The sequence below is a fragment of the Scleropages formosus genome, chromosome 18 (assembly GCF_900964775.1).
Source record: "Scleropages formosus chromosome 18, fSclFor1.1, whole genome shotgun sequence".
Classification (NCBI taxonomy): domain Eukaryota; kingdom Metazoa; phylum Chordata; class Actinopteri; order Osteoglossiformes; family Osteoglossidae; genus Scleropages; species Scleropages formosus.
Window position 1 is genome coordinate 24,032,366 of NC_041823.1, and position 57,556 is coordinate 24,089,921.

The following is a 57,556-nucleotide window of genomic DNA, read 5'->3' on the forward strand; positions in this document are numbered from 1 at the left end:
ATGACCTTATTTTATTTTTATTTATTTTGCTTCCATCTCTTTGCCGACTACATAAAGAGAGTTTGGTTTTGTTCAGCAACAAAGAACAAATCTTAGAAAACAGTTAAGTGAATGAAATGCAATTTAAAATGAAAAAATAAACAGGAAAATGTGCATATGTGAAAATTTGCAACTCGGATGTTCATAACAAGAGGAGCTAGCGTACTTCATTTACCTCTGCAAGTGTTATGCATGTGCACTCCACATTCTCTCTTTTACACACACACTGTCTGAAACTGCTTGTCCCAAGCGTGGTCACGGCAAACAGGAGACTAACCCGGCAACAAAGGGTGCAAGGCTGAGGGGGGAAGGGACACCACCCCCAGGATGGGATGCCTGTCCGCTGCAAGGTACCCCAAGCAGGAGTCAAACCCCATACCCACCACACAGCAAGATCCGGCCAAGCCCCCCTCCTTTACTCATGATATTATTTCAGACCATCATGCAATGATAATGATAAAGCATCTTCACTGTCATAATCATCATGAAATAATGAAAGATTAAAGAAAAATAGTGAATTACGAAATAAAAACAGAAGCCACTTGCTGCTTGAAGAAGATGGTGAACAAAGAGGCAAAGAGATAAAAAGAGGAGTCATCTGTCATAGTGTGGTGGTAAGGAGGGCAATTGGTTTTCCCATATTTAATAGAATATTTATATAATGCAGAGGACAGCCACTGTGCAGAAACTTCAGAAGACATTGTTTACATTGATGGGAACCTCTCCAAAAAATGAAGAAGAATTATGAAATTGCTCAATCAGCTACAGCCAATTTCCATAAACTGGACACCGACCGCCATGTTTTGAATGCATTACATGTTGCAGTTATTTAAAGAGCTCAGGTATTCTTTGAAAAAACCAATTGAGCAGGATTCTATCCTTTGCTTCTCTCCTATGCAGGTCTCTGGCAATTGGTGTCCAACCATGACAAGTCATGCGGTCATACTATCTGTATACATTGTCACCTTCCTGATTGGCCTGCCAACCAACATCTTGTCACTGTGCGCCTTCTCCATCAAAGTACACAGCAAGCCCATGCCCACCGATATCCTACTGCTCAACCTCACTGTGTCAGACCTCCTCTTCCTCATTGTCCTACCTCTAAAGATGCATGAGGCAGCTTCAGAAATGAAGTGGCTGTTCCCTTACTTCCTGTGCCCCATCACCTCCTTCTTCTTCTTTTCGACCATCTACACCAGCTCTCTTTTGCTCATGGCTGTCAGCGTGGACCGCTACCTGGGTGTGGCTTTCCCTGTCCGCTATAGGCTGATGCAGAAACCACTGTATGCTGGGATAGCCAGTGTGATCATTTGGGTTGTCAGCTCAGGTCACTGTAGTATTGTTTTCATCACAGAGCACCTTCTCTCACGGAACACCTCCTTTGACCCTGAGAAATGCTATGATGACTTCTCTCAAGAGCAGCTGAACATCTTGCTCCCTGTCCGGCTTGAATTCTTTTTTGTCATTTTCCTGGCCCCTCTCTTAATCTGCACTTTCTGTTATTTGAGCTGTATTCGAATCCTTTACTCTCAGCCAAGGATCTGCCAGAAGAAGAAGAAGAAGGCCATAGGCATGGCCCTGGGCACCCTCCTGGTGTTTGTCATCTGCTTTCTACCATACAATGTCTCCCATGTCATTGGCTTCCTGGAGGGGAAGAGCCCAGACTGGAGGTCCTACACTCTACTGCTCAGCACCTTCAACACCTGCCTGGATCCAATCATCTTCTACTTTTCTTCCTCCACCTTCCAGAACATGGTCAAATATTTCCTTTTCAAGGTCCTTGGATTACGTAAAAGCATACTGAGGTCTGAAAGACAATCAAACGTAACACCAGAAACTGGAAATGGATATGATCCCTGAATTGCCGAGTGTTTGTTGTAATATTATTTTAAAATTTATTTTTCTAATAAAACTGATGGCCAATCAAAAATGTGATACATCTTTTGTAATATTTTTGATGGGGCATCACTTTTATTATAAAATTCAAATGTGTTGTAATTCCAGGTTGTAACACAGCAAATTGTTGTATTCTTGGACGTGAATAGTTTCTACATGCAGTGTGTTTAAGACCGCTACAGACCACTTTTTCCAATAGGCGTATGTACAGTTTCTCAACTTTCAGCTACTTTGTCTCTTCAATAGTTGTGTTTTCAGTGAATGTCAGAATCTAATTCCTAAGTCCCTTTGACATTAGACAGCTTGCACAGCTGGTGTTATAGTGGTTAGAGCGACTGCCTTTGGACCCAGTGGTTGCAGATTTGATACCTACTACCCGCTATCTTTGTGCAAGGTACGTACCCTAAATTGCTCTAATAAAGTTGCCTAGCTGTGTAAATAGGTAAATAATTATAAGTAGCTTAACACTGTAAGTTGCTTTCAAGAAAAGTCTCAGCTAACTATAACGTGCATTAGAAAGATATCTTTATATTTTTGTGATTTCATTCATAAGCTTTCAAATTAGCCTATTAAAAAAACAGCACTGGATGCTATGAATTTCGTAGCTCTTCCTATGAAAAGCCCTTCTTTTTTCTTTGCAAAAAGTCATGGTATTTTACAGTACATGCAAGGAATAATTGCGATTAGCAGTCAATGTTTCCCACTACAACAAAAGACAAAAACACAGAGAAAATTTCCACAATAAAATTTCTAACTGTTCTTTTTTACTTTTTGTATTATTCAGCTATATAGCAATAATGATGATATATTTACAATCGTATAGAATTAAACTGAAATATTGCCCAAAATTTCATGTTTTTAAGCAGCTTTGTAAATGCATCTGCTGGTGGAATGTTGACAAAATATTAAGTAATGATAAAAGACTGGTTTAATTCTGTAAAGTAATTTGGAACTTCTTCAATGGAACTACTTGTTCAATGTAATTGTCATTTAGTAACGACTACTGAAAAATGTCACGAACACTTATGCAGCTACTCCTGTGATGAACATTGGTTCATATGGTGGAAAGAAACAAATTATTTGCACCTAACAATCACATGTCTGCATCTATGCCTCTATTCCTGCTAATGTAATACACACATTGTATTTTCTATGAGATATACATCGCATTAGAGAAAAGCGTAATGCAAAATGAATAAATGTAAAAGGAAAAATGAAAATGTAAGCACTGAAGCTTGATTGTGGTTATTAATAAAGTAGAACATACATTACTTCTTTAATTGTTGTCATTGTATATTTATTGAACTCCAGTCTCTGAAGAGGCAGTTAGAGAAACGTTATTAAAGATGGTGATTAGAATATTCTGTCTTAAAAAGTCACAAGTGATCCATTATGTATACATTACTTCTTCTTTTACTTAACAAATATGGTCTCACTTTACAGGTAATATTTTTATTAAACTTATCTGATTCACAACTATCCTGTAATTAGACAAAGACACTAATGCACAATATCTAACTTCTGCAAAAGATACACAGTTTTGGGCGTATCAGCAAGTGGCAACAGAAATATGGATGTTTGATTACAATATAGACACCATTCTGGCAGTGGCATTTGAAACAACAATGTCATTTTCTACAAATTCAAGTACATATTAAACGTGAGAGTGGGTCAGTTTAGGAGTAATAAAATATGAATATCATATTATCCTGTTACACTTAAAATGTACACAGGTTCCTTGTGTTACTGTAGTACAGGAATACTATAGTGAAGTTATGAATTTTATTTTTCTTTCTTTTTTATTTTTAAATGCACTTTCTATACTTATTTTTTCTGAAGGCATCCTGTTAGTAGACAGGCAGGTGGTAGCTGGCAGTTAAATTCATTTAAATGTAATAGCAGTATGAAATCGTCTTATTTTAACTTATTACCACATTGTTTACTCCATTGTCTGGTTATCATGAGAACTGGAGATCAATAACAAGATGAAAATGTGTGTTTATTGGAGGAATCAGGCAGCAGTTGTTATTGAATACGAGTTTATTTTCAGCCATTTTAGTTTGTTTTACAGTTTTTCTCAACTGTTTTGACACATTTCTCCAAATGAATGTAATTGCTCTCAAAACAATTAACACAGCCAACTAAACACACTCTTACCTTGACCAAACAGTTCAATTCCACTGCATAAAGAAGTACTGCCTTTTCTCCTACTAATGCATTTACTAAAATTAAATGCTAACATCAAACGTACAATTGTGTCGTCTGTTGATTGTATAATGTAGTCTGATGTACACACACAAATACATGAATACAAATACATGTTTATCGTGATGTTCTCTACTAAGGAGTTCTGTTGTATAACAGAAGCTACTGCCTCAACATCTCCGGATTCCTCTTCCATTGCTTGAAGAAGACAGTAAGGGTTGCGATCATACACTTTTCATCTCCAACAGGAGAAGAACGCCTCAATTCAGGAAAGGAGAATACGGTGGAAGGAACACCATCCTGAAATGTGGGTGATGCTCAAACCAGTCCCGCACCAGCGCCGAATGGTGGAATGGCACATTGTCCCAAACAACTACAAAATCTCGATCCATTTACTTCTGGTCAACCTGCAGGAAGAGGATTTCATTCAGGGAGTTCAAAAAAATTTGGATCCTTTCGGTGTTGTATGGCCCCAAGACAGCATTGTGGTGTGTGTGCCACAACACCAGTAGTTGAAATTGCGGCAGACATGGTGATGTTGCCTCCCCGTTCTCCAAGGACATTGACTGTGGCATGATGGCCAATCACATTCCTCCCTCTTCTCCTTTTTTTGTTAAGATTGAAACCACCTTGATCAATATACTGGTACTCAAAATGAGTAGCATTGCTATCCAACTCCAAAATCCTCTAGAGTAAGAATGCAAGGTACAGTAAGTTAGTGTTTTTTAAAGTAATGCCACTGATATACTGTTTTTACTGTGACTGTTGCAGAACAGTCTGAGTTCCCCCTTTGCAACAGCACTATGCCCAGAGACGCCTGAATTTTTCCACTCACAGTGGAATAATATATAGATAATATCTTTGTATTTACGGTAAAAGTGCAGTAATTGTGTGGCTTACGGGTACTTGAACAAACTGGAATTGCAACTCCTTCACTCTGATAGAGTTCCTCTCAAAGAGAACTTTGTATACATGCTTCCTCCGGATGGCATTTCTCCTTACAACATGATCAGTTGTGGCAAGACTGCATTGCTGAATATTCTGGAATACTTGGTTGTCCTATGTTATTCTTTGCTTTGAGGCCGATGGTGTTGTTCTGGACCACCATGTCAACAATGGCATGCTCTTGTTCAATTGAAAGGAGTCTTGTTCGTCCACCTGAATGTTGTCAAACTTCTATTCTGACAAATGTTTGGCTGAGTACAAACATTTATAGTAGAGAACTAGAGTACTAGAGTCTAACCATAGGAGTACAATGGTATGGTTACTTACCTGTTTTTACTCTGAAATGTGTGGATAATTGAAGTCATTGTGGATCTGTTTATGCTGGGCTGAACTCTCTGTCCAGCTTCTCTGAAGGAGAGACCATGATTTATGGTCAATTAGGATGGTCCTCATTTCATTTGAAACCCGTCTGTACCCAGTCCTTCTGCATCTCCTCCCTCCTCTTCCACCCTGCTGTCCCCTTCCTATCTGCTCATATCTTGTTACATTTTCTTCTCTTGCTCTTTCCGCTACACCATTGCCCTCCACTCTAAGCATCTCTTCTCCCTCTACTCCTCTTCATTCTCCTCTTCCTACATCCTCACCTCCTCTCACCTCATATCCCTCTACCTCTTCCACTCTTCATCTTTCTCTACCCGCTCCACCACCTCTCACTCTTACATGTCTTCCTTTTCTCCTTCTCATTCTTGTTCTTTTCCCCTTTTATAGTTATGGGGGGGGGCAGGGTGGCGTGGTGGTACAATGGGTTGGACTGGGTCCTGCTCTCCAGTGGGTCTGGGGTTTGAGTCCTGCTTGGGGTGCCTTGCGATGGACTGGTGTCCCGTCCTGGGTGTGTCCCCTCCCCCTCCAGCCCTGTGCCCTGAGCTGCCAGGTTAGGCTTCAGCTCCATGTGACCCCATATGGGACAGGCGATTCAGATGGTGTGTGTGTGTGTGTGTCTGTGTGTAGTTGTAGGAATTGTGATAACTGTGTAATCAATTAGGAAATTTGCATTTTCTGTGTTGTGTGTTTTACTAAATCAGCAGATATCAATTTGGGGCTCATTGAGAACATACCATGTGAAACTGAGCATTGAACAAATGACAGAGTTTTGCTTGTTATGTTTAGCAAAATGGTACATAAATGTTTGTGATTTGTGTTAAACCAACGAAAGACATGCTTTTTTCCTGATATATTACAGTTCTGGTTGGCTGTATGAACTGTTGTGCAAACACTGCAGAATTTTGTTCACAGTGTTTTGGGAAAAGTATGCATGTCATTTGAAAGTAGTATGAGATAGACAAGAACTTACAATCTACAGTATTTAGGACAATGAATGAAGTGTTCAGATGGCTGTGTTAATTGTTTTGAGAGCAGTGACCGGAGTTTGGAGTAATGTGTGAAATCAAGCGAGAAAAACTGTAATGTACTTCAAAAATAAAAGATGTTTTGGAAAATGTTTCTTCTTCTTCATCTTCTTCTTTTTCTTCTTCTTCTTCTTCTTCTTCTTCTTCTTCTTCTTATTATTATTATTATTATTATTATTAGATTATATCATATCTTATCATATATGTTATATATGAGATTTTTATAAAACCTATCCTGTAAACAAATTAAAAGACATCTGCATTATTAAGCTTTTATTGTGAAAAAGTGGTAAAAGCAACTTTTGATTTTCAAATAAATTTAATTATAAACAGAATTCTGGTCCTGCTTATTGTGTTTGTAAGATGATCAGCCATCAGCAGCTAGCTGTGTCAAACAATGCAGTTATGGTATAAATGCAGAAGTTTTAATCATCGTCTTGACACGTAGCATGGTGTAACATCCCGCCTCATTGCACCGTCAGCAGGGTTACATAATAAGGGCAGGGGACAGGACTGAGGAACATGAGTGTTAGTATTTCTCTGCATGTCTTCACAAGAGGGATATGTTGGCCTAAAATCACAAACATGAATAACTATCAATAACGACCCTTGATGTCTGGCCATTGCATATAGAAACATTTGCACTTGAGCAGTAAGGCATCATCAAAGATCCACAGCTTTCTCACTGTTACAATATTTTAATCTGAACACAACCCACAATATTGTGCAACATGTTAGCTGTCACTCCACAGGAAGATGAGCTGTATTTTAGATTAGTCGTTTTTTTGTAAGCCATTGCATTTTTCCCATTTTTACAACTCAGTACTTGAGGTGCAGTTCCTTCTCTAAGGTTGCTAAGTCTTTTTTTCTGGAATTGACTAATTATTACACATTGTTGATGGAGTCAGTCCACGCTAAACAAGCTCAGCTTAATGTTGAAAATTTCAGATTAAGTTTTGTATAGCTGCTCGTGTGATGTACATTTGTTTATATGGTAGAAAGAAACTAACTGTACTTAAGTATCATGTGTCTGCATCCAAGTCTCTCTTTCTGCTAATGTAATGCACACATTTTATCTTCTATGAGATGTATGTTGCTTTGGAGAAAAGTGTCTGCTAAATGAATAAATGTAAATGTAAATGTGAGTACAGCTATTACTTGAGGGAATAAATGAAGTTCAGAAAAGGCCTGGCACCTTATACTTCTATAAACCCTCCTCCTTAATGCCCATGGGACCAAGTGGAATCACAGTACATCATGGTTTGCAAATTCCACCATTCTTTGTTATAAAGCCCATACACCTTTAGACAAACAACGAGTTTAACTCTGGACAAGTATCCGGAACGTCACCAGAACACCATGACATAGGCTTTCTGGGGGAAGACTCAGGGGTGTGATCACGGTGGTCTTCTGTTCTTCTTTTTCAAGATGGAAACTACCACCTTGGTCAGCTACTGATAAAGTACTGTAGTGTGCAGCACCAGGGGTTTCAGTGAGGTGAAGAAGGAGACAGAGGCAACATTCATCTCAAACATTTTATTGAACACCAACAAGAGTGAAATAATGCTTTTGGTTTGAGAACCCTGTTTCCTCCAGACTCTATGCCTCAAGACAGCTTTCCCAGCCTGCTTAACACCCCCAAAGCTCTTCCTTCCAACTAGCAAACACGGTCACCAAATAATTTTCCCCAGAAGTGCCCCCAGTGGTTGCACACTTACATTTTACATTTTCTCATAATGCAACTATTTACAATAAGTGCATTCCCCGCTCAAGCACCGGTAATGCGGGTCGTTACAGACTGGCGTACTGTCCCAGCCTTCCAAATAATGTTTAAGACCCTTGAAGTTAATAGAAAGTCCTACATGATCATGCCTGTGAGACACTAACATTTTGACTTTGAGTCTTCAGTCTAAGTCAGTGGACATATATGGAAATTCTCGGTGTATTCTCTCTATCTGTATGTTTTTCTGACCTTGTGCTGTTCATGAAACCAATTTTAAATACAAAAGAAATCTTCGCACAACAGACTGCTTCCACAGAACATCTAGTGTTCTTTTAGCCGATTTTAAATATATGGTTTTCCTTTTAACTATTTCTCTTATGGGGTACCTCATGGCCAAATTTCACTTCCTTATCAAAGAAACTTGGTCATAAATAATTGCCTTATAAAATGCAATTTGTGAATTTGTTTCTGAGCTGTGTGCTCTGCAGTTACAAGCAGCTCTTTATAACTAAAAATACATTTGTTCTTAATATGGGGGGGTTTCCAGAGTGTGTGCATCATCACAGCACTGCACAAACACTAGTATCTCACATCTGGAATACCCATGTTTCTTCCCAAAGTAAAATGCTTATGTAGTGTATTTGTGTTATGTTTTGATCTTTTTACTGCACCTATGGTTTTTGTTAATGGTCATTGTGAAATGATTATCACTGTTGTCTCATTAATTTTACTTCAGGAAATAGCTCAATAATACCAAATTCTTGAATTTTTTGTTCATGTTATAAGCTAACTGAATTAATAACTGCATTATTAATATTAACATGAAAATTACTAAAATGCATTTCAGACCGGAGGGGTTCAGTGGCACGGTGGGTTGGACTGGGTCCTGCTCTCTGGTGGGTCTGGGGTTCGAGTCCCACTTGGGGTGCCTTGCGACAGACTGGCGTCCTGTCCTTGGTGTGTCCCCTCCCCCTCCAGTCTTATGCCCTGAGTTGCCGGGTTAGGCTCCGGTTCCCCGTGACCCCGTATGGGACAAGTGGTTCAGAAAGGGTGCGTGCGTGCATTTTAGACCACAGTTTTGAAAAAAAAGTTAAACAGGAAAAATTACTTTTCAAGGCTGCTTTATGGGTTCAGGGTGCATATAAAAAGTAAAATGGTATAAAACAGACAAACATAGGACAATTATGGGAGCTCTGTGCTAGGTATAGACATGGGTATACAATTTTGTCAGTCTGCTATGAATAATATTTATTCAACAGACATCCACTGACATTTTAAAACTCTTAAATGCTGAAATTCTTCAAAAATGTCCAAACATACTGTAGTTTGAGAACACAAACCAAACTGACCAAGATTTTATCCTTTGCTTCTCTCTTTTACAGGTCCCTGGCAGTTGGTCTCCAACCATGACAAGGCATGCGGTCATACTATCTGGATACATTGTCACCTTCCTGATTGGCCTGCCAACCAACATCTTGTCACTGTGCGCCTTCTCCATCAAAGTACACAGCAAGCCCATGCCCACCGATATCCTACTGCTCAACCTCACTGTGTCAGACCTCCTCTTTCTCATTGTCCTGCCGCTAAAGATGCATGAGGCAGCTTCAGAAATGAAATGGTTGTTCCCCTACTTCCTGTGCCCCATCACCTCCTTCTTCTTCTTTTCGACCATCTACACCAGCTCTCTTTTGCTCATGGCTGTCAGCGTGGACCGCTACCTGGGTGTGGCTTTCCCTGTCCGCTATAGGCTGATGCAGAAACCACTGTATGCTGGGATAGCCAGTGTCGTCATCTGGGTTGTCAGTTCTATTCACTGCAGTTTTGTCTTCATCACAGAGTATCTCATCGCACAGAACACCACTTTGAACACTGAAATCTGTTACGATAACTTCTCCGGAGAGCAGCTGAACGTCTTGCTCCCTGTCCGGCTGGAGATCTCTATAGTCATTTTCCTGGCCCCTCTCTTGATCTGCACCTTTTGTTACCTCAGCTGTATTCGAATCCTTTACTCTCAGCCAAGGATCTGCCAGAAGAAAAAGAAGAAGGCCATAGGCATGGCCCTGGGCACCCTACTGGTATTTGTCATCTGCTTTCTCCCATTCAATGTCTCCCATGTCCTTGGCTTCCTGGAGGGGAAGAGCCCAGCCTGGAGGTACTACACTCTACTGCTCAGTGCATTCAACACCTGCCTGGATCCTTTCATTTTCTACTTCTCCTCTTCCATCTTCCAGGACATGGTTAAACATTTTCTTTTCAGGGCTCTTGAATTGTGCTGCAGGATTTTCAAGACCAAGAACAAACATGATGCTCGAAAGTATTCTCATTGAATTAATAGTTGATCCATTGAATTATTCAGGGGAAGGGTAAAATATAACATCAGTACAATGCATTTATTTCTCTCTAGATATCTATATTTCAGTTACCAGTAGTCAGTACCTGACATCATTTTATCCTGTCTTGCATACTTTTTTATACTTTTCTGCTTGCTTACTATAAATGGTAGATATTCATATTAGCATTTCAGTATTTATATCACTTAAACTTTGCAATGGATATTCTAGATCTAATTATAAAAGCATGCCATTTGCATGGGTTTACAGTAAATGAAAGGAACCAGTGCAGTGAGAAGTCAGTATTGTACTCATTATGCATGTGACTGGATGAGTTGTGTTGTAGAAATTGTAAGGTTTTTGAGTTACAGATGCTCAAAAGAGGGTGGGACACCGTTATGTGCAGGTAATGCTAGGAATTCCCCTTTTATAGGCATTTTTCTCTTCAGTTAACCAGTGCCAAAATAAGATTGAGGAAAATGGAAAAGCAACCCAATACACCTCATAAAGTCACATGCATAATGTCACACATTGATTTGTTTAACAGGCCCTTCCTTTAGCAATCATTTTTTGTAGTGACATAGAATGATTACTAATGATTATCCAAGGTGAGTTATGATGCTAGATGGACTGCACTGAATGCACTGAACTGAACTACCTACTGAACTACCTGCAGTCCTCATAAGTTACATGGAGAGCACATGCAAATATGCTTGAGCAACTACTATGGAAAGTATTGTGCTCATTATGGAAATATAAACTAATTTGTTCACTAGCTTCTATGATATGGTATCTGAAGCTATTTGTAACACTGCTATTATAAAGTGTATCTGTTCATAATTATTCATTAAATGCTGAATTCTGTACAATGTGTAACCTGATATTTCACAAGCACATTTTACAGTAATTCATGGAAATAAATACTTGATAATGTAAAGTATGCATGAAAATAATGCCTTCATATGTATGTGAGATGATAATGATTCTCATAACTGATGACATCTTGACAAATTTCTGTGCTTACATAAATTTGTTAGCTGTAGAAATGTAGGCCTTTCCAGTACACTTCTCAGTTGCACACAGACCCTCTGTAATACATTCAAATCCCCAGATGACGTGGCCAACCAATGGAACTTCATCTTCCAAAGGTTTATTTTTTTACCTAGTTCTTTGAATTTTTTTTTCATCCCTCAGTTGCTGCTTGTCTTATTTCGCAATATTATATTATATATTATATGGTGTATGGTGTCACAGTGGGCTTGGCTGGGTCCTGCTCTCAGGCGGGTCTGGGGTTCAAGTCCTGCTTGAGATGTCTTGGGACAAACGTGTGTCCCCTCCCCCTCCAACTTTATGCCCTGTGTTGCTGGGTTAGACTCTAGTTTGCAGCAAACCTGCTTGGGACAAGCAGTTTCAGATAGTGTGTGCGTGTGTATTATATATTATGTATGCTTGCTTCCAGTATGGACCTTGAAAATAAATTCTGCAGCATGCCTCTGTTATAACACTCCAAAAGTGAAAAAGTCAGTGTCCCCAGACACATATCTACAATGTACATGAATGTGCTGCCTCTGTAGCAGGCAGTGTCAGCAGTTTACTAACTATGAACTGTACTTATTTCCTTCATACTTGCACTCATTTGTTACCTTAGTACACTGTGTCTTGCTCAGCAACTTCCATCACCATGTTCAGAAAGGCACAATATAAAACTGAACTGAATTGAACCAACATTTTCCACTGTGAGTACAACTCACACACGCACACTTTCTGACCCGCTTGTCCCATACGGGGTCACGGGGAACCGGAGCCTAACCCGGTAACACAGGGCGTAAGGCTGGAGGGGGAGGGGACACACGTTTGTCCCAAGACATCTCAAGCAGGACTTGAACCCCAGACCCGCCTGAGAGCAGGACCCAGCCAAGCCCACTGTGACACCACACACCATATAATATATAATATAATAATGCCAGTCCATCGCAAGGCACCCCAAGCAGGGCTTGAACCCCAGACCCAGCAGAGAGCAGGACCCAGTCCAACCCACTGCACCACCGCACCCCTGTTAGTACAGCTTGAACATGAAAATCTGACACAATGAGAGTTGTAAAGAAAACGTTCAGGGACATTATACCAGTAATCTTATAATAATTATTATAATTAAATTGCAATATAATTGTTTATTATAATTAATAGTTTCAGTAATTTGAGGACAAACTTTATTATTTTTTTGAAAGTGAAGCTAAACTCAAACATCTTTTCACAGATGTCTTTATAAACACCCTATTGATTACTGAATTTCTTTTCTTAAAACTTTGAGGGAAATAAAGTACCAAAAAAGAAGCTGAACCAGTCTCTTCCCCCTTTTTAGCGTGACCCAGCCACTCTTCTGCATTCGTGCATTCGGAAAGCACACATATAGAACATACCTGCAAAACAAAGATGAGAAGCTGACAAACCAGATTCTTTCTATTGCAACATTACAGAAGGTTCACTGAATAAGCACAGTTACTACAGCATCCACAGTATAGCAGAAATAAATAAACATTAACTATGAAAGTTAACAAAAATATACTGAAAAATATAAATCCATCTATTTTCTTCTATACCCTTGTGCTCTCTTTTCTTCAGCATAAGTTTACTATGTCCTCTACTATAAATGCACATGCACAAGGTAGCATTGTCAAAAACATATTTTGGAAAGAATGACAGCCATTCCTGGTGACAACTTGTTAAGTGGAAGTGAGCACAAGGTGTAGCCTCATCAGCTGAGAACAGCATCACAAAACACTGAACTGAAAGAAAAATCTGGAGATTGTGAGGAAGTTGAGAATTTGAATTACTGCTTCTGAATATTAAAATAACTCTATGCTTCATGACTTGATTTCATAGTTTTGTTACTTGCTGAGTTTTTCTTTGCCCCTTAATATTATACTATTTCAGCCAAAAGGCCCAAACTTGAATTTTTTTTTTTTATTTTTGTAAGCAACGGTTGTTTCGGGTTTCTGTTGTTCACTAAAAATTTTAAAACTGTATAACAAAACCTACTGGAAGTCCACTCACTCAGTAGTACTGCCCCACACCCGAAGCAGGTAATATCCAGAACATATACCTTTCAGTATTTCACAGGGGAACTCACCTGCAAAGAAGGTCATGAGCAAGGCAACCCAGCCCAGGACATAGGACCAGGAAAAACGCCAGTCTCCAAAACGTTTTCCCAGGAAGTTCACAGTGACTCCTGTGTAGATTGCCATTGCAAGCAGGACAAAGAAGGCTGGTGAAGGAACAAGATGTCCAGTGAGCATCTGTGTTTTCATAGCATGGAGAGCAGTGATGATGCACACTGCTGTTGAAACAACACTCAAGTCAATAACTCATAATACTCACAAAGGAAACAGTTATTTGTGTGTGTTTTGTAATCCAACCAAGCAACCAATGTCAACAAGCACTTGTCCTGAGCTGGGTTGCGGAGAGCTGGAGCCTACCTGGCAGCACAGGGCGCAAGGCCAAAGCAGGAGGGGACACACCCAAGACAAGACGCCAGTCTGTCACAAGGCACCCCTAACAGGGCTTGAACCTGAGACCAGCCACACAGCAGGGACTGGCCAAACCCGCCACAATGTTTCATAATGCAATGCATAATTTATACTCACTAGAGATGAAGAACATGATCCCAGCAGCAAAGGAACGGTTGAATCTCTCAAAAGTGGAGAAGTGGGCGAATGACAGAATGCCAGCAATGATGCCCCCAAAGCAGGACATGGCAGACATGATCATGAAGGCTCGGGTGGCATTCCAATAAGCTTTGGGATGGGAGTTAGGCAGGGAAATAGTGGTACATCAGATTGATCATTACCTTTGTTTGTAATGTCAAAAGTCTGGAAACATTCAGTGAAATCTACATAGCTTGTCCTACTCAGAGAACAAGTGAACTACAATGTGGATTTTTTTCAAATTAAATGTCTCTTTTCTAACATGGAATTTGAAAAAGACAGCCTAAACTTGCACATATGGACGATAACAGTTTATCGGAAGAAGTTATCACACGTCAAAAGCTGACTGCAACATTTTCATGTGAATCTCGGAATAATACATTTCCTGTCCTAATAAGGTACTTTTCATTATCTTTGGTTAAAACCAAAGATAGGCTTTGTTTTAATGACTGTTTGGCTTTAATAAGGTCAACAGCTTTTTAACATTCACTCAGTGATTTACACTTTACATTACACAGATATATAAACCTGTTACGCCTGGAAAAAAATGTGTTGTATTCTGCATTTGCATGTTGTCCACACATTGTATACATGCCTGTGGAGACTTAAATGCTCATCACTAAAGAGTACTACTGCTTGGCATGCACAGGTGAGTACTGAAATGTGGTCACTGAGAACAATGGGACATCTTGTACTGGAATAATGGCTGAAAGCTTTTTTGACTTATTGAAACCGTAATGATGTTTTGCATTTGATCCAAAAGAAGCATGTGTGGTCACTGCTTCTGATGACAATTATAACAGTGACAGTGATAATGACACTGATGATATCAACAGTACTTCAGGAAACACAATCATATGATTTAACTCATCGCTCACCGATGCTGTCAGTCTGCATGTAACACTTATTCGACATGCAGTACCTCCACAGACCCTGGTGGGCAAAGTTTCCAGAGAGGCGGTACTGCATCCAGTAGTCGGTAGCTGTAGACACCACTAGCAGGATGTTCCCCACAATGGCACAGAAAAGGCCTCCCCCCATGAAGCTGTACATTGCAAAAGGTGCTGTGATGGCTGCAGAGAATAGATGGCAACAATAAGCATTGCAGTAGCCTAAGCTGAGTGGTTAAGTTTAAAACAGGGTAAAAATCCATTGTGTAGGGCACTTGGTTGACTTGAAATGTAAGCAACCAGTATAGGGAACAGCTGTAAAATAAGTCTGTTCGTCATACATAGATTTTTTTTTTCACTGGACCTCCAAGAATCATTACCACTGATTAAAATACTACACACAGCCGACACGTGGACCGGCATTACATTTACACTTGGTCACCGCCAGCATTCCTGTCAGTAGATGATGCACTGCTGTTCACATTTTGCATTTTACATTTTAAAAACACCAGCATCAGAAAACTGCAAAGCTGCCTTTCAGAAAGTACAAGTACATACATTTCAATGTATTTCTTGCTAAAATTACATTGATGAATACATGACAAAGTTCAAAACTGATATTATTTGTAACTATCATCACACAAAATGACAATTAAAACTTCAAATATTTTGCCAATTATTGCATTTATATGTGGTCCACTTATTTCTTACGTATGATATCAAGGTCAAAACTTTCCATCCTACGTATAACACTGGTTATAATATTAGATTGTTTAAAGGTCAAATTGATGTCATCACACAGCAATCAGTATTTTTGATTTATTTATTTATGTCACTGGCTTCCAGTTCAAAGACAGCTCACAGAAATGCAACACACTAAAAAACATTATCTATATTTTCATAAATCAGTTTGTGGAGGAAAAAGTTTGATCTCATATTAAAATTTGCACATGAACATTCAAAAGTGGACAAGGATCATGGTTTATTGTACAGTTTTGACTTTTGACATCAGCGCACTTGGCTTAGGAATTAATATTATAAACAGTTATTCATGCTTATAAGTAAATGTGTGTTTATGCATGCGTGTATTTATATATTTATTAATTTAAGTATTTGAGCGCTAATTAATAGTCACCGCAAGAATCCTTCTTACCTCAGTTTTCAGGTTGAAACTGTCTTATATATCAGCCTCTCTAGAGAGAGGGGGTGAAGGAGTGTGTACAAACCTGCTGGGAGCAAAATGTCAAAGAGAACTCTGTGGGCTGAATTCCAAAAAGTTATCCCCTCTGCTTTTTTGTTGATGGATGCAGAATCCTGTAACAACAATTGTCTAAAAAAAACAAATGCACTTGAAACAGGCCAGCCAGAGCAGGCAGCACGTGACTCTCATGTAGCCTCTGTAGTTAAAGGTGTAGGGAAAGGGGTGGGGAGTAGATGGATATGTGGAAGCCACCAGTTCACCAGAGTATAGTATCAGACCTCTGAAAACTTTTTTCTTTGTGTTTGCTGTTCTGGAACTGAACCACAGTGTTCAATGTAACATGCTGAAACACACAGTTTCTTTCACTAGACTGCAGTGGCCAACTGGGCCACACATACTGTACACTACATATAAATAAGAGATACTAGTCATGCAGGTTCACACTCATAAAATTACATATAGACAGACACCCACTTCCCTTCCTACACGTGTTTCACGTGTTTACACACATGCTAACAGAGAGAGAGGATAGCTTAGTGTTTCATTTTTACTGGGTTACAAATAAAATCAAGAAAATAATACTTTTTCATACTCAGGGAATGCTTGCACATATTGCTAAAAAATGACTTCAGCTGAAACTGAACTCAGCGCATTATCCCGCCCAGTATTTCCGGTTATTTTTACTAACCTAAAAACTTTGTTTTTGCAACTTGTCCAAAAAGTTCCAGTGAACCTTCTCTGGAGCAATCTGCGGGGATTGTTTTACATGCACACACACTTCAGCACCAATTTGCCAACATTCAGTCAGTCCAAACTCTAGTATTCCACCTCCCTAGTCCTTGCGACCTATCAAGACCAGGCCTTACGTCTCAACATACGCACAACAAACAATATTACCACACACATACAGATAAGCCCAAAGTTGGGGATTCCCAGCAACACAACTCTCATCTGCAGCTATTGATTTAGAGCAGTTATTCAACCCAACAACAAAGTACACATAGAACAAATGCTAGTGAGAACATTCACAAAAATGACAGAATGTAATAAATTCATTTAACTATGTATAGAAACTATGTTTAAAGCAAGGGAATCTGGGAGAAGAGCTTCCTACTTTCTCTCACATTGACAATCTCACCCAAACATAAACACTTAATGAGCCACATCATTAAAATGTCTCCATCCAGGAGGTACCATTCCTCATTAGGATGTTTTCTTCACCCATTCATTGGATAAGAAGATTCTGATAATGAATGACTGAATGAAATATATTGGTATGAATGAAAGAATGAACAAAATAACATTTAGTAAAAAGCCTGAAATTATATTTTTACATTACAAAATACATTTTAAGCACTGTCATCCATTTTTTTTTGTATTTTAATTTATTTTTAGTAGACTTATTTTTGAACCAGGAACACATTTTTTTGAAGAAAAAATGGAAGTTCTATCCCTTCACAACAGGAATTCCCGTAATGGGGTGATTTCACAGAATGAAATAACACTGTTATGTGGGGTAGAAAGGTGGTTTTTTTTTTTTGCTTTGGGACATTAACTAAAGCCTATAACTGGTCAGCTGAGCTGTCTTCAAGTCAAACCTCATTGTGCAGCAAATTCAGAATAGGCTGCCGATATTGGCATCAGGGGACATGATTAAAAAATGCTTGCTTCCAACATAGACCTTGAAAATGAATTCTACAGCACTTGAGACTTACATTTCTGCAGCTATGTCTCTTTCTCTTAATGTAATACATAAATTGTACTTTTGCTGAGATGTACACCACTTTGGACAAAAGCATCTGCTAAAGGAATAAATGCAAATGTATCTTAGTTACAACACTCCAGATATTAAAAGTCAGGGTCCACAGACATGTATCCGCATGGTATGTGAATGTGCCACCTCTGTAGCTGATAGTCTCAGCAGTTTGCATAAATGTCCTCAGAGTTGGCTCTCTGGCTTTTTGGTTCCTGGTGGACATTCAAACACAAAAGCACACTGTTAGCTCATAGTCACATGCCTGTTTCAGGGGGCTGAAATAATGTCATATTCTTCTCAGGCTCCAAAAATAGCAGTGTTAGGGCCTTCCTAAATAAAGTTTTGCAAACAAGTATAAATCCACTGTCTTTTTCCAATCTGCTCCACCTTTCCTGAGAAAATACACTTGGATCTTATGGAAACAAAATTATTTGTAAGACTAATTACACTATTAACATGTAGTCCACACTCAGGCCTGTTCATATTTGCAGCAAACTAAAACTTACCAGATCCACAGGACCACTGTATTCTACTTCATACACATCCATATCTGCTTGGTAAGATGTGCAAGGATGTTCTTCCTTTATCTTCATCTGTTCTTCTCGTATTTGCATAAGTTCCACCATGGACTTATCTGCTACACTACTTCTAGTTTGTCTGAGGAAGAAACAGGACAAACACAACAAACCAACCAAAACCGGAGTGGTAAACAGGGGACTGCAATAACAACTGGTACAAGATGTTTTCACGAAAACAAACACAAGTAGCCCAAATATTAACTTCTGATTCTAAATATTTTAGGTTTTTTTAATGTCTTATGTCGTATTCCATCCATCCATGTAATTTCAATAATTGCTTGTGCTAAGCAGGTTCACTGAAAACCATTGTGTACCAGTGTGAAGCATAGGACACAAGATGTAGAGAGGGTACACCCTGGACCATGCCAGGGTAATCACACACATGCAAACACATATATAGTCCGCCACCCATTCACATACAATAGGCAATTCACTAATCCCCTTGAAAGCCATGTCTATGGACTGTGGGAGGAAACCCAAACAGACATAGGCAAACTCCACAGAGACTGAGCAATGATCAAACCCATGTTCTGTTGCACCACCCAGGTGGTGTGAGGTGGCAATACCACAATGCCACCCCTTCTTCTAATTGTTTTGTTATTGTGTTGGGTGTGTTTTACTGAATAAAGAATACACTTTCACCACCAAGAGTTGGCCCATGACTTACAATCTTTTTAATAGCAATCATTTCAAAATGTAATTTTTTTTGAGAAGTGTTTAGTATTTATATTGTCATAAAAAAGGTACCAATTCAAATCATGCACCTATTGCCCTGACTCTTGGTGATCAGAAGCAGTAACAGCACCTTAAGATTTTGAAAAAAGTGGAGCAGGTAGAGAAGAAGAAAACAGAAGGTGAACAAGCTGTTGAGGATCCAATGCCCTCTATATCTACCAATTCTGAGCCTGCCACCTCTTCATCACCCTCCACCTCTGGGTCAGAGCTGATGCACGGTTATTGTTTGGACTTCAAGGTAAATAGCATACACCACATTTTTTTCAAATTATGCATTTATTTGTTATTATTACACTTGTATTGGTATAAATTTTGAGTGAACTGTAGTCTAAAACAAGGGATCAGAAGCTGAAGATGAGCATTAAAACTTTTATGTAACTCTTTATTGGGCTGTATTTTTTTTTTTTTTACAAAGTGTTGTAAATTCGGGGACTCAGAACACCTATTTGCATGTATGAGGCATCCGAGCTCACCAGAGGGAGGGGCTTGGAGTAAGGAGAATCAGCTCCTAAAGCTGCTCAGCTTGCGTTCAAAAAACCCTGCTGCTGCCTCCCTGGCCATGGAGCTGCCCTGTTTCTCGACTTTTAAAATTAGATTCATACATTCAGCAGATGTTTTTCTCCAAAGCGACATACAACTCAGAATAAATAAAAATGCATTTCACCAAGCGATGCATTCACACATTGTATTTTTTAATGAGACGTATGTTGCTTTGGAGAAAGGGTCTGCTAAATCAATAAATGTAAATGTAAATACAGACACATTCCTAAAGATTCCTGAAGTGCAGTCAGTTAGCCCAAAATCAAGAAAATTTTTGCTGGCTCACATTACACAAGTAGCAGGATAGTGAATTGATGGCAAGCCCCTGGCCTGCTCTGTGTCACATTCAGCTAACAAACTTTTCAACAGGCTTCTCCCAAAGTGGGTGGTGTGGTGGCACAGCAAGTAGTGCTGCTGTCTCACAGTGCCTGGGTGGTGTGAGAGAATGTGGGTTTGATTCCCCCACTCAGTCTGTGTGGAGTTTGCATGTTCTTCCTGTGTCTGTGTGGGTTTCCTCTGGGTGCTCTTGTTTCCTCCCACAGCCCCAAGACATGCTGTTCAGGTTCCCCTGTGTGTAAGTGACACACAGAGTGTGTGTTCCACTGATGTATGGATGAGTGACCCATTGTAAGTAGTGTAAGTCACCTGGTGAATAAGGTGTGTGGGCTGATAACACTACATAGAGCTCATTGGAAGTTGCTTTGGAGAAAAGTGTCTGCTAAGTGAATAAATGTAACAAACCACCTCTGGACTTCATTTGTAAGTAGAGGATTGATTGAAAATAGGAATTATTCTATATACATTCATTTAAAATTAACTGCAAGCAGGTTTTCAATCATTAAGACAATAAAATTGCTCTTAATATTTATTTAATGGATTTCACACTTACTTTTTGGAGACTCTCTGACATGCGATCCCTCCAAAAAGACATAGCAGTAGTCCTCCACCAACACCAAGTCCAATCATCCAAAGTGGTAATGACTTGTCTACAGCTGGGCACATCACATCATTATAATTACAAGTAGTACTTTTACAGCTGTATTTGTGTTTGCAGTGAAGTTTTTGTATACGTTATACAAATATTTTTAATGCATTCTTTGTCTTCTGATTCATTCAAGCCAGTAAAACATTCACATTTGAACTTGCCTGTAAAAGGTAATCGATATAATTCTGTTCCATGGTCGTTAGAGGCACTGCAGTTAATCTGCTGGCCCTTCTTCTCCAACGGCCCAGAGACAACATGCAAGATGTTCCCACTGAGTACAGATGAGATATTCAGCATTTTGTTCCCAAGGTGATCTAAAGAGGTCAGTCTGACAGAGGCCACAGGGTTGGCATCCACCACACACTCACACCTGAGCCAGCTGTTGTTCAAAATGCAGCTGGATTCCTTCAGAATAACTGGAGCATCTGCACAAGACACATATGAACCCAAGACTCTGAATTCCACATATAACATAAAGGTACAAGGTTGCAAGGATAACATATAGCAAACTTACATTCAATATTTATCAGTCTGATTTTTGAACTGGCTTCTCCAAAGTCATTGCGAGCGGAACAGCTGTAGTACCCAGTGTCTCTGGACACTTTTGCCAAATAAAGATTCTGTGACTCCCCCTCTTGCTGGACCATGTGACCCCTTTGCACCCTATACCATCGGTATGACTTTGCTGGAGGGTAACTCTGACTGAGGCATGAGAGGTTCACTGGCTGTCCCTCAAGGGGTCGACCAGGATGTTGGGTCACAGAGACATTCGATGGAGATGCTGCAGAGAAAAAGAACACATATATGCACATTACTTTTAATGTATGTTCAGCATTTTGTCATTTTAACAAAGTACTTTTATTCAGTTAGGAAAGAAATGTAGAATTTTGTTTTAGCTGACATCTGTAGTTCCTTCTGCAAATGTATGGATGACTGAAGACTTTAATTTTCTTCCACTAGAAAAATAACATTTCATCTGCATCCTGTCTGGAAATCCTTCTGGAACTTATTAGGTACATTTATGTGATCACAAGTGTGAAATGATGCAATCTTTTGACCTTTTGCCTTTGTTTTATGTACATGTGCACTGCTTCTTTCTCTGTGCCTTGCTGATGTTCTTAAAGCTTATTTTAAAACAATTATATCAATTAGTATGGAATTAGTATGGTATTATCAGCAATTTAGACAAATGTGCTATCAAGTCAAATCAAACTCATAGCACCCGCACATATGGTTTCTGGAGCAAGGGAGCAAACAGAAGTGATTGGTTATTGTCTTCTTCCATGAATGTTTGCACAGTAGAACCCCAGGGAGAAACTGCAAACTCAGCACACTCTGAGCTGAATTAAAACCCCACACCCACCGAGCAGCTCAGGAGCTGCTCCAGCTCCACCCTCTACATTACCACATCCTGGTGGGTAATACAGGTAGTACAAATTTTGAAATATATTGCTGAAGTGAAATATGCTACATGTATTGTACATTTTACAGGCTCCAGTGTCCAAAAAGATTCCTTTCTGTAAATCTCAACATAAATAATACTATTCAAACTTTGTGGAATACTTTGGGAACCCCATTAAGAGGGTACGACCTCATAACTGTATAGCGTACACAGGTTCAGGAATGCTCTTTAACTGATAGTATAACTATATTTTGCTTAAAGAGCTATTTTGGTCTTTAAGCAAAATATATATGTACCCCTGCTCCATTTTGCATTACTTGCTCACTCAGGCTAGTTAATTATTTGTCCATTTCTACCCTGAAAGAAATTAGCAGCACCCAGCTGCTCTTTTACAGCCAAATTCACTTTTTATACTTGAATCATCTGGTAAGTGCTCAGCAGTCCCTTTTAGTTAATTGTTTTATTCACTTAAATCTCTTGGACATCTTAGTAGTGTATTGCATCAATGCTTTCCTGTCTTTCAGTGCCATTTACTCACACTGGCTGATTATTAGCATTGGCTATCAGACCAAAATTAGCCAAAATTTTTTTCAGTAAAAAACAGTGTAACTCATTTGAAATAGAATAAATAAGAATAACAATGTTATATATAAATGAACTTAAAAAAAATAATGATTTGGATGATGACTATGCAAACACAAACATTTCAGTACACAAACGAGACCACAGAGTGCCAGAACTGAAATGAGAGTGTGGGTATGCTGATCCTACAATGCATTGCATCTCAACCTCTCTAACACAACCACTTGACACAATTTTGACAAGTCTCAGTTTGTAGCACTGGATCAAATTTTGCAGGCCAGGACTGGATGTTATATATTGCAAGACCAAATAATGGGTATCAGTATAATTATTTTGAAGAGTTACATCATGGTCTTGTAACTCGTACTCCTACACAACAGAGGGAACTGTGCTCACATTTTCAACTATACATCACAGTTAAGGAAAACAAAGGCTTATATTGCTAGAGACAGCAAAAAGTTTAACAACAAGAAAAAAAAAAATCTTTATTTATGTTCGACGGACCATCTTTGTTTTTTCCCTGCACATATTCCACATCTTTAACCAAGTTCTGTAAACTACTACACTGCTCTCTAAATCAGCAGTCCTTCTGCATTTGTCCCTAATACAACGCTGCTACTGATATTTCTGAAAACATTACATTATTTTTAACATTTATTCTAGATGATATACAGTGCATAGGGGGTGCGGTGGCGCAGTGGGTTGGACCACAGTCCTGCTCTCCGGTGGGTCTGGGATTCGAGTCCCGCTTGGGGTGCCTTGCGGCGGACTGGCGTCCCGTCCTGGGTGTGTCCCCTCCCCCTCCGGCCTTACGCCCTGTGTTACTGGGTAGGCTCCGGTTCCCCGTGACCCCGTATGGGACAAGCGGTTCTGAAAATGTGTGTGTGTGTGTGTGTGTGTGTGTGTGTGAGATATACAGTACTGCTCTCTGACTGGACATTGTTTTCAGGAAATACAGTGGACTAAAAGAAATAAAAGTTCTATCATTTGTGAATGTTAAATTATGAAAATCAAAGCAGTTATCACATTACCTTTCATAAAAAATCTTGAGTTTGCTCTTGTCCGTGCCATGGATGTTTTCTACAACATATGATACAGACTTCTGGCTTATGGTGTCCCTAGTAGCCCACTGGAAGCTTATTGTGTGGTTCTGAGAGACAGAATCTTGGGAGAAGCCTGTTCTTTGGACATCTTTACCCTTAAATCCACTGCACAGAGGCAGGAGGTCTAGCCCTGGCAATGCAGTAACAGCTCAGTGACCCTTGATGATAATAGCAGGGGGACTCAGTATGGAAGGTTTGTCTAGGTAGGAACATGCAAAGAAATAGGAAAAAAAAAATACACAGAGTTCAAGATAAGTGCAAAATCTATAATTATGTTAATCCTCATTCCTGATTCTTGTGAATTTTATACTTTACCACTCTGAAAAAAGGTTAATTGAGAAACCGAGTGATATTTCTGCAGGCAATCAGCACAGTATCTAAGTTCAACATATGGGCTTCAGTGGCTAATGTAGATTTTTTTTAAAAGGATTTGCACCACATGTTCTGTTTTTTCCAGTTCAGCATCTTTACACTGAAATTGGGCCAGAAATAAAGAATAAAGGAGTCCACATTCCAACCATGATGCATTATTCAAGAGCATAGCTCAGCTAAGCTGCTTGGTAAGTTCTCCACTTCTGACTCTACTTTTTTCTCTTCAGTTTGAGGCTTAGTACTAAAATATTCACACAACACTCAAGCAACTATCGCTACAAAACCCCATCCCAGCTCCCTTACATTCTGTGATCACCACAAAGTCAGAGGAATAGTTTCTGCTGCCAAAGCTGTTTATTGCCATGCACCAGAACTGGTTCTCATCTGGATCCAGGTTACTGATGGAAATGCGCTGGGAGGTATCCCTAAGCAATATGACTCTGTAATCTTTGATATGGTACCATTGGAAGTCACTGGCAGGTGGGTTAGCTTTACTCTTGCAGAACAGGAAGACGTCACTACCCTGATGCACAACATTTTTCTGTGCAGTGACTTCAAATGACACTAGAGCATCTAGGGGGAAGTACAAAATGGCAGCTTGGAAGGACTCTCATAAATCCCACAAGGCATCAATAATAAAAAACAAATAATACTAAACTTTCTGACTATACTAATCAGACAATGAGTTTCCTTTCAGTTTTAGTACACTTGTATCCAGGCTGGTGTGACAATGATTACCTGCATTTCACAAGCAAAGGATTTTGCCCTGATGGAGGTTTCCATATTTGCTACCTCAGATACCCCTTATTAGTTCGTATTTTGATACAACCATCTACTCACAAACAGGAAATATCAATTTCCTTCCTAATTTCTCTGCTAAATTCTCTCTGCCTTGTTTCTTCTGTCTTTCTATGGCCTGTGTGTTCTGCTCTCTCTTTGTCATCAAAACCGTCATTGCAAGATAATTGTAAACTACTTTTATTCTCATACAATAATCTTTCAGTAATCTGTATCTCAGTCCAAAGGGCTGCAGATTGATTCTTCTCTTGCTTTTTTTTTTTCCCTTTGTCCTGCTTTCATGAAGCAAACAAGTTGATGGTAAAAATAAGGTGTCAGCAGTTTTCTATGACTCATTGTCATCTTCAGCAGACTTTCGCTTCCCATATCTCACCAAACACTTCACACTCAAAAATTTCCATTGCAGTTTGTTATGCCTTTTTTAATGTCACTTTGAATTATTTCTGTTCCTTTTTCTGAAGAAATGAGCATTGTTAATGGTACATTAGTCATGAATAACATTTATAATTAGACAAACACAAGTTTTGCTGTTTCTACAATAAAATTTGGCTGAATGAAAATTGTAAGCTTTGAGAATCTGCTGCCACCAAGATCCAATGTTACAAGCAGGTTATTGATGAAAAGGGCTCTTCAAAACTTCCAGTTCTGCTCATAGTCTCATTTAGCCATTTGATGAATGCTCATGTTCAAAGTGTCTTACAGTGTTAAACTACCAACAACTGTCTACTCATTTACACAGCTAGGACCTGGAGCAATTCAGGGTAAGTACCTTGCTCAAGGGTACTAGAGCAGCACACAAGTTTCAAACTAGCAACCTTCACATGCACGGGCCGTTGCCTTAACCCATACACTATCAGTCTCCCCTTCACAGCGACCTAAAGTTTCACCTGGATTCATACTGGCACTTTTGTTTCATTATGCATTTTCACATATTCATTGTGTTCAACTGGGTTTATCCTGCTTTTGTTATTACATTTTACGTAAAGAGCTCTGAAATAAACACACACACACACACACACACACACACACACACTGCCTGAAACCTCTGGTCCCAAGCAGGGTTAAAGCCTAATCCAGCAACACAGTTTGCAAGGCCGGAGGGGGAGGGGATACACCCTGGACAGGACGCCAGTCCGTCACAAGGCATCCCAAGCAAGACTTGAGCCCCAGACCCACCAGAGAACAGGACCCGGCCAAGGTGGCCATGCCACAGCACCCCCCCTCCCATTCTGAAGTAATCATATTGCAAAATGTTCATAGAAAAATGGACTCAACTGAATGGTTTCCTTGCTTTTCATGCCCTTGTAACTGTATTCCCATGATGATGTGACCTATGTGTATAAATAGCTGGAAAGGAAAACCAAAACTTTCACTTAAAGAACCACAAGGGATCACACTTTAATCATTAGGAAAGGGTCTGCTTAAATGACTATTTTCACTTCAACAAAGTGACTTCTCATTGCCGGTGACAGTGACAGCACCATGGTTTACTGCCCTGCTGGACATTTTTGCTGTCCTTTCCTTCTTCTGATGCCTGAGTTATTGTTCACTGCTTTTCTGAAACCCTAAAGGAACCATGACCCTGTTTCATTAGGTTGTGTTTTTAAACAAAACACTTTATTGCTTGTGAATTGTGCTTTACTTCTTTTGTGGTCACACTCCTCTCAACATAGAATAAACTCTCCAGAGAGGAGGAAGATGGTAAATTGGGTGTTAATGCTGCTCTTCATTACTTCTCTATTCCACTGAACTGTGTGGACCCACACCCAAAAGTAAATGCACCTCACACCATTTTATGGCCCTCACAACCCTTTACTACAGTTAACTCTAGACCGAGTTGGTAGGATGTCTCAGGGCCACTAGGAAGCATGAACAAAGTGAAAACTATCTTCTTCAAATGAAATACATCCATTTTTGACCCAAAGACCAAACAGAAGAAAACATTAACACAAGAACAAGATAATGATTATTGCTGAGGTACCCTGTATTGCTGAGTTGTCAGCTTTATTTGTTTTTTCATATAAGCCAATTTATTACATAGTGACTGACAATAGTAAATTTAGATTACAAGATAGCAAGGTCAAAATACTGCATGTATAGGGGGGTATACAGATTATGAGAAACAGTAAATGCTGCTATTGTAAACTGCAAAGAAATTTAAATGAACTATTATCTAGTAAAAAAAATAAAAATAAAAATCTTTTAAAACTATTGATATAGTTGTAATAATAAACCTGCAGACTTTCCTCTATACTTTTAGACCAGTTTCTTTACTACACATAAGGTCTAAGATGTTTTTCTTCAGGTGAGGCTATAAACTACAATCATTTACTTTACCTTGAAAACCTATTTAACACCCTTTCTGAACTGTTGGTGGTGTCCTGAAAGATGGAAAACTAGCCCTGTTTGAAATATTGAATTCTGTTTTGTTACTGAAACTATCCTAATAAAAAAAACTGCTGTTTAGTAATTTAAGTTAGAACACCATCATAATAATTTACAATGACCAGTTTATTGCTAAAGAGAGTTGTTTAACTTACAAGTCACAATGAGGGCAACCCTCATAGTTGCATTCCTATTTCCTGGGTGTGTGATGGTGCATGACACCATCTTTCCATGATCCTCATCATGTGCCTTCCAGGAGATCTCTGCTGTGACACGCCATTGTCCCATTTCCTCCTTTGTGTGACTCACTTGGATGCTCCCCTGCTGATCTCCAAAAGAAAGGGATGGAGGAGAGGAAGGACAGGTGTGGACAGCTGTACAATAAACTTTGATTGTCTTGCCTTCTGTCTGCTCTCCAGTCACTGACATTTCAGGTGGAGCCACAACATCTGGAACATAATAAGTAGATACCATTACTTCAGATCTGTAAATGGAAGGAAAGATTCACAGATTAATGCAAAAATGTTGAATGTCAGTTTTGCCCTCCCTACTCATGTGGTCACCTGCAGAAGGCTGGGTGTTGCAGGTGTTAAAGTAGACATATGTAAGCTGGAAGCACATATCAATACCTTATAATGTGGCAATCATGGATTAAGCCAGAAACTTTCTTTAAATTATAACTTTTGTATGTTATTACCCACCCTAAGGCAGTGCAAGTTCTTGGTATGACTGTTTTGCTAAATCTTTTAATTGTTGAGAAAACATTTTGAGCTCAACTACATATTTTCAAAGTGAAGTTGAGAAAAATTTAATATCCCTCACCCAACTCTTGAGCATTATCTATTGTCTGTACCTTTTACATTCAGTGTCACTGTGGTATCATAAAATTTGTAGTCTCTGTAGGAGATCATATCAGGGTCAATCCACACGTATATTTTTTCCTGGTTCTGTGTTGAATGTACATCCTTGATCTTCAGACTGCAGTTCTTCTCTGTTGCATTCCCAACTAGTTCGGTCTTATACCTAAATTTTTCTATGACGCCACCTGGTTTGTTTTTACTGTACACCAGTGGATAACCATAGCTCACATACTGGTACCACACAACTTCTTTGGGCTGGTAATTCCATGGGCAGGTGAACTGGCATGGGATGATGACGCAGGACCCTGTCAAGGCGGTGATGTGTCCTGGCATTGTGACACTCCATTGGGCATTTGCTAGAATTACAGCCCTTATTACTAGAATAAAAGAAGCGAGTGAGATAGAGAAGCATATATTATGTATAGTAATTTTTTAAAAAAATTATTTTTCTCATGAGGGGGGTGTGGTGGCGCAGTGGGTTGGACCGCAGTCCTGCTCTCCAGTGGGTCTGGGGTTCGAGTCCCGCTTGGGGTGCCTTGCGACGGACTGGCGTCCCGTCCTGGGTGTGTCCCCTCCCCCTCTGGCCTTACGCCCTATGTTACCGGGTTGGCTCCGGTTCCCCGTGACCCCGTATGGGACAAGCGGTTCTGAAAATGTGTGTGTGTGTGTGTATTTTTCTCATTGTATTCATTCTTCTAAATCCCCATTTTTTCAGTAGACATTGCAACATTTAATTCTTTCATTAAAAGCACGTGCTAACTCGATATAAAACAAAAAACAAGGTTCTACATTCATACTGCTTCATTAAAATTGCAGTTGACATTGTTTTACAAAATACTCTTTGGCATTTAAAATAAGCCTTTTAAACTTTCCACTTTCTTCTTATTAAGCATATTTAAGATAATTGTATTATTAACCATTATTTACCCAGCAGCTTTGTCTAAGGTACTATACAGCTTGTTTACTAAACTATTTAAAATTATTTTTTACTTTATGGATATGAGTAATTTATACTGTACTAATACAGTGTAAATACCATGATCAAGGGTACTAAGTGGCAAAAGCAATGGACAAAGGACACTGGCTCATGGCTACACAGATTTATCCCAGTGCCATCCTCTAAACCACCTGGAAACCAGCTACACCGATGCTGCTGGGAGCGCCTAAACCAACTATGCACCGGGCACGGCCAATTCAAGGCACACATGTACAAAATGGGACTAGCAGACAGCCCTGGATGCCCATGCGGAGAGCAGCAACAAACTGCAGAACATCTGCTGGCTTACTGCCCCACATACACACTCACGCCAGTGGATCTGACGAACATCGATGACACAGACGTTAAACTCTGGCTACATGAAGCCAATTTTGCAGCTTAAAGCTTGCCCTATGTTGCTGAAGATCTGTTTTTGATCACATGATAAATAAGGGTATTAAACCAGGAAGAGGAATTCAAGCCTGGGTCCACTGAATGGAAGGGGATAACTAACTACTACAATGCCTTAAAACCAAAACAAAAGCTGTTGCATTTAAACCAACATCAAAATTATATTAAAAAACCCCATCTGATTATTTCCACCGATAGCTACCTTTATCCAAAAGAACTTTCTAGCAGATACCCATTTATAAAGCAAGGTTTTCTTACCAGAGTAATTCAGGATAAGATCCTTGCTGAATGGTACTATAGTAGGAGCAGATGCTAAAGACAAACTACAAATATAAATTGTCCTGTGTGTTACACATCTTGCTGTCTTACAAATAAATACTTTCCTGTCGTTTTAGTTTAATTACTGCACTAAGCAAACAATAAAGACCTGTTCTTATGACCATAAGACCAAAGCAGTGACAATCACAACAATCACAATCTATAATTTAACAAACTGAAGTAATAAATGAATCATTAATAAGCTAAACCCTTAATAAAAAGTAATTTACAATTTTTTATCCTTTTCAGAATCCCAGTTTTCTTACCAGATCAATTTGACAAAAGCACCATGCTGAAGGATATTACAGCAGGTGATACTGGCAATCAGGTCACTTTGCTTTAGTTCTATCTGCTATCTTGCCAATTGTCTTTCTGAGTAGAATTCCAATAATAATCAATAAGTAATAAGTAACAAACAGAAAAGGCAATACTAAGCAAGTCAGCAATAATATTACTACATAGCACTGAGCATAGTCAGGGTAAATTTAAATAATATATGTCTTTGCACTGGAGGAACAGGCTGGATGCATGTGTAGCATGTTTTCATCTAAAGACGTATACAACACACACAATTTTCTGAACCGCTTGTCCCATACGGGGTCATGGGGAACCGGAGCCTAACCCGGCAACTCAGGGGATAAGGCTGGATGGGGGGGGGGGCACACCCAGGACGGGACGCCAGTCCGTCACAAGGCACCCCAAGTGGGACTCGAGCCCTAGACCCACCGGAGAGCAGGACCCGGTCCAACCCACTGCGCCACCGCGCACCCCTGCATATACAACATTCATGCAATATTGAGAAGGCTAATCTTATTAACAGCATGTATCAAATGTATCAACTATAAATATACTGGTTTTCATGTAGCAAATAGAGAAAGGACATTTAACCATCTTGACAAGAATGATTGCTGTTCTGGCCGAATAAGACAACAGAGGCCATTACAGGTTAGACTGGACATAACCACTGCAGTTAAATGTTCCCAGCATTGTTTACAAGCTATGATTAAACAGTGATAACATTTATTTAGCTGACACATTTGTCGATGGAAACATACAACATTAGACTTTACTCTGATTTACTCAAAGACTATTGTTAAGCCTCAGTAATGCATTTACCTTCAACAATCCACAATAAAAACACTCTTCTTCCACAGCAACCCATGTGTGAATCACCTGCATATGGGAAACATGGTGATCAGAATGGAAACTAAAAATGCTGCTAATAGTTAGGTGAGCATAACTGTAGCACACAGAAGCCTTGATCATGCTAATCTCATTGATTATTGAATGCACCTGATGAGGAGACAAGGAACAGGTGCAGACACAGTACTTAAGTGGACTGATGAAAAAAAGGGAGTTGTTGAACTATGGAACGACAAGTATAGCTGAAGATGTAATACTCTTGTGTTATAATTGCATTTGTTTTGTCCTAATGGCTCCTTAGGCCTAATGAGGGTCAAAAAAGTCTTTATCACTACACATGCCACAATTACTATTTTCTTTGTGCTTATGTTTTTAAAAAGTTAATGAAATAAAAAGTAACTGCATTACCAATTGAAAATATATTGCTAATACATTGTTTCCTGCAGCAGTTGTGTTCTACTTTTCACTTACAAAATTAACTAAATATGTAATTTGGCCAGGGATGCCCAAACTTTTGGATAAAACCGTATATTCTTAGATAATCTTATGTCATGTATAAAATTTTTCCCCTATATTGAATCATTTATACCACTGAAAAAATATTAGCGAGACAAAGACCATATTTATTCTGTTAATTTTTGTTGTTTGAGAAACAGCTATATAGTGTAATATTATTAAAATGTACAATGTAATCTTCATATACTTTTATGTAATTTTGATTTAGGAACACCAAACTGAACAATAAATAGAATGATTATATAAATCTCTCAAATACAGAACAGCTGAAATGGAAGAAAATAATCACAGTCTCAGTTTTGTCTAGTTACACACGAGCATGCAGAGTCTTCATGGCCAGAGTCGACAACCTCTATGAAGACTTTGTCATAGTTAACAAATAAAGCAGTAAAGCATATTGTATTGAAATGTACTTACCTAAAGTAATTTGAAAACGTTTCTCTCGGTTGCTACTGCTAAAATAGCACAAACTGAATGAAACCTGTTGCTGTTCTGCTTTTGCAAATTAAGTTTGTGGTTTCTGTAAGGGTTCCTGTTTTAGAGCGGTATTGGCCACAGTAACATCAGTAAGCAGAAAAAATGCAATGAATTTAGCACATTGCCTAAAAGTCACAACAGTATTTACTTAAAATGTCAATATGTCAAAATGAAGGAAACATGATGATGTGCTGTATGTTTTCAAAAACACATTTAGCAATGGGAGGACTTTACCATTTCTCTGATTCCTAAGCAGTGCACTACTTTCAACATACTTTAACATAAATTGGAATAAATTGTTGGAAGGTTTACCAAAACATATTTTCTAATCTATACGATTTCTTAACATATATTACATGTGTTTTTTTTTTTTTTTCCCTCCCATATGTCCATTTTAGTCTCTGTTGGAAATTTGCAGAGAAGACCAGGAGACTTGGAAATATCTTCAGCAGGATTCTTTATTGCAGATGAGAGCATCAGTCTACAACATCAGAACGTGCTGTTTCGCGCTGTAGTCATCAAGTCTAACTAAGGGAAACATACATTGTGGTTTTCTAGGCATTCAGAGGGGAGTCCTTAAAGGTGTGACCTTACACAAAGCTTTAGAGGTGATACCTTCAAACAAAGCGTCAAAGGCAAGGAATCCTTCACAGGAGTCAACCCCTGATTGCTAGTTACCCCAAACTTCCTTCTCACCAAATGGTTTTACCACCATATAGTAACAAGATCTGGCGATATGTCAACATTCTCACACAGTTTCATTTTGCTGCAAATAATCACAGTGATCACATCAACAGGCAGACCCGTTCAACTGTGATCACATAAACAGGCAGACCCATTCAACTGTGATCACATCAACAGGCAGACCCGTTCAACTGTGATCACATAAACAGGCAGACCCATTCAACTGTGATCACATAAACAGGCAGACCCATTCAACTGTAAATTTAATCTAATCATCCAACAGATGTTGTCTTGAATGCCTATAAGCAATGTGTATTACCCTGGTGTTTTTATATGATAATAGAGTGAGGCAGAGCATCCAGAGCGAGGAGTCGAACACCGGTAGCTGAGATGGCATCTTATGAAGGAATAGAGTCCCTTTTCAACATAAGTTCCATCCCGAATGTATCATCTGATGGCACACCAGTGTGTTGTGTATCATGTAATATGTATTGCTTAGTTGCACCTGTTGACATTGTTGAACATTTCATTTGCTCGAAATGCATGACAAATAATGACTTGGTGAGGAAGGTCCGTGATTTAGAAGAGCGCATTAAGAATTTGATTTCTATCCAAGAAACGGAGAGTTGGTTGGACTTAGTGTGTCCCGATGCCTCTGTCGTGTTGAACTCGGCGTCGACACTTGCAGGCCCCAGTACAGCTAATGAGAAGCCAGGTACCCCGGAGCGCTCTCATAGCGACTGGGTTACTGTTCGGAGTAAGTTGAATAAAGTGAAGCCTAAGCCACGGGTTCCTGGCTCGGGTTCTCCCATCCAAACCCAGAATAGATATTCAGCTCTAAGCAGTTCACCTAATAATAATAACAATAATAACAACAACAACAATAATTGGGGGATTCGGCTATTCAAAATGTTAAGGTAGGGGGCCTGGGAATCGAAGTGTAAAGGTAAAGGTGAAGTGTTTTCCACGCGCACATTTGTCCGACATGGAGGCTCGTGTCAGTTCTCTGGCCGATGATGCCGTGTCGACTAAGATGGTGCATGCTGGTGGTAATGATATTCATTTTCAACAGTCTGAGGTATTAAAGAGCCGCTTTATTTCGAATGTGTAACAAGGCCAGACGGAAATGTCTTAATCTAACAGCGTTTGGTCCTTTACCTAGACTCTTCATGGGGGACATAGTGTACAGTAGACTGGTGTCCTTTAACACGTGGTTGGAGACGTGGTGCCACTCTAATCATATATCATTTGTTAATAACTGGGGTGATTTCTGGGAAAGGCCCAAGTTTTTCCATGCATAATGGTGTACAGCTCAGCTGGAGAGTTTTGTTTGTTCTGTCCCAGAACTTGGCCTGCAAGCTGTAGGACTGACTCATCTATGGGTCGTCTTCTTTAGCAGCTGTGTGTATTGATGGGTCTGTTACTCGTTCTGGTACCAGTGGTCATTTCTCATGTGTTGGGGTTTCTTATGCCTTGTCCAGTGTGGGCCTCAAAACTGTAAATAAAAGCGTTAAGTGCAGCCAAAACATACAAACCATTTTAAGGTCACGGCATTTAATTAGACTTAGTGATAGGAGCGCATGCATCAGAAACCTAAAATACATTAAAAGAAACATTCTCAACTTACCACTGAGGCCAACCTGTAATATAAAATGCTGTCTGTTAAAGATTTGTTCATTAACAAGTAAAGCTATTCTAGTAAACGACTTAAATATTAAGTTACAAGTCCGATCTGTTCTTTCTTACTGAAACCTGGCTCGGTGAGTCCAATACGATTCTGCTAAAAGAAGCTGCTCCGGGTGGATATGATTATTACCATAAATTTCGTTCTGCACATTGCGGAGGTGGAGTCGGCGTTCTTTTCAATAATAGATTACAAATAACACTGAGAAATCGTGATAACTTTACCTCGTTTGAAGTTCTACAGCCTGATTTCAAGACAAAACCCAGTATAATTATATTCCATATTTACCGTCCACCTAGACCATACTCCTCTTTTCTCAAGGAATTTAGCAACTTCATAATCATGACAAAATTATCTTGATGGGTGATTTCAATATTCATGTAGGCGTGTCGTCGGATACTCTCACTAATAGTTTTACGTCTCTCTTAAACTCCATTGGTTTTACTCAAGTTGTTAACGGACCTACTCATTCCCGTAACCATACGCTCGACCTCATCATAACCTATGGTGTAGATATTCATCATGTTAATATTATTCCTTTAAATGAGGCTAATTCTTATCATCGTTTATTAGCCTTTGATCTATGCCTGCCGGTGCCGTCTGCCATAGTAAGACCAAAATCGTGCGGCATATTGATGAAAATACTACTGCTAAAACTGTTTATATTAGAAGCTCAAATTTTGGAAATAGTGTAAATATTGATCAAATGGCTTTAGACTATAATTCAGCGGTAAAATTCGCCATAGACTCTGTGGCTTCACCAAAAACTAAACTTATTCGAACTGTAAGAAACTTGCTGTGGTTCAGTGAATCAACTTGTTCAATAAAATTAGAATGTCATAAATTAGAGCGTAAATGGCGTTCAGCTAAACTAAACGTTTATTATGTAGCCTGATCCAACTGTCTAAAAAAATATTAAAAAATCACTTTTTCATGCCAGATCCGAATACTATACAAAGTGAATTGATGAAAATCACAAGAACCCTTGCTTCATGTTTAATACCATCGTTTATTTAACTGGTAAACACAAAGATAAACAATGTGATTCTGCTACCATTACTAATGATAAATTTATGTCGTTTTTCAGTGATAAATTAGAGAATATCTGCAAATCCCCACTAAATAGACCCAATCCCCACTAAATAACTGAAAGCCGCAGTTTCCGTGCTGGCAAAACCTATTGTTAATATTGTTAATACGTCGTTACTAAATGGCTGTGTTCCAAAAGCTTTTAAAATTGCTGTTATTAGGCCCCTAGAAATTCAAGAATTTCCTTCGGGATGAATAAAGTTTTATCTTATCTTATCTACTAAAAAAAAAACATCGGCTCTGGACCCAAGTAATTACAGATCCATCTCCAGTCTACCGTTTTTATCCAAAATTCTAGAAAAAAATCGTAGCTTCCCAAACTGTAAAATATCTTAATCATCATAATATATTTGAAAAATTTCAGTCTGGTTTCTGCACTGGCTACAGCACTGAAACGGCGCTCACACATGTTGTTAATGATATTCTCACCTCTTCTGATGCTGGTCAGATCTTTATTCTTATGTTACTGGACTTAAGTGCTGCACTCGATACTGTAGACCATAGTATCCTACTGAGTAGACTTGGAAACCTGGTTGGACTAAGAGGTACCGTTGTGAAGTGGTTTGAATCGTATTTAGCTAACCGTGAACAATTTGTACTGAAATCTGATGACTGCACCCTGTCCATCTCTACTACGGTTCTGTATGGTGTGCCACAGGGCTCTATGTTGGGGCCATTACTGTTCTCACTCTATATGCTACCATTGGGTGACATTATTCGCAAACACAAAGTGAATTTCCTTTCGTATGCCGATGATACACAGTTATATGTATCATTCAAGCCTGATGATCCATCACATGTGGTGTCTTTAGCTAATTGTTATACCATTACAAAATTATCGATGAGTAAAAATTTTTTATCTCTAAATGCCAGTAAAACAAAGGTACGTGTGGTGGGTGTTGATGCCAAAACTCTCGACATAATCACATCAATCTTCACAACAAATGGTATTAGCTTCAAGTGTACAGATTGTGTCAAGAATTTGGGTGTCCTGCTGGATGGAAAGCTATCATTTGTATCTCATGTAAATGCTTTAACTAAGTCATGCTTCCTTCAGTAAAGAAACATAGCGATATCTTCGTTCATTAGATGCACGTTACCTTAAAGTACCTGTGATTAATAAGACCTCAGTAGGAGGTCGCACCTTTAGTATAGAGCACCCACACTGTGGAATAGTCTACCAGTTACTGTCAGAAATGCCCTATCTGTTTCTGTTTTCAAATCCTGACTAAAGACTTATGCGTTCACTCAAGCATTCCACCTCAAAATTTAATTACACTTGCCTTGGTTGTTTTTTTACGACCATTATAAAAATGCATAATAAATTAACTTAAGTAACACATTACTGACTCGGTTCTTTCTTCTTGTTGAGCATTGCCTCGCTACATAAGACTTGAGGAGGCTGGCCAGTGGTGACTGATGAGTCCCATGCTGACTGAGGATGATGACAAACTGCCATGATGAACGAGACATTCCATGCTGAGCTGGGGATCCAAAATACCATTTAGCAACAATATCATTATTACTTGTTAAACTGGCTTATAATTGTTACTTAATCTAGAATGCCCAGGAGGGGTGGGCAACCACTGGCACGTGGACCCCCAGAGGTTTTTTTTTCCTCCCTCAACTTTCAGTTGGGAGTTTTTGTTTCTTTCCCCACTGGCCAGTAGGCATACTTATAGCTCTATAAAAGTACTATATTATGATAGTCAGTAGTCAACTGTCTTCTTTGTTTCTTATCTGATGTATTTGGTTCTCTTCCCTTATCCCTGCATTAAAGTGCTCTGTGTCACTGTGTGAGAAGAGTGCTCTATAAAAATAAATTGAATTGAACATAATGGAACAAGACTTGATAAACAGGCAACTGAAGTTCACTAGGAAATCACAAAGGGAATGCTGATTAAGAATCCGCTTGCTCTTTTTATACCTCACTAACTACCAGAGTATGAAGAGGTGCATGGGTCTGGGCAAGTGGCAGTGAGTGGCGCCTCCTCTGACCTGTAGGGGTATTGTCCCTGTGGGTCATGACAAGTACTCAAATATACTTAATTGCGATGGGTAATTAGTCAATAATACAAACGATTAATGGATTATACCAGTCACAGAATGATACAGGCAGTCCCCGGGCTATGAACAACCCGTAGTTACGAACCACCCCCTATAAAGTCTAGTATATTAAAAATTTGAGTTACAAGTGGCCAGTAAGCACTTGTATAGCTCTACAAAAGTACTTTATTATGGTAGCCATTAGTTGACTGTGTGCTTTGTATCTGTTTTTCTTGCGTTATGCCTGTGTTAAAGCGCTCTGTATCACTGCGTTAGAAGAGCGCTCTATAAAAATGAGTTCATTGAATTGAATTAATATGGGATAGATCAATTGATCTTAAAGTGACCCTAAATTGTGGATTCCTACATCTCTTATACAGACTTCACTTGTAATTATTAATCATTGTTCTGTTTCAGTTTAATAGCAGAAAGTCTGTAAATTGTACAAAAAGCAATAAAGTGTCAAAACATTGTTTCCAACACTTTAATTTTACAGTAAAACCACAGGTTTCACATTATCATTTCTACAGGCTTCCTTGAGAATATTTACAGGGGTACACATCTGCAAATAATGTTTGCTTGTGAAGCAAAAAAGCAAGCACTATGGTGACGAGAGACTCAGTTCTTGGAAGAGACAGTGGTGGAGGATGGAACTGGTGCTACTGTCATATGAGATGTTGTCAGGCAAGACGACTGAAGACAGGAGATAAGGTAATGGACCCAAGTGCGGGTCGGCTTTATTTTAGGAAGGGAACATTGGGGAAGACGAAAACAATGGTCAGGGACAGGCAAAGGTCGTTCGAGGCGCAGACGTCAATACACGGGCGAAGCAAGTCTCAGGAGCCAAGAAAACACGCAAGGGTCAGGGACCAGGAGATCAGAACATGATGGAGGACAAAGGGGCAAGAAGTACACGCTGAATCCGCAAAAACCACTAAGGGAGGCATTTGCAAGAATCCGCACCTCTGTGTGATTACGGAGCTCCCTTTATACCTGGCTGGGTTAACAAGGCACAGGTGCGGGGTTGCTTGGCTTGATCCCGGGGCATAATAGATATGAACAAAACACGCCACTCAAAAGCAACATACGAATTACAAATCCAATGGTCAGCCCATATGCCTTCTAGCTTTCTGAAATAGCCTGATAACTTTAATCACAGTCCATGTAACATACAATAATACACAGGGAAAGATGTTCAACCCCTCGTGCCAAAAACCAAGGGGGCTAGACAAACCAACCATGCCACAATATACCATCCCTCCCAAAACCAACCAATTCCCTTCACAAAAAAAAAAAAAAAAAATATCATGGGCAAACACCATCCTCCTTGCCGGGAGCCACCGCGTGCACTTCGTTGGGGTTGTCAAGTGGGCACCTTCCTTCATTGATGTTTCATTGAATTGAGCCCACTACACCTCCAGAAGGCTCAACGGCGAGATCTGGCGTCCCAGACCCACCCCCCTCCATGCCCACAGTGCCATCCCAGCGACTCCACCCACCAAAAAAAAAAACCCACCCCAACCACCAACAACCAACCAATACACCATACCAGCATATGGAGGTGACAACAAAACTCAAACCATTGATGTTCACCTAGGTGAGTACTCCCCACTCAAGTGTGCTTCCCCCAAACACCCTGGTGCCTTCTCATCCACAACCACTGACTAGATCTTTCTGCTACCTCTGACAAGCCTTTAATGGCTGCTCTTAACGACTGACCCCTAAAACCAAACTCCAACAGCAGCGACGTGGTTGATTTTGCAACAAACCCTAGTATCGATCTCCACTGGTCTAATAACGCACTGCCAGCCTCGCTCCCTCACCTCACCAGCCAACTCAGTGTACTTCAATTTCTTCCTCTCAAAGGCATCTTCCAATGAGTCTTCGAAAGGTATTGTTAATTCAATGAAGTACACTATCCGTGCGCCCTCGGAGTACAGCACAATATCGGGTCTCAACGCCGTGATCACAATGCACTGCGGCATCTGCAGTTGTTTTCCCACGTCCGCCAACAACTTCCAGTCACGCACTTCACCCCATTTAAAACTCGTATCACCACGACCACGCGCGTGACTTATAACACTCTCCCCCTCCCGCACGAAAGAAATAAGCTTATTTCTTCCATACTGCGGGAGTGAATTAACTTCAACCCGCTTGTTCTCCAACAAGCATGCCAAGGATCTTAACACTTCATTATGCCTCCAAGTATATCTTCCCTGAGATAAACTAACCTTACATGCAGATAGAATGTGCCTCAAAGAGGCTACACCACCGCACAAGCTGCAAGTCGGCTCTGTACCTACCCAGCGATTAAGATTCTGCGGAGTAGGGAGAACATCGTAGGTGGCTCCGATGAGAAACTTAATACGACCGGCGTCCCTCGCCCACAGATCACGCCAGCTGATCTTCCGCTTCTCCACATGCTCCCAAGCCAAACATCGCCCTTGCACACCATGTGACGTCGCAGTTACCCGCCTTGCCTCCTCTTCCTGTTCGCGAATAAAACCAATCTAGTTCTATTCAAATTTCACGTAAGAGTATGTTTTAAGCTTTTAGCCACAATGCAAATCAGATTCTTTTGTCAACTCCTACAGCCTTTTTTGTCAATGTATATTGTTATTGGTGAGTTTTTGGCCAATAAAAACATTGCTGTATGTGCCTGCACCTATGTGCCCTTCTATAATTCCTTAGCTTACCACCCTGCAACTTCTGGCTATTACCCAAAATTTAAATGTGAAATGAACCCACTTCTGGAGATCAGAGTGCTTATGGCAAATGATTTTCACAGCTGCTCTCAAAAAATGGCATAACCATTGGAATGTGTGTGTGATTTATGAGTTTGTATTATACATAATTACTTTTTTTAAAAATTATATATATTCACAATATTAATCACACCTCATGTGTCAGTAATGTATTTTAATTTACACTCCTCTTTTTTCTAATAGCTTTCCTTAAGCATTGCTATTGTTAAGAATTCATCTAAGCCACCATGACTTTTTCATGTGTCACAAAATAAAAAGAACAATGTACGAAACAGCTGAAAATTTTTGTTGTACAGATTGCACTTAGAATACATGCACACAATTTATGTGAAAGGTAATTCGTTTCTCTTTCTGTTCTGCTTTTATTTATTTAAAAAAAAAACAAAACTGTTTGTAGTAAACATCTGTTCAATGCTACTCATTCTCCGGGATTTCCTTGCTTTTTGGTTTTCAAATGCAGCAGCTACACTTTTTACTTGGTAAACATACTCACTATCACAAACAGCTTGCCAAGAAACATATAATGATGCTGTCACTCAGTATATATGATTCATGCAGAAAAGCTTGGAAAGTTTGCTTATGCATGACAGAGCACAAGAAGAGACAAGATGCAAAAAAACAGAAAATATCCACTCAGTGGGCAATAATAACCGACTGATTGATGTAAAGGAATTAGCAGACTTATTTCAGCTAACAGAAAGGCCCTACATGCAAAAATAACAGCTCAGTACAGCAGTGGTTTATTCTGCTTCTCTGGGGTTTCTCAGGGGCTTCACTCCTTTCAGCTAAGCAAAATGAACAAGAATGCTACATGATCATCAACAGTGGACTCATCTGGTTTGAAGAATCTCAGGTTATGTTGAAATATGTTGATGATAGTGTCAGAATTTGGCATCAGCAGCAAGAATCCATAGATTAATCCTGTCTAGTGTTAAAGGCTGCTAGTGGTATTGTAAGTGTTGTAATAGTGTTGAGAATGATTTCTTGGCACATATTAAACCTTTTAAAGTCAGTTAATTATCATTTGTATGCCCCAGCATACCCAAGCACTACTGCTAACCAGGTGTATTACTTAATGGTTGTAGTCTATCCATTTAAGAAATGTATACTTACTACAGGGTAATGTGCCATATGACAGAGCAAACATTATCTCAAGTTATTTTCTGGAAAAAGTGAGTTCTATTTACTCATATGGTCTGCACAGATCTCAACCCACCCTTGGAAATAGGAGGTTTGAAAAATCTTCAGGCACTGCATGACACAATCAATTTCCAGCACCTTGTTGCCTTGAAAACATGCAGGAATTTAGGCTGGTTTCGAAGCAAAAGAGGATCTGTCCAGTACTAGACAGGTGCACCTTGTAGCCACTGAGTGTGTGCTAAAGAACAATTAGCCATTCACTATGCATAACCACTTATGCCAAGGCAGAGTCATGATGGTCCAGAGCAGGTATCAGAAGCATAGGGTGCTAGGCAAGCCAGGGTACACCCTGGACAGGATGTCTATTGGAAGTTGGCCACACACAGTCACTCACACATGATGACCAATTTATTGTCTCCAATCAACCTGCCTGTTGAAGAAACCAGGTCACTAGGAGGAAATGTTTGCAAAGAAACTTTTGTGTAATGCTTTTAACACGATGCCTCTCAAAAAATAATTTCTGAAATGTCTATCATTTTGTGCCAGGCAATTCTTCTTTGCTGCAATGACAATGTCTTACTAAAGCAGCTTAACAATGTTTAGAGAACTTAATTTTTCTTCAGATCAATTTTCTTGCTCAGCCTTCAGTTTCAGTCTGCAGGTTTAACTACTTTCAACAATCATGTGTCTGTTATTTGTCTACAAAGCATGAGACTAGAGTTTTAACTTGTTGCAGTCAGAAGAGATCTGAGGCCTTAGGCTTAAAAAAATGTACTGAAATGTTATCTTCTTTCAATGCATGGGGTGGTTTATTATGCTATTAATACTACGCTATAAAGAGCTTCAACCCATCTTTCACATGCGCATTTTGCTTCCTGCCATTTAATTCTTTTATAGCTAACCAGCAAACCACACTACACTGCATACAGCTAAAAGAGTATTAGCAACAGAATGTTAGCAACATATTAGCAATTCACAATTTTTTATTCTGGTGCAGCTGTACACAGCAAAAAACACATTATACTAGCGTTTCAACAAGTGTTAAGTCCAGTAACCTAGTTATTAACAATAACAAAGAATTTAAGCATCCATCCATCCATCTTACTCCGCTATCCGGGGCCAGGTCGGGGGGCAGCAGTCCAAGCAGAGTCCTCCAGACTTCCCTCTCCCCGCACACCTCCTTCAGTTCCCCTGGGGAAACCCCAAGGTGTTCCCAGGCCAGCCGAGAGACACAGTCTCTCCAACGTGTCCTGGGTCTGCCCCGAGGCCTCCTACCAGTGAGACAAGCCCGGAACACCTCCCCAGGGAGGCGTCCAGGAGGCATCCGGAACAGATGCCCGAGCCACCTCAACTGGCTCCTCTCGATGCGGATGAGCAGCAGCTCTACTCCGAGCTCCTCCCGGGTGACTGAGCTCCTCACCCTATCCCTAAGGGTGCGCCCAGCCACTCTGCGGAGGAAACTCATTTCTGCCGCTTGTATCCGCGATCTCATTCTTTCGGTCATGATCCAGAGCTCATGACCATAGGTGAGGGTAGGAACGTAGATTGACCGGTAAATCGAGAGCTTTGCCTTACGGCTCAGCTCCCTCTTCACCACAACAGACTGGTACAATGACCACATTACTGCGGACGCCGCACCGATCCGTCCATCAACCTGCCGCTCCATTTTTCCCTCACTCGTGAACAAGACCCTGAGATACTTAAACTCCTCCACTTGAAGGAGCAACTCCCCCCTAACCCGGAGGGGGCAATCCACCTTTTTCCGACTGAGAACCATGGCCTCGGATTTGGAGGTGCTGATTCTCATCCCCGCCGCTTCGCACTCCGCTGCAAACCTCCCCAGTGCACGCTGCAAGTCTTGATTTGATGAAGCCAACAGGGCCACATCGTCCGCAAAAAGCAGAGACGAGATCCTGCGGCCACCAAAACAGACACCCTCCGTTCCCTCGCTGCGCCTAGAAATTCTGTCCATGAAGATAATAAACAGAATCGGTGAAAAAGGGCAGCCCTGGCGGAGTCCAACATGCATCGGGAAGAGGTCTGACTTACTGCCGGCAATGCGAACCAAGCTCCTGTTCCGGTCATACAGGGAACGAACAGCCCGTAGCAACGAGCCCCGAACCCCATAATCCCGAAGCACCTCCCACAGGATGCCACGAGGGACACGGTCGAATGCCTTCTCCAGGTCCACAAAACACATATGGACTGGTTGAGCAAACTCCCACGAACCCTCCAGCACCGTAGTGAGGGTATAGAGCTGGTCCAGTGTTCCACGGCCAGGGCGAAAACCGCATTGCTCCTCCTGGATCCGAGGTTCGACTATCGGTCGGATTCTCCTTTCCAGTACCCTGGCATAGACTTTCCCAGGGAGGCTACGAAGTGTGATCCCCCTATAGTTGGAACACAATCCCCGGTCCCCCTTCTTAAAAAGAGGGACCACCACCCCGGTCTGCCAGTCCAGAGGCACCGTTCCCGAGCTAAACGCAATGCTGCAGAGGCGTGTCAGCCAAGACAGCCCCACAACATCCAGAGACTTGAGAAACTCGGGGCGGATCTCATCCACCCCCGGAGCCTTGCCACCGAGGAGTTTTTTGACTACCTCAGCAACTTCAGCCAGGGTAATGGATGAGTCTCCCTCCAAGTCCCCAGCCTCAGCTTCCTCTACGGAAGGCGTGTCGGAGGGATTGAGGAGATCCTCGAAGTACTCCTTCTACCGCCCGAGAACATCCTCAGCTGAGGTCAGCAACGCACCACTTCCACTGTAAACAGTGTTTGTGGAACACCGCCTCCCCCCTCTGAGTTGCCGGACGGTTTGCCAGAATCTCTTTGAGGCCGACCGAAAGTCTTCCTCCATGGCCTCACCAAACTCCTCCCAAGCCCGAGTCTTTGCCGCGGCGACTGCCAGAGCCGCATTCCGTTTGGCCCATCGGCACCCGTCAGCTGCTTCAGGGGTCCCATGAGCCAGCCAGGCCTGATAGAACTCCTTCTTCAGCTTGACGGCATCCCTTACCTCCGGTGTCCACCACCGTGTTCAGGGATTGCCGCCACGACAGGCACCGGAGACTTTATGGCCGCAGCTCCAAACCGCTGTCCCGACAATGGAGGCGTGGAACATAGTCCATTCGGACTCAATGTCCCCCACCTCCCTCAGGACCTGGTTGAAGCTCTGTCGGAGGTGGGAGTTGAAGACCTCTCTGACAGGGACCTCTGCCAAACGTTCCCAACAGACCCTCACTATTCGTTTGGGCCTGCCAGGTCTGTCCAGCTTTTTCCCCCGCCATCAAATCCAAATCACCACCAGGTGGTGATCAGTTGACAGCTCAGCCCCTCTCCTCACCCGAGTGTCCAAGACATATGGCCGAAGATCAGAAGAAACGACTACAAAGTCAATCATCGACCTAGGGTGTCCTGGTGCCAAGTGCACTGATGGACACCCTTATGCATGAACATGGTGTTTGTTATGGACAAACCGTGACTAGCACAGAAATCCAATAACAACTCACCGCTCGGGTTCAGATCAGGGAGGCCGTTCCTTCCAATCACGCCCCTCCAGGTGTCACTGTCGCTGCCCACGTGGGCGTTAAAGTCCCCCAGTAGAACGACAGAGTCCCCAGTGGGAGCGCTTTCCAGCACGCCCCCCAGGGACTCCAAAAAGGCCGGGTACTCTACACTGCCGCTAGGCGCATAAGCACAAACGACAGTGAGAGACCGTTCCCTGACCCGAAGGCGCAGGGAGATGACCCTCTCATTCACTGAGGTAGACTCCAACACATGGCGGCTAAACTGGGGGGCTATTAATAAGCCCACACCTGCCCGCCGCCTCTCACCCTGGGCAACGCCAGAATAGTGGAGAGTCCACCCTTGGTCGAGAAGAGTGGTTCCAGAACCCAAGCTGTGAGTGGAAGTGAGCCCGACTATATCTAGACGGTATCTCTCAACCTACTTCCCCGCCAGTAAGGTGACGTTCCAAGTCCCAAAAACCAGAGTTGCGTTGCGCCTGAGGTTTGGGTCGGCCAGGCACTCGGCCCCGACCATCGCCTAAATCACAATGCACCGGCCCCTTACGGTCTCTCCGGCAGGTGGTGAGCCCACCGAAGAGGGGCTCCACGTCATGGCTTCGGGATGGGGCTCTGGTGACCCCATACCGGGCGGGGTAAACGAAAGCCTTGGTTTTAGTTTCTTCGTAAGGGGCTTTTGAACTGCACTTTGTCTCATCTGTCATGAAGGACCTGTTTGCCATGGGAGACCCTACCAGGGGCATATAGCCCCAGGCAACATAGCTCCTGGAGTCATTCAGGCACTCAAACCCCTCCACCACGGTAAGGTGGCGGTTCACGGAGGGGCGAATTTAAGCATATGTGTATTATAATGGATTGGTGAGTTCTAAACCAATCAAAATTAACCTAGAAGAAAAGTTTTGAAACACTGAGCAAAGTAGAACATCAGAGTCTGACGCAGACTCTGGGGATGCTGAACAAGTGGGTGCTAGAACACATCCTTGCTTGACCCCATTGGTGACTAGGAAGGCCTCAGAAGGTTTATCCTAATCCAGGACACGAGCCATGATACTGTCATGAAATTGCCATACCATCAGTATGAATCTGTCTGGACAGAATTTCGACATGATTCTCCATAGGCCCTGACGACTGACAGAGTGGAAGGCTTTCGTGACATCTACAAAAGTTGTGTAGAGTCCACGATTCAGCTCTTGACACTTCTCCTGTAGTTGGGGTGCAGCGAAGATCATGTCAATAGTTCCATGTTACTTGCGAAAGCCACACTGCGTTTCTGGCAGTAAGCCCTGTTCCAGGTTAGTGATCAGACAGTTGAGCAGGACTCGGGCAAGGACTTTCTCTGCTGTGGAGAGCAGCGGGATCTTAAGGTTATTGTTGCATATCTGGCAATTGCCCTTCCCTTATAGAGGTGTACGAATGATGCCTCTCTAAGTTCCTGTTGGATGGATCCTTGCTTCCAGTATGGTAAAGATTAAGTGTAATTCATGTATGTGACTGTGAATCTGACCCAGGCAAGCTCAGGTATGTGTCCTGGAGTGAGGGTAATTTTTAAACCAGTAATAATCATTGAACGGGATCCCTTGGAGGCAGTTATGCCTGGAAACAGAATAGTGGACTGATGAGAAGAGCGTGTGGGGAAGAAGAACCCCAAAGTAATGGATCTGGCTCAACAACAAGAATCAGGCAGACTATAATAGGCGCCACTTTGACTGAAGGACCATTAATGATCCAAAACAGTTGGAAAAATGATAGATAGATAGATAGACTTTATTGATCCCACAAGGGAAATTATTATGTTACAGCAGCAGAACACAAGTCAGATAAATACTTGCAATACATATTTAAAAAACATATAAAACAAGTGGAAAAATACAAGTTAAAAATACAAGATAAAAATATATGTGCAATTATGTATACTGTTGGAAAAATAAAAGAATAAAAAGTATATTAAATAAATTAAAACAGTATGTAGTGCAACAGTAAAGTGCAAGTTGTACAAAATGGTAATATAATCAGTAACAAGATGAACTAACAATAGTGCTGAATAGTTCATCTGTCACACAGAGGTGAGCTGTTGTACAAAGTTATTGCGAACAATAGAAATGATTTCCTGAACCGTTCTTTACGGCAGCGGAGCTGAATGAGTCTTTTAGAAAATGAGCTTCGCTGTCTCTGCAGCGTGCTGTGCAGTGGGTGGGAAGGAGTGTCTATGATGGAGAGCAGTTTGTTCAGTGACCTCCTATTCCTCACTGACTCAAACGTCTCCATGTTCTGTCCAATGATGCTGCTGGCCTTACGGATGAGCTTGTTCACCCTGCCTGCATCTCTGGCATTGATGCTGCTCCCCCAGCAGACCACAACAAAGTAGATGGCGCTCGCAACAACAGACTGGTAGAAGATCTCCAGCATCTTGCTGCACACACTGAAAGATCTGAGCTTCCTCAGAAAATAGAGTCTGCTCATTCCCTTCTTGTACACAGCATCAGTGTGGTCCCTCCAGTCCAGACTGCTGTTCAAGTGGACACCTAAGTACTTGTATTTCTGAACAGTCTCAACCTCCTCCCCCAGGATCTTTATGGGTCTGACTGCAGTTCTTGTCTTCCTAAAGTCGACGACCATCTCCTTGGTCTGGTGTGTTGTCTCTGAAAACCATGACAACAGAAGGACTGGTGAGTTTCTGTAGCAGCATGGGACCACCAGCTTTGCAGACTTCTGCTGGTATGGCATCTGGTCCTGGGGCTTTGTTGCTTTACAGCTGACTGCCTTCTTCCCTTCACCCTCTCTTGATGGTGCATCCATAAAGTCATTGACAGCAACCTGGGGTATCTTTTGATAGCCTGAACAATGATGACTGAGGGGCTGTTGAGACAGCTTCAAAATGTTCAGCCTATCTCTGGAAGATCTGTGTCTTCGCTGTAATGAGAGTAGTGCCATCTGAGCTCAAAATGGGAGAAGACTGTGGTCTATAGAGTGTGTTGAGGGCTTCATAAAACCGCTGAGTCATTCCTGTCTGCACATGCCTGAATTTCATCAGCTTTGTGCTCAGCCATAAATCCTGCATTTTGAATGAATGAATGAATGAATGAATGAGTTTTATTGCCAAGTGTCACGGTTGCGCGTAGCGCGGACGGACTCAAGTGCAGAGAGTTCAGATCGACGTGCACGGAAGCCGAATCAGAATCCATAATCGTAGTCATGGGGCAGGCGAGGGTCAGGCGATCAGCAAACGTCATGGAAAGGGCTAGGCAAAGAACGTGGTCAGGGCAGGCGAGGGTCAGGCGATCAGCAAATGTCGTAGAAAGGGCTAGGCAAAGAACGTGGTCAGGAAGAAACAGGCAAAGGGTCGAATTCAGAATGGGTCTCTCAGTAATACGGTTCGCAGGGAAACGAGGAGGCAAAACAAGGTTCCGCATCTGGGCTTCCTCGGCTTCCCTCTTTATAGTCGTTCCCATCAGGGAACGGCAGGTGTCGCGGATGTGCCAGATGCGGAGAACGTGACAGTACCCCCCCCTCCACGGGCGGCTCCGGATGCCCTGGGCCGGAAAGGGGGACGCCCCTGGGGGCGCGGAGCCGGGCACTCGGGATGGTCCCTATGGAAAGCGGCCACCAGGTCGGGGTCCAGGATGTCCGAAGCAGCCACCCAGGAACGCTCCTCCGGACCGTACCCCTCCCAATCCACCAGATATTGCAGTCGACCTCTCCGTCGGCGGGAGTTCAGCAGGGCTCGGACAGTGTAGACATCGTCCCCTGCGAGGGGTAGTGTTGACGGTGGCGTGATTTCTACCGGTGGCTGATGCAAGGACACCCCAACCGGTTTCAGGAGGGAAACATGGAACGTTGGGTGCACTCGGAGGTCAGGAGGCAATTGAAGGCGGTAAGTAGCCGGCGTGACACGACGTACTACCTTGAAGGGGCCGATGTAGCAGGACCCGAGTTTCTTGGAGGGGGTCTTCAGGTGAAGGTCTCGGGTGGAGAGCCAAACTCTTTGTCCGGGCAAGAACGAAAGGGTGCGCCGGTGCCGGTCCGCCTGACGTTTGTGGCGTTCCCCACTGCGGAGCAGGTGGGCCCGGACCGTCCTCCAGACGCGGATGCTCTTGTGGTGCCATGTCTCCACAGCCTGGACAGGAGTTGGAGAGGTCTCGCTAGGAAACAGGACAGGTTGGTAGCCTAGCACACACACTGAAAGGGCGACATACTTGTGGATGTATGAGGCACAGAGTTGTGGGCATACTCTGCCCAGGCCAGGTAGCGTGCCCAGTGATGGGGTTTTTGGGAGCAGTAGGCTCGGAGAAACCGTGCAACATCCTGTTACAAGCGTTCTACATGGCCGTTGGCTTGCGGGTGGTACCCCGATGTAAGGCTGACCGTTCCTCCGAGCCGGCCCCAAAAGGCCTTCCATACCCGAGAGGTGAACTGGGGCCCTCTGTCGGACACAATGTCTTCGGGGAGTCCGTAGAGTCTAAATACTTGTTCGAATAGAATCTCCGATACCTCGAGAGCGGTAGGCAGCTTCAGAAGGGGCACCAGTCTGCAAGCCTTGGAGAAACAATCTATGACGGAGAGGATCACAGTCTTACCTTCTGAGACCGGTAGGTCCACTAGGAAATCCAGCGCCACATGGATCCAGGGTCGGGTCGACGTAGGCAAGGGTTGTAGGAGACCCGCTGCCTTTTCGGGGACGGTCCTGGTCTGAGCGCAGGTGGCACAGGCCTGGACGAAGTCTCTGACGTCATCGGACAGTGAAGGCCACCAGAACCGTCCTTGGACCAGGGAGAAGGTACGTCGGATCCTGGGATGCCCGGCCTCCGGAGCCTCATGGGCCCATTTCAGCACCGTTGTGCAGAAGGAACTGGGGACATACACACAGTCAGTTGGCCTCCCGGGCGGTTCTGGCTCGCTGTCCTGGGCTTCTTGGATGTCCTGGAGGAGTTGCCACTGGACCGGGCCCACCACGCATCCCTGGGGTAGGATCTCCTCTGGGTTGGGGGGCAGTGGTTCTGGGTCATGAACCCGCGATAAAGCATCCGCCTTCCCATTCTTGGAACCTGGTCAATAGAAAACAGTAAAGCGGAAACGGGTGAAGAACAGGGCCCATCGGGCCTGGCGGGAGTTCAACCGTTTTGCGGTCTCTAGGTACTCCAGATTTCGGTGGTCTGTGAGTACCACGAAGGGATTGACTGCACCCTCTAGCCAGTGACGCCACTCCTCAAGCGCGAGCTTGATAGCAAGGAGTTCCCGGTTCCCAATGTTGTAATTCCGTTCGGCAGGGGTCATCTTCCTGGAGAAGAAGGCACAGGGATACAACTTGGGAGGGTCCCCTTGCCGCTGCGACAGGACTGCACCCACCCCTACCGAGGAGGCGTCGACCTTCACCACAAACGGCAAGGAAGGGTCCGGCTGTTTCAGCACTGGGGCGGAGGTGAACCGTGTTTTTAACTCCTGGAAAGCCTTCTCCGCCTCCGCCCCCCCCAAGGGAGTCTTCGGTCCTTGCTTGCAGTTAACGCGGTAAGGGGTGCGGCGACTGTGCTAAAATTACGTATGAACCGCCGATAGAAATTGGCGAACCCAAAGAAACGCTGGAGCGCCCTTACCGTGATAGGTCGAGGCCAGGAGGTCACTGCACCCACCTTCCTGGGGTCCATGGAAACTCCCTCCTGGCTCAGGATGTAGCCCAGGAAGGAGATTTGGCGTTGGTGGAACTCACACTTCTCTGCATTCACATACAATCGATGTTGCAGGAGTCGCCTGAGGACCGCCCGGACCTGTTGGATATGCTGCTCTCGGGTCTTCGAATAGATTAGTATATCGTCTAGGTAGACAATGACACAGTGATGCAGGAAATCGCCCAACACATGGTTGAGAAAGGCTTGGAAAACTGAGGGGCATTAGCTAGGCCAAAAGGCATGACCCTGTACTCGTAGTGACCTAGCGAAGTGGAGAAGGCCGTCTTCCATTCATCCCCCTCACGGATCCGGATGAGGTTATACGCACTGCGGAGGTCTAATTTTGAGAACCAGGTTGATCCATGGATCCCCTCCAGCGCCGAGGTAATCAACGGTAAGGGGTGCGGGTACTTGACCGTTATGGCGTTCAACCCTCGGTAATCTATGCACGGCCTCAGTCCCCCGTCCTTCTTACCGATAAAGAAGAACCCCGCCGCGGCTGGTGATGTTGACGGCCGGATCAGGCCCGCTTCGAGGCCCTCCCTGATGTACTCCTGCATGGCCCGTTGTTCAGGTAACGACAGGGGATACACCCGGCCCCGAGGTGGTGTGGTACCTGGCAAGAGGTCGATAGCACAGTCCCAGGACCGGTGAGGGGGCAGTTCGGCAGCGCGGACCTTTCTGAAGACCTCTCGTAGATCCTCATAGTCCGGGGGTATGACCTCTACCCCTTCCACCGACGTGGCTCGGCAAGGAAGCGTGAGGCAGGATGCGCGACAGGATCCTCCCCAAGAAACCAGCTCCTTGGTACTCCACCGAAAGACGGGGTCATGTCGTGCCAACCAGGGGTAACCTAAAATGACAGGGGTGTCTGGAGCTCGGATCAGAAAGAAGGTGAGTTTCTCGTGGTGACACGCGCTAGTTTCGAGCACGAGAGGTGCCGTCCGGGAATCAACCACCCCATCACCCAAGGGTTGACCATCCAGGGCTTTCACACTCAGGGTGACCTCACATGTTTTAATAGGGACATGGTGCGCTTGGGCAAAGCCTACATCCATGAAACAGCCCGCAGGTGTCGCGGATGTGCCAGATGCGGAGAACGTGACACCAAGTATGTTTACACATACAAGGAATTTGTCTTGGTGACAGAAACTTCCACAGTGCAGCCAGAATGACAGTGACAAGACACAGAAAATAAAAGTAGAGTGGGAAAATAAAAGATAAAAAATTATATAAAGTACACAATATATAGTAGACATTATATGTTTCTACAGGTATGTTATATACAATGCAAGGAAAGTAAATAAGAGATATGATGTGAAAAATAAATATAAATAGCATTGTTTATTGCAGCAGTTCACTCCCTACAGGGCATTTAGCTGTTCATGAGGTAGATGGCCTGAGGAAAGAAACTTTTCCTGTGCCTGGCTGTTCTGTGCTCAGTGCACTGTAGCGCTGGCCAGATGGCAAAAGTTCAAAGAGGAAGTGGCCTGGGTGCGAAGGGTCTAGGATGATTTTGCCAGCTGTTTTTCTCATTCTGGACGAGTACAATTCTTGGAGAGTGGGGGGGGGGGGGGGGTGTGCCTATGATTCCTCCAGACATCCGGACTACCCGCTGTAATCTTCTGAGGTCTGATTTTTGTAGCTGAGCAGAACCAGACAGTTATAGAGGTGCAGAGGGCAGAGTAGAATTGCATCAACAGCCTCTGTGGCAGATTGAACTTCCTCAGCTGACAAAAGAAGTGCAACCTCTGCTGGGCCTTCTTCACAATGGAGTTTATGTGGAGCTCCCAATTCAGGTCCTGCGAGATGGTGGTGCCAAGGAACCTGAATGACTCCACTGTTACCACAGTGCTGTTCATGATGGTGAGTGGGGTAATGCTGAGGTGTTTCTCCTAAAGTCCACAATCATCTCCACCGTTTTGAGCATGTTCAGCTCCAGGTTGTTATGACTGCACCAGACAGCCAGCTCTTTGACCTCCTGTCTCTAAGCAGACTCGTCACCATCCCAGATGAGGCCAATGAGTGTGGTGTCATCTGCAAACTTCAGGAGCTTGACAGAGGGGTCTTTTGCAGAGCAGTCGTTGGTGTACAGGGAAAAGATCAGTGGGGAGCGCACACATCCCTGGGAGGCGCCAGTACTGATTGTGTGAGTCTTGGATGAGAATTTTCCCAGCCTCACTAGCTGCTGCCTGTCCTTCAGGAAGTTGGTGATCCACCGACAGATGGAGGTGGGCACAGAGAGTTGGGTTAAATTGGACAGGAGGAGGTTTGGGATGATGGTGTTGAAGGCCAAGCTGAAGTCCACAAACAGGATCCTCACATAAGTCCCTGGTTTGTCTAGATGTTGCAGGATGTAGTGCAGTCCCATGTTGACTGCATCATCCACAGACCTGTTTGTTCGATAAGGAAACTGCAAGGGGTCCAGTAAGGGTCCAGTAATGTCCTTCAGGTAGGCCAACACCAGTCTTTCAATTGACTTCCTGACCACAGACGTTAAGGCGACAGGTTGGTAGTCATTAAGTCCTGTGATTTTTGGGTGTCTAGGGAATGGGGATGATGGTTAAGCGTTTGAAGCAGGAAGGTACTTCGCACAGCTTGAGTAATCTGTTGAAGATCTGTGTGAAGATAGGGGCCATCTGGTCAGCACAGGTTTTTAGACAGGCTAGTGAAACACCGTCTGGGCCTGGTGCTTTCCTTGTCTTCTGTTTCCGGAAGGCCTGACGCACCTCCTCTTCACAGACCCAAAGTGTAGGATGGGACAAGAGTGGGGTTGCTGGAGGTTTTGGTGGATGCATGGAGAAAAAGTCAGAATGGGTGTGGGTTGTGAAACAGGGTTTCTCAAACCTGCAATAAAACTCATTCAAATCATCAGCCACTTGTTGAGTTGACACGGTGCTGGGGGGGTGCTGTCTTGTAATTTGTGATGTCTTTCAGGCTGTTCCACACTGATCCAGGGTCGTTGGCTGAAAACTGTTTTTGGCTTTTCAGAGTAGTTACTGTTATCTACTCTGATCTCCTTTGTCAGTGTGTTTTTGGGCTGTTTATACAAGACTCTGTCCCCATTCCTATAAGCGTTGCTTTGGCCTGATGTAGCTGTCTGAGTTTTGCAGTGAACCATGGTTTGTCATTGCTGTACGTTAAAAAATGAGTCCAGAAACTGATATATGATGTTACAGAGTCTGTGAGCTCATCCAGATCGCTAGCAGCAGCCTCGAAAACACTCCAATCAGTGCACTCGAAGCAAGCTTGCAAGTCCCACTTTGCTTCGTTAGTCCATAAAATATGTCCTTATTACAGGTTTAGCTGATTTCAGTTTCTGCCTGTAGGTTGGTATAAGATGAGCCCGACAGTGATCAGAGAGCTGCAAAGCTGCCCGTGGGACAGAGTGATATGCATCCTTTATTGTGGTGTAACAGTGGTCCAGTATATTACCGTCTCTAGTAGGACATGTAACGTGCCGTCTGTATTTTGGCATTTCACGGGGGACTTTTGCTTTATTAAAGTCCCCGAGAATGATTATAACAGTCCGGGTGTTGTTGCTCTGTGTCTGTGATCTTATCAGCCAGCTGTTGCAGCGCTGCGTTCTCACACGCTTGCGGTGGAATGTAAACACGAGAATGAACAAGGAAAACTCCCGCGGTGAGTAGAAAGGCTTACAGTTAATGAAGAGCGCTTCCAGATCGGGACAGCACATCTTCTTCAACACTGTTACATCTGTACACCACATGTAGAAGCATGTCCCACCGCCACACGATTTCCCCACTGATTCTGCATCATGATCCGCTCTGAACAGCTGGAAGCCCAGCAGCTATGTAAAGCGTTGTCTGGAATGGCTTCGTTCAGTCAAGTTTCTGTGAAACAGAGAGCGGCAGAGTTTAAGAAGTCCTTGCTTTTTGGGACAGGAGAAGAAGTTCGTCCATTTTGTTGGGTAGGGAGTGGAGGTTCGCCAGATGGATACTAGGCAGCGCTGTTCTGAAGCTGCGCTTTCCGAGCATGCCGGTTCGCTTTCCACACTTGTGCGTCTTGGAGCGCTTGAGCAGTGCCTCTACACCTCCGACTACAATGTCCAGCAAAATGTCAGAGTAGTCGAAAACCGGTAAAAAGTTGGGTGTTGTGTACTGCCAAATATTCAGCAGTTCTTCCCTGGTAAAACTCATTGTAGAAGTATAACTAAAGGCAGGACAAACTAACAAAGACAGTAAAACAACTGTGGAGCTGCACACCAAGGTGGCCATCTGCGGTGCCATGATAACTGCAGTTTGTTCTTTACTCTTCTGCAGGCATTGATGAATACAGCTTTCTTTGCAGCTGAGGATGGGTCGTTCTGATGGGTACAATGAGGATGGTGCTTCTCAGCAAGTATGGCCTGGATTTCTAGATCATTTTCGTCAAACCAGTCTTACTGCTTGCACCTGGAGGGCCAGATCAGATACCAGTGCTTAGAGTGAGGCTGAATCCACAAAGTCCTGTTGCGGATAGAGAGGTGGACGACCATGTTGGCGATCAAAAGGTCATGTGCTGCACAGGTTTTCAGAAGTAGCAGACCATTGCTATTACACTTGCCCACTCCAAGCATCACACCTTAATCTTGCGTTGAAATCATAGAGCAGAATCAGCTTGTCTGTGGGGTGCATGGTTGATAACGGCATCTAGTTCTTCATTGAACTTGTCCTTCACATCCTTCCTTCCATCTATCACTTCTTCTGGGTTGGTCATTGTGGGAGCGTATGCACTGATCAAGGTAGCTTGTCTTTCCATTTTGAAGCAGGAACTGCATTGCCATGAGTCAGTCATTCACACCGTTGGGGAGGCGGTGCTTATCAGCCTGTTGTTTGCAAGGTACTCTGGCGTAGGTACTCCCAAACTTTCTGCCAGACCTCTTCGCCATTCTGGAACCATGAATCTATGGCCAGTATGTCACTTGGGCTGGGATACCAGGGGAACAGCAGAGGTTGATACCCCAGGAGACTGAAATGGAGATAGCCCCGTCCGTGAATGGGAGAGGGAGCTGTGAGTGTATTCCATCTATGTCAGGAACATCGACAACTGCTCCTGCTTTTGGCTGTAGAAGCTCTAGAGGAAGCGGCTGAGGTCCTGATTCAGTCAGTCCACCTGTCCGTTAGCCAAAGGGGTGCTAGCCAGAGGTGAAGCTGATGGGCACACCCAACTTCTGCCAGAACACTTTCCACACTCGTGATGAAAACTGGGACCCTCATAGTGACACTATGGCTTCAGGAAAACTGTACAGGTGAGGAACATGTTGTTCCACCACACGATTTTCTGTAGGGGAATCAGACGACAGGCTCTGGAGACGCGTTCATCTACCAAAATAATGTTGTTACTTTCTGAGGCTGGGAGATCCATCAAGAAATCAACTGCCACATGGGACAAAGGTCAGAAGACACTGGGAGAGGTTCCAGCAACCTAGATGGCTTGTGTTGGGCAGGTGAGAGTTTGCATGAAAAGTAAGCACGAGGTGAAGTTTTTGTGGGGTCTCTGTCTCTGCGAGAGAACTGCCCTGAGACTATTAACTAAGGTGTCCACTTCTACTACAAAGGGTAGTGTTGGGTCAGGGTGCTGGAGGGCTGTCGTGAACAGAATCTGTAACTCCCAGAAGGCATCTAGGGCTTCTGAGGTCCACATGAACTGGGACCTCTTTTTGTGAAGCAGGGAGGTGAGTGGGGCCGCTATCAGACTGAAACCCAGAATAAAAAAGTGGTAAAAGTTTGCAAACACAAAATACCACTGTAATGCATTCACTGAGGTTGGCCTGGGCAATCTAAAATGGCTTTTACCTTCTTGGGATCCATGGCTACCCCCTTCCTGCTCAAAATGAACCCTAGGAAGGCAACACGTTCTTGATGGAAAAGGCTGTTTCCCCCTTTACAAAGTGGTGAAGTAATCTTCGCAGCACCTGATGCACATGCTGCATGTGTTCCTCCATACAAAGATTAAGATGTTGTCCAGGTAAACCAGCACACATTTGTTTACAAGTGTCACGTCCCCTGCAGCCGGCACATCAGTGACACCTGCCGTTTCCTAATGGGAATGGCAATAAAGAGGGAAGCTGAGGAAGCCCGGATGCGGAACCTTGTATTGCCTGCTTTGTTTCCCTTCGAGCCATGCTACAGTGAACCTACTCCGACATCGACCTTTGCCTGTGTATTCCCGACCACGTTCTTTGCCTAGCCCTCTGTACCATGTTTACTGATAGCCTGACCCACGCCTGTCCCTTGACTTTGCTTTTTGGATTCTGATTTGGCTTTATTAAACATCGGTGCATGACAACTCTGCGCTTGAGTCCATCCTTGCGACGCGCAACCATGACAACAAGATTCCCCAGCATATGGTTAACAAATTCTTGGAACACTGAGGGTACATTTCCTAACCTGAAAGGCATGGTGACATAAGTTCATAGTGACAAAAGGCTTTGATAAACGTGCTCTTCCACTTGTTCCCCTCCTTGATCCAGACCAGACTGTATGTGCTGTGTAGGTCCAACTTTGAAAAGACCTTAGCACCATGGACTTGCTCCAGCACTGCCATGATTAATTGCAAGGCATGTGGGTATTTTACAGTGATATCATTAAGCCCACAGTAATTTCCTGTCCTCCACTTTGAAAAAGAACACTACTAACACAAGATAGGTGGACGGCCTAATAATGCCACATACTCCTCCATAGCCTTCGGG

The 57,556-nt window shown here is 42.6% G+C and overlaps 4 protein-coding genes across 4 annotated transcripts; 2 read left to right on the forward strand and 2 right to left on the reverse strand.

Moving 5' to 3' along the window:
* Positions 1-963: 963 nt before the first annotated feature.
* Positions 964-1,899, forward strand: LOC108919125 (free fatty acid receptor 3-like). Its single transcript, XM_018726904.2, has one exon. It carries the CDS (start codon positions 964-966, stop codon positions 1,897-1,899), a length of 936 nt encoding a protein of 311 aa, XP_018582420.2.
* A 7,307-nt stretch (positions 1,900-9,206) lies between these two features.
* LOC108919146 (free fatty acid receptor 3-like) lies at positions 9,207-10,756 on the forward strand. Its single transcript, XM_018726935.2, has one exon. The coding sequence runs from the start codon at positions 9,621-9,623 to the stop codon at positions 10,539-10,541; it is 921 nt and encodes a 306-aa protein (XP_018582451.2). The 5' UTR covers positions 9,207-9,620; the 3' UTR covers positions 10,542-10,756.
* Positions 10,423-15,718, reverse strand: LOC108919147 (lens fiber membrane intrinsic protein-like). The gene is made up of 5 exons (XM_018726936.2): positions 15,127-15,718; positions 14,189-14,338; positions 13,675-13,809; positions 12,869-12,964; positions 10,423-10,486 (listed from the first exon to the last, which is right to left on the reverse strand). The coding sequence occupies exons 1-4, from the start codon at positions 15,299-15,301 to the stop codon at positions 12,903-12,905; spliced, it is 522 nt and encodes a 173-aa protein (XP_018582452.1). The 5' UTR covers positions 15,302-15,718; the 3' UTR covers positions 10,423-10,486; positions 12,869-12,902.
* Positions 15,719-21,256: 5,538 nt separating this feature from the next.
* On the reverse strand, positions 21,257-32,283 carry LOC108919126 (myelin-associated glycoprotein-like). The gene is made up of 6 exons (XM_029260113.1): positions 32,217-32,283; positions 31,257-31,313; positions 28,429-28,812; positions 27,731-28,024; positions 21,448-21,714; positions 21,257-21,261 (listed from the first exon to the last, which is right to left on the reverse strand). The coding sequence occupies exons 2-6, from the start codon at positions 31,300-31,302 to the stop codon at positions 21,257-21,259; spliced, it is 996 nt and encodes a 331-aa protein (XP_029115946.1). The 5' UTR covers positions 31,303-31,313; positions 32,217-32,283.
* Positions 32,284-57,556: the final 25,273 nt, after the last annotated feature.

Excerpts from the sequence above, each read along its gene's own strand:
- LOC108919146 (XM_018726935.2), top strand. The coding sequence starts at position 9,621 with ATGACAAGGCATGCGGTCATACTATCTGGATACATTGTCACCTTCCTG.
- LOC108919147 (XM_018726936.2), bottom strand. The coding sequence starts at position 15,301 with ATGTACAGCTTCATGGGGGGAGGCCTTTTCTGTGCCATTGTGGGGAAC. Across the intron at positions 13,810-14,188 it reads GATCATGTTCTTCATCTCTA|CCTTCTTTGTCCTGCTTGCA; the intron begins GTGAGTATAAAT and ends TTCCTTCACCAG. Across the intron at positions 12,965-13,674 it reads GCTCATGACCTTCTTTGCAG|GTATGTTCTATATGTGTGCT; the intron begins GTGAGTTCCCCT and ends TTTGTTTTGCAG.
- LOC108919126 (XM_029260113.1), bottom strand. The coding sequence starts at position 31,302 with ATGGGTTGCTGTGGAAGAAGAGTGTTTTTATTGTGGATTGTTGAAG. Across the intron at positions 28,813-31,256 it reads TTTATTGTGGATTGTTGAAG|TAATAAGGGCTGTAATTCTA; the intron begins GTAAATGCATTA and ends CTTTTATTCTAG. Across the intron at positions 28,025-28,428 it reads AGTGACACTGAATGTAAAAG|ATGTTGTGGCTCCACCTGAA; the intron begins GTACAGACAATA and ends ATTATGTTCCAG.
- LOC108919125 (XM_018726904.2), top strand. The coding sequence starts at position 964 with ATGACAAGTCATGCGGTCATACTATCTGTATACATTGTCACCTTCCTG.